General features: G+C 36.5%; 4 protein-coding genes and 1 non-coding gene across 6 annotated transcripts in view; 4 read left to right on the top strand and 1 right to left on the bottom strand.

Annotated features, from left to right (window-relative positions):
- Positions 1–12,184, top strand: part of LOC145783150 (sodium-coupled monocarboxylate transporter 2-like) — a 16,790-nt gene extending 4,606 nt beyond the window's left edge. The window contains exons 4-13 of the mRNA XM_082594942.1: positions 1,316–1,381; positions 1,732–1,851; positions 2,692–2,846; positions 3,498–3,629; positions 4,069–4,287; positions 4,638–4,750; positions 5,281–5,438; positions 6,371–6,585; positions 8,531–8,634; positions 9,527–12,184. Coding sequence (XP_082451068.1) covers positions 1,316–1,381; positions 1,732–1,851; positions 2,692–2,846; positions 3,498–3,629; positions 4,069–4,287; positions 4,638–4,750; positions 5,281–5,438; positions 6,371–6,585; positions 8,531–8,634; positions 9,527–9,657 — 1,413 coding nt within the window. The 3' untranslated portion in view covers positions 9,658–12,184. The remainder of the gene's footprint in view (positions 1–1,315; positions 1,382–1,731; positions 1,852–2,691; positions 2,847–3,497; positions 3,630–4,068; positions 4,288–4,637; positions 4,751–5,280; positions 5,439–6,370; positions 6,586–8,530; positions 8,635–9,526) is intronic.
- A 9,836-nt stretch (positions 12,185–22,020) lies between these two features.
- Positions 22,021–40,176, top strand: LOC145783490 (sodium-coupled monocarboxylate transporter 2-like). The gene is made up of 13 exons (XM_082595377.1): positions 22,021–22,084; positions 25,516–25,619; positions 25,932–26,120; positions 28,991–29,056; positions 29,435–29,554; positions 32,172–32,326; positions 33,059–33,190; positions 35,142–35,360; positions 35,714–35,826; positions 36,453–36,610; positions 37,279–37,493; positions 38,744–38,847; positions 39,689–40,176. Exons 1-13 carry the CDS (start codon positions 22,027–22,029, stop codon positions 39,817–39,819), a joined length of 1,764 nt encoding a protein of 587 aa, XP_082451503.1. The 5' UTR covers positions 22,021–22,026; the 3' UTR covers positions 39,820–40,176.
- Positions 27,863–27,969, top strand: LOC145783727 (U6 spliceosomal RNA). The gene has a single exon (XR_014290948.1). It is a non-coding gene; the product is annotated as a U6 spliceosomal RNA (small nuclear RNA).
- A 5,761-nt stretch (positions 40,177–45,937) lies between the features above and the next one.
- LOC145783317 (sodium-coupled monocarboxylate transporter 1-like) lies at positions 45,938–61,017 on the top strand. The gene is made up of 13 exons (XM_082595163.1): positions 45,938–46,078; positions 47,006–47,109; positions 47,713–47,901; positions 48,584–48,649; positions 52,007–52,126; positions 52,380–52,534; positions 52,836–52,976; positions 53,267–53,485; positions 53,741–53,853; positions 54,303–54,460; positions 54,723–55,021; positions 58,787–58,890; positions 60,793–61,017. Exons 1-13 carry the CDS (start codon positions 46,024–46,026, stop codon positions 60,990–60,992), a joined length of 1,923 nt encoding a protein of 640 aa, XP_082451289.1. The 5' UTR covers positions 45,938–46,023; the 3' UTR covers positions 60,993–61,017.
- A 3-nt stretch (positions 61,018–61,020) lies between these two features.
- LOC145783319 (uncharacterized) lies at positions 61,021–68,351 on the bottom strand. Of its 2 annotated transcripts, XM_082595165.1 has the most exons (7): positions 68,148–68,351; positions 65,956–66,163; positions 64,419–64,535; positions 64,161–64,313; positions 62,746–62,851; positions 62,321–62,608; positions 61,023–62,010 (listed from the first exon to the last, which is right to left on the bottom strand). In XM_082595165.1, the coding sequence occupies exons 1-7, from the start codon at positions 68,291–68,293 to the stop codon at positions 61,988–61,990; spliced, it is 1,041 nt and encodes a 346-aa protein (XP_082451291.1). In that variant the 5' UTR covers positions 68,294–68,351; the 3' UTR covers positions 61,023–61,987. The 2 variants fall into 2 exon arrangements, with proteins under 2 accessions (XP_082451290.1, XP_082451291.1); XM_082595164.1 differs by having other exon boundaries at positions 61,021–62,608.
- Positions 68,352–71,929: the final 3,578 nt, after the last annotated feature.

The raw sequence follows: 71,929 nt of genomic DNA, 5'->3' as shown, positions 1-71,929 counted from the left end.
AATACAAGCGACGATCAAAGCTTGTTGTACCAGTCGTCTGTGCAAATAGTTGTGGTTTGCTATGAATCTTATGATATCTCAATAGTTTGTAAAACCAAATGTTAAAGCACAATGAAAGCTTAATTACAGACCATGGCATTTAAATTTCGAGTTTTAACTATGAACAGTTTTTATAATAGCAAATTTGAACAAACAAAAAATTATTTACAAGCACCTCTGGCTGCAATAATTTGTATGAGAATGTTACTCAGTGACAACAGAACTCTCAAATTTTCTACTAGCAACCAGCAATGATTTTTATGAAAGTTATTATTGCCCATTTGCAATTTTCTTTGTAAATTTTTACATAAATTTTGCAAAATCTTGAACAAAGTGCCGAATAATCTATTAATTATTTGCACGATATATATTGGAAGAGCAAAATCATTGAAAATTCTCGGATTTTGTATTCGACTATTTCAAGTCGATTTACGAAAGAGTAGGTTAATTGAAATCTGGAAAACAGCTTAAGATGATTCAGGAAGCTATGACAAAAAACAATTTACTTGAAAAAACAATTAGCATAGCCTACGTTGGACCAGATTTTCAGCTGTGATGATTGTATCGACATAATATCATAAATGCACTTAAAAACTTGACCATTAAAAAGTTTAATTCCAAACACCATATTACAGATAAGTTTATTTTTTCATAAATAAATTCAATGTTTAAAATTCGATTTCAATCTGTTAAATAACCTTTCAGTTAAACTGGCGTTTATCAGTTAGTTAAGCATTCGACTTAGTACTCAAAGAAATACCAAAAATGTCGAGTAGTTCAGCTGTTCCTTCTGCCATTGACGTAACTAAAGGGGGGGCAGGAAGAGTAATTTCCTCCTGTAAAATTTCTTGGTCCTCCTCTTGCCCCCCTGTAAAAATTTGATGATCAATCAAATGAAAAATTCGCTATCATTGCAGTTTGTTTAATAGTAAGACGCTTTTTGCTAATACACCTTAATAACACCTTTCGCATAACCATTTGGAAGTTTGAAGAAATTCACCCACCCGATCTAAAGTTTTAGGCCCTTGTGTATCCCAGTATTTATATTCATGACAACAACAGTATAAAAAATGTAAACCTTTAGAATGACTGGAATAAACACTCTGTCTTCATATGACCTTGTAAGTAGATGGTGAATAAAATCACTTAAACGTTTTAACCTTGTAAAGAAGTAGGCTATCACTTTTTTTCTTTTGCAATGAAACGAAGTACGTGATTAATCAAAGTACAATAGGACATTTATTGACAATTCACTATTTGTTTTTTGCATTTTCAGTATCTTGAACTACGATTCCACCACAGCATCAGGAAGTTAGCCACAGTGATTGCCTGCGTTGAAATGGTAAGATAGGCTACACCATACACCATGGCATTTATAACAAATGTTCTTATGAGTTCGTTACTACTAGTAGTGGTTGTGCATCCAGCTTTGTTCTTGTATTAGTCACAGCTTGTCACATCACAATACGTTTTGTAGCCTAATTATTAGCCTACAATTCTAGGAAGGCAATATCATAATACGACAACAAATCAGTATTTTCATAAACTGTAGGCATACATTATAAGCTGCACATTCTCAGCAGTTACAATACTGTAACCACTAGCCGTTTTTAGTTTATCCAAAACAGACATTTCCTCATTTCAATTACCTTAGTCAAATAGAATATTGTCATTATTTGCTGTTTTGTGCAGATTTTCTATATGTCGTTGACGATTTATGTTCCTGGACTGGCTTTAAGTGCAGTGACGCCTTTTAGTTTGAAAACAACAGTTATAATGACGAGTGTAATTTGCACCTTTTACACTACTTTGGTAAGTATATCTAAGTGAATTCTTTTATCAAGAATCAAAATTTAAATATTTGCAACATTTTTTCTGCATCTCTAAGTAAAAAGTGAGTTAAAGTTCGTTACCTATTTAAATTTGTTGCGTGCCAGTAGTGACCCATCAAGCCTTACTCGAAAATAGGCTTTATCATAACTTAAGTTGAGATATATTACCAAGTTTTTTTGCAAGAATAAAAGCAAGCCGGATTAAGCAGTTTTTTTCCATTTTAAATCACGACCAACGTATTTTGTAGGCAATGATGCTGAGTTTGCATTCCAATACTACGGATCTTAAGCGATCGAATAAACGCAAAACCTGTGTGTTTACTGCAAATACACAACCGAAGTAATCTGCAGTTGAGAATAAGATCTCAATATTATGCAAAACAGCAACGCTTTTCTTGTCCACCTACTCAATCTGTTTCAGATCACCACAACACAATTTGTTCCCGTGTAGGCCAAAGTTTTAATTAAACAGCAACTTTGACTTTTTTCTAATAAGTAAGTGAGTTGCAACACTTACTTTGCCCTATTTTACCACACATCCGTTTACTAATCAGGTATCTAGCCACGGGGGCTTGGGGAAACAATCGTACCCCTCCCCAAATGTAGCTTACTTTGTCTTCTTCCCTCTATTAAATAGGTTCTTATAAATAGGTTATTAAAATCAACTCTTATTTTAAATGTTACTTTACTTTTGCCTTTTGCAACAATTACTTTTGCTCTTCTAAACTTTTCTTTCTAACTAGCCTACGTCACTGTCATTGATCTCAGGGTTGATTGCAATTTACGTGAGATCACGATTTATATGAATTTGCTGATGCAGGGTGGTATGAAGGCTGTGGTTTGGACGGACACCCTTCAATCTCTTGTGATGGTGGGCGGATTAGTTGCCGTGTTGATAAAAACTACTATATCGGTCGGTGGCTTTGGCAATGTATGGGACGCTTTGGAGAGAGGTGATAGAATAAATGTGATCAAGTAAGCTGATTTTATTATTAAAAAAAAACTCATAATTTATATAAAATAATTCTAGCTAAATATCTTTAGTTTGGAGTAAGTAAATTATCGCACACAAAAACAAAGAAAAAACTGCATAACTCTATTTCTCATGTTTAACGAAATCCTCTATTAAAGAGTGAATCAAAACATTTTACTTTTGACGGTAACAGTACTGTAACGTAGGCCTATGATAGTTGGTGATCAAATTTAAAAGTAGCCGTACTTGAAATAAGCTTACCCATGCAGCTTTATGGTAAAGCCTAAGCAGGTTAATTTATATTATTATTTTGGTGAAAATTACTTGTTATGACTTACAAGCCCACCCTGTGTTCTCGGCCATACAAAATTAAAAGGCATTATGACAAACTAGAAATGAAGAGAAACTGGAACATAAAAAGTGCCACCATTATTATTTTTGTCTGGTGCATCGTCGTTGTATCCGCTTGTCTCCAATAGTGTCTGGCTCAATGCTTTTCTTGTTTTTTTAATTAACCCAGCTGATTACTACTGTACAGTAAATGTCAGTAAAGTTATATGCAATTGGAATTTGATATTGAAGATGAAGAAAAAACAACAAGGAATAGGTGAAAGAACAACAAAACAACATTTAATTGTTTGTTTGTTCTTTAGTTTTAGTCCGGATCCAACAGTGAGAAATACATTTTGGACAATAATGGTTGGAAACGCAATAAACGGAATGTATCCCAGACAAGCAGTGATTCAAAGATATCAGAGTTGTGATTCTATCAGTCAAGCAAGAAAGTAAATATTTCTTTTCTAAACATTCACGGTTTATTAATGTACTTGGAGGCCTACTATAATATACAGCAGTCCACTACAATGGGTTTCAAAATGATTGTCAGATAATGCAATAGACCTACGGACACCTGTAACTCTATTGAGGGCTATACAAAACTTTCTAAATAAATAAAGTGTATTGAAATCCTCCTTTCGTGGTCAATAAAAATGTTTTTAAACTACAAAATCGAGTCTTATTTTGATAATTTTTGTTAAATGGAAAGTGTGCTTGTGGTGGCTAAAATATTAACTTGCTTTGCACGACAATATGAAAACTTCAGTCCTAGATTTAGCAAATGTGCAATTTTACAAACCATTGTAGATGTCGATCGATTGCGGTAAGCCTTGCCAATGAATTGAATACGTGCATATACGCTATCACTAAATTTATTTTTATTTGTAGAGCGGCGGTTGTGGCGTTGTTTCCTCAAATGCTATTTGTTGTGCTGGCTGTTTTAGGCGGGGCTGCTATGTATGCTTATTATGAAAACTGTGATCCTCTTTTGTCACATAAAATAGAGAAACCTGACCAAAGAATGCCTTATCTTGTAGTAGAAATTTTTCAAGATTTGCCTGGTCTAGCTGGACTATATGTGGCAGCCGCGTTTAGCGGTACACTCAGGTTAGTGCACATTATGGCAACGTTTATACAGCTACTCTTTTGCTTATTTAAAAGCAAAAACTTGTGAAGATCGCCCCTGTTTTTAGGTATGCATTGGTTTAGTTCCAGACCTAATCGTACCAAAAACACCATTAATTAGATCAACAACAATACTTTTTTGTGTGGTTTGAACTTCAAAAACTGAGTTAAGGTCATTTTGGGTTGCCGGCTCCGAACATGACCTCGGCTTTCTATCAAGTCACTTTTTTAACAAATGATAACAAAAAAATCTTAGTTTTGCTATTAGTTAGATAAAGTGCCGCAATACAGTCTATTTAGAAATTAGCATAATAATTTATGTTTATTTCCAGCACAGTATCATCTGGGATTAATTCATTAGCTGTGTTATTGATGGAAGATTTTATCATTCCCAAAAAGCCGAACGTAACTGAAACTGTAAAGATTGCTATCAGCAAAGGATTTGGTACGTTTCAAATATCAGTAGGTTTGATCAGTGGATAGCAAGCAAAAACGTTAATCGCTTATTGCTGATTAAACTATAATTTGACAATCATTTATTCCTTATCAGATATGTAATGTCGTCGATGGTTCTCAACAACATTCAACAAACGATTATTTTGACTATAGAAGCCTTACACCACGATAACTTGCACTTTACTACCGTACTGCAGAAGTGTATTGAATTCTGCAGTCTTTATTTGGTCATGACTGTTTTTAAAAAGACATCTTTGATATTACGAATTGTTTACTTCAGTTTACAACAAACATTTCTTTTTAAATTGGGACCGAAATCATCCGACTTGTGGATTCTTGTATTTGTGAACGTCATCCCTAACAATGAGGAATTGATATTTCTGATGTGATAATTAAGTTATAATTGATTGCTATGTGATCTACAAAATTATATCAAAAGTGAAAGTTTTGGTTGTTATTGGTCAACTCAGTTTTTATGTACAAAGTGTGTTTGTATGTTAATTTTTTATGTTACTACAGTGGTTTGTTTTGGCGCGATTGTGATGGGAATTGCTCTGGCTGTAGAGTACCTGGATGGCACAATCACCAGAATTGTATCAACATTTACTGGAGCATTAGGAGGTCCAATATTGGGGGTGTTTCTTTTAGGATTACTGTTTCCTTGGACAAGTACAAAAGTAAGGCAAAATAACTTAATTTAATCAAAAATCATCATTGCTTCCATTAAGCAATGTTCAGTTCAGTTCAGTTCATTTATTTGTCACAAACACAAACATGAAAAGAATACAAAGTATACAATAATAATCGGTTGTGTGTCATATGACGAGGAGACTGCGAAAAGACCAAACGGTCATCTAGTCAGCAGCCACCTCAAGCTTGGTGATGTAGGCCTAAATGGCATATATACAGTAAATACACAAACACACATACAAAAAAAGAAAAATCAAGCATTTGGTGATACAGATACACATGTTTTCATTATGCAAAAGTTATGCATTATGTTGCATGTTGCTATTTACCTACTGAGAGATAGGCTACATGAAATCCACATTCTCCTAGCGTCAGTTTGGACTGATAGTGAAAAAGGAAGAGTTCCAAGCATATTGATGCTGATAAGAGTTCAGTTTTTGGGCTAATTTGATAACAAAGAATTAAACTAATTACTTGACAACTTAAACCTGAAAACTGGATTCCAATTCAAATCAATATGCTTAGAATCCTTCTTTTTATGTGTCAGTTTAAACTGACGAAAGAGGATATGGGTTAAGCTGCAAATACAGGCTATTGCAAATGCAGGCTATACTATATCGTACATAATGACGTAAAATGTACGCAACAGCTCATCAAGGACTTTTTTATGAATTTATCTTTAAACACTTGGACCATGTTTTTCCTCGCTAGCTTGATAGGCCTGCGTCTAACATTATTAGCCATAATTTCTGCATCTTCATTCACCTGTATTGGATATTTTTTATTGTGTAGAAAGTCGCTAACTTTACACTCCTATTGCATTAACATATCAATTACAAACACGAGAAACACGATGCTTGAAATGACAAAAACTTTCAACACCTAAAACCAAGATAATTACCCTTTGATTAAATAATAGGGTGCTGTTGTCGGACAAGTAGTTGCCACTGCAATTTCACTCTGGATTGGGCTGTGTAGCTTTCTTTATGGAAAATCATCTGCAATTGCGAATCGAGCACTTCCACTATCAATTGATGAATGCCCTAATGCAATGACCTACAACACAACCCAGGCATTTATGACTACTGCGAGTGTTCAACCACCAACCTTTGCATCAACTGATACTTCTGAAAGGTATGACTGCTACTTAGCCTATACGACGCGTGTATAACTGTATATTTGCCAAGTCAGTACATTCAGCTATTCGTATGGTAGCCGGCTTGGTTGAATCAGAGGTGATCAAGTTCTAGTGTAGGTTTTATTTCAAGCTTGGAATTATGAAATACAAAAAACGAACCCGGTTCAAACATGAAGGTTTATTTCTAAAGCAAAATTGCAATGTAGAAAATAAACGAAATTGGTCAGTATTCATATAATTTTTCCTATTAACGATATTAATGTTGACTGAACTCGACGAGACAAGCAAAGAGGTCGGTCTCAAAATGAATTTGACTAAAACACAAGTTATGTTCAATCACCATGTCAAAGGAAACCAAAGCGTTACATTAGACGGAGCCAATTTCCAAAACGTAAACAAATACACATACCTTGGCCAAACAGTAACCACATCACCTGATAAAGAAGAAGAAATTAAAAGAAGAATTACACTTGGCTGGCAGGCATTTGGAAGAGCGAGCTCAATATTTAAAAGTAAGTTACCGATCTCAATGAAAAGAAAAGTATATAATCAATGCATTCTCCCAACAATGACATACGGAGCAGAAACATGGAACTTAACGAAAGCACTAACTTCAAACTACGCACTGCGCAAAGATCACATGAAAAAGTACTCTTAGGCATTACATGGAAAGACAAGAAATCAGCCAAATAGATACGACAACAAACACAAATCAAAGATATCATTCAAACAATAAAAATTTTAAAGTGGAATTGGGCAGGACATATCATGCGAACAACTGACAACAGATGGACAAGAAGAGTTATTGACTGGATACCGCTTGACAATAAACGCAAAAGAGGGAAACAGAAAACAAGATGGCGAGACGAACTCTACCAATTTGACAAACACTGGACACAAACGTGCAAAGACAAACAAAATTATAAAGATATGGGGAAGGCCTTCATCCTGCAGTGGAACAACAATGGCTGACAATGATGGTGAATGATAGGCTATAGGGGTTAGCAAACTACCACCGTTGTTTGAGCTTCTTTTATTTCAATATTGGCGAAATTTTCCTACTATAGGCTATGCTGTGAGGCTACTAAAGAGTTTCAATAACGAAAAGTATCGAGGAGTTACTGAGGAGTCTTATTACTGAAGAGTATCGAGAGGCCACTGAAGAGGCTCAAGACAAAGACAATCGAGAGGCTACAATTAGCTGGTATTTGGTATCGTCCAAGTAGCAAGGACGGTCTCATACTATTCACGAACGAAGAATGGTAACCCAATAAGCTAATGACATGGTTTCTCAGCACCCCACTGATCCACAGTTGCAAGAAGAGAAATATGCCACTCCCCATTGGTGCACAATCAGATCATGATAGCTTATAGAAGAAACTCGGCGCCCGTGCGTAAGAGGTTGAAACGCACCCAAACCGGCTTCAATAGGGTTAGAGCAATGTAATTCAACACTCCTACTGGTACACTATATAGGCCTAGCACAGCAGATCAACACAAAACCTTTGAATATAAGTGGATTCATCACCAATGCCCTCTGTCAATTTCAAGCCGAATCTTTTATTCCAGCAGGCTTCCAGCATTTCATCAAAGAGCGATTTAACATTTTATTACTGACTATAGTTGTTAATTGTTATTATTATTATGCGGTTTACGATTGCTAAATAAATTATGAATAACTATTGGGAAAAGTGCTTGTTGTGCACAGAAAAAGGAAATGAATTTATAGATTTGGATGTAAGCCTAACTTTATGGTGGGCTATTTGCAGAAGAATGCAAATTAACATCATTAATTAACTTACAACTTTTACAATCCGTATCAGTTTACAAAGTTCCATAAAAAAATATATCTTAATACAATTCAAACTAAGGTTATGCCCCTGACATATTCATTATTCAGCCTACTTCATTTATTTAAAGCTTAACAATCGTTGTCTGCAGCTATGGAATAGAATCGACTCTATATGCCATGTCGCATCTGTACTACACACCTCTCTCTATGTTAATAACAATGATTGTTGGTCTCCTTACTTCGTTCATTACGGGTGAGTCATTCATCTATGCCAATATATTTGTTGCACTGATCAGAACAGGTCATTTTTTGAAGTTGTTTTTAGGTATTTAAAAACTTGTTGAAAAATCAGTAAAGCTTAAATGTAAGACTACGAAAGATGAAACTTCATTCTCGTTCAACTGTTTCACTTTTTATTTTTTGCTGATTTGAATACGAGGTTTTTTATCTTTTTAACTGACAGTTGCAGAAACTCTTCAATCACAAAGTATGGCCTGAAATATGAAGGTTTTATTGGCAGTCGGCTGTGTGATATGGTTATCGTTATAAACTACCGAGGAGACCTTGAAAGTCGAAACAACTATCAGCTTCTTCTTCTTCTTCTTCTTCTTTTTCTTCTTTTTCCTCGTATGAACTTTCTTCGTCACTTCAGGAGCCGAGGGGCTTTGCCTTTTCCCACTCTTGGGCAATGGCAGCGACTCGGTCTAGATGTTTGGTCAGGTTTCGAGCAGCCATTGAATGAATTGTCGTCCAGTTCTCACAGACCACGTATACCACTTGGCGCATAGTACATGGCGCAGTTACAGATGGTGTGGTCTGCGGCTTGTTCCTCCTTGCCACACTCACAGATCGCGGATGGAGCCATCTCTTATTTGTGCATGTTGGAGCGGAATAGTCCTACGCCAGTACGCAGGAGGTTGAGCCGCATCCAGGCCTTCATTGGCAAATGCATTGCTGTTCTTCAAGTTGCATAAGTAACTAAATGCTAATTGCTAATATACATTTTGGGTAGAGAGGTACCTTTTTAACAGTAACAACAGACGTAAGACCTATGTCTGTAAATGCTAATATCACAACAAATCCTAGATTTGTTAATTCTACTGTAGCCGTGTTCATGTTAATTTTTTAAACATCGTCTTTTTCAGGTCCAAACAAGGCTGCAGATGCTGATCCGGCACTTTTTGTGCCAATGGTTTCTCACAAAATTTTTCCTGCCAAGGTTAGACATTTCTTTCGATTTGGTGTGCCTAAGTTCGTGCCAAAAAGCGAAGCCTGATCAAAAGAGGAAACTGCCACATCAGAAACTCCATATTATTGCCTGGGACATATAACTTGCGTTACAAAGTAGCTACCGTACCTTTATGATCGGATGACGCTGATGTTTCGTGTTGATGTTTCTTTAATTTTTGGCTATCTGCATTCATCAGTTCGTTTTAAAAAGTGCATTTATAGCTTTGTTGTAGTTTACATAGATGATGTCTTATACATTCTGTATAGTTGAACATAGAGTAAGCCTACATGCAAAACAGTTAGGCAATGTTTTTTTTGTATTGCTTTTTTTTGCTATTTTTCTTTTGCAGCAGATTGACGTGCAAAGCTTCCAATAATCCATTTTTATGCCAATAAAGTTTTAAATATGTTTCTCGGCAGTTGAGTGTAGCAAGAATTGACAGCGATAAACACGTGTTTTGCCCATGAGGCTGGACGACAATCTGCTGATTCAATCAACTGCTGATTCAATTGACTGATAAAAGCAGAGGTTGAAAATTGTGTGGCATGCATTAGTGGTGCGATACTGATGAGCCCAGCCTTATGGGCGAAACACGTGTCTATCGCTGTCAATTCTTGTTACACTCGAATGCCGAAAAACACATTATTTTTGGAAAAGTCTTGATGGCATGTGTGGAGTAGGGTGGATCGAAAAATCCAAAAATTTTATTTTTCTAAGCTAGTATGTCAAAAAGGTGCGAAATACCCATAATAACATACATGCAAATTTTTTTTGGGTTTTGACAATTTTTTGATCGCCCCCCGCAAGGTTTTATTTTCCTAATATCGGGTTGGAGAAAGTCTCCCACAAAATTGGTCAAAAGCATGAATACTGTGTGACTCACTTATGCGCTTTATGATGTCATAATAAGCGACTTGTGTTTAAACAGATAGGCTACAATTGACCGTTTTATCACCATTGCTAAAATACTTGGTTGGGTATCTCAACAATTAGCTGATGTAGCATTTGATTCTTCAAAAGAATTCTAGATATAAAAGAAGCTTTATAGTACAATTATTGGAATTTGCTTGCACTGCAGGTTCCACAAAGTTTAATAAAAGTTATATGCGCTTCTTACAGATTAAAAGGCAGTTCACTTAGACTAGTACAGGTAACCCTTCTGGGCGATGGCCTAGTTTTATTATTACTTGGTACTCCCTTCATCAATCTTCACCATTCAGCGTATCAGTTTGACTGCGCTGGTGAATGTAGCATTGATCTGGCGATGCGAAACCCAGGATACTTGAATCACGCAGACACTCACGATGGCTGACTACAGCTAATTAATAGAACCCTTAGATTATATGTCAGCAATAACAATCTGTATGAGAAACTGCAAGCATTGGTTACGTTCATTATTATCCGTGTTTATGCTCCAATGTGGTTCGCAATAAAATCACACTCATCTTGCAAAGATGGAGCTAGACACATTCACCAAATGATAACCACATAACGATATCTTAGTCAGAAGCACATAAAAATTATCGACCCAGTTATGCAGTGCACCGCAACTCATACTTTGCTCATCCGGAAAATATAATTTTGGCTATGATAACTTACTATCGACCACACATTCGAGAACTAGGCCTGCGTGGAGTGATGAAAGCTAGAGCTGCAAAACCCAGCGGAAGAATACAAAAATTTAAAGTTTTCTCAAAGCTTAATTTTGATGCAGTGAAATACTTCGAATTGATTAACTGGACAGATCTTCCTATCACGGAGCCTCCTGTAATTAAAACAATGACGGATGCTGAGCTCCTGCAATTCATCATGATAGATGTGACTCCCACTGTACTTTTTCCCGGATTTCCATGTCACACGCAGGCTGTTGAAAGGCTCGTGCAAGCTGGTTACCGATGCATCTAAAGCAGTTTGTGGACCGAAATATCGAGACGGCTTCATTCGTGCCCGAATTGCTTCTCGTCAGTTAATGCCAACATTTGAGTCTAAACGTGACTTTACTCACTTCAATTTGTAACTGTTTGGTTATATTGCTTGCAGTCTTTGTATGCATAAGCGCATAAATTAATAGGAAGTGACTTTGCCAATGGGCCACCTGTCAACCCAGTCATATAAAGTTTAAGCTTGTGAGTCTATACTCGGCCATCTGATGGTGATGGTTAATAGGCGTTTACCTGTTGGAACCGCGGGTGGTCCATCCGCCAAGTTACTTTAAAATTAATCTGCTGAAAGAGGGTGAAGTCAAAACTCTCAAGTACACACATTTTCATTGTATTTGGTGTTATATTAGAACCTTTTGCCATGTCTGCAAAGCGAGTTAAAATCGAGAAAAAAAATTGCCATGCAGTTCTTGTATGTATAAGTGCCTAAATTTGTATGTCGCGGGGGGAGATCAAAAACTTGTTCAAACCTCTTCAATTTTTTACAATGTGTTATGGTGATATATTGGCAACTTTTGCCATATCTAGCTAATTAAAATTGAGAAAAAATTTTTTTTTTGCCAGTTTTGATCCACCCTAGTGTGGAGGCTACACCGGTATGGTTAGCAAAACACATTGCTCGCTGTTCTATAGTGAGTAGTCAGGTAGTGCTGACCTCAGGAAGATTGTTCTTTCAACTTTTAAATATACATAATAAAAATATTCTTTACACGTTGTTCTTGTGTAAATAATCGAATTAAGTCAGAGTAGGCTATACCAAATTTTTAGAAACTTTTTAGCACAAACGTAAGAGGCGGCAATAATTCAGACACCAAAATCTGTCATTTTTACTTTGGATTAACGTCAACAGAATGATGTAAGACCTTAAATTACTGACGAAAACCAGAACCCTGAAATGAAAGAGTGTCAATTAAATTACTTCATAAATTACTGAACGGAAAGCTGTGCTTGAAAAAGGTTTGCTCAAGCGAAAACCCCTAGAGTTGAACTTGCACGGCTTGATTTTACTTTTTTTTCATTCACAAAGACAAGAACTTAATTAACTGAGCCATTGGGGCAAATAACCAAGTCAGATAGCTTTTAACCTTTTACACGAGTTGTAAAATAAAGATTTACCCAAGCGTCCATGCTGATAAAAGTTGTAGACTACAATGCAAGGGGCCTGATTCATTGAGAATATCATCTAAGCCAGCGGTTCTCAACCAGGGGTCATGGCTCACTCGTGGGCCATAGAAACATTTTGAGGTGGGCCATAGACTTATTTAAAAAATTGAGAGATTTATTGAAACATTTTATTTCATTTTTGATAGTATCGTTAATTTTACACTTGTGTGTTTGTTTTTTTACACTTGTGTGTTTGTTTAGTAACAATGAATGATGCTGCTGTTTTCAGCTACAAAGTGGCAATCATTATTCTTTTTATTGCAACGCAAAGTTTTACATCAACTCAGTTTTTACAACACTTTTTGGTGTAGTAAACTAGTTTGTGGTTACAATTAAGCCATCTTTAAAAGCGGTAACCTACTTGAACTTTTGCAGATTTTCTTTTTAGTACGTGCAGTACTTTATTTTGTGAATTATTTTGGAGAGGAATTGACAATACTTAACCCTTTGTCCTGTGGGGGAGGGGTCGGGTGGGACTTGGCTCTTTTCAAAGCAATATCACTAAAGAACTACGCAATTCACACCTTTGAAATTTTTTGACTTTTTCTAAAAATTATTCAAGTATTTATTCCGCTTTAAATGACATTGCTATGGTCTATAGTTTTAGAGATATGACATGATTTTCATAACATACTCGGATATTTTAGCCTGCTACTAGCTAGTCCTTTTGTTTTCAAATTATACGGATTAATAGGGTTACTGAGCGCCGTCGTGCGTGGAACTGCGACGCAGGTATCTCGTGAGTTGGCTTTGTTGTAAAGCATTCAACCGTACTGATTCCGCCTTTTGTTTGCAAACTCGAGTTTTGAGTTGCTTTGATTAATCTATTAATTACATCTGGGTTTCTTTGAAATTATATCAGAGAGTAAGTATACGATAAGCCATGCTGAAAAAGATGTAATTTTACATTGTTTTCTATGTCCAATACATTTTGTTTCTAACTTATAACAAGAAGCAGTGGGAAAATTCTTGACAAAACTCAGTCTATCTCATAAAACAAACAAATTGATGTGGGAAGTTTTTTGTTGATTTCTTGTTGGAAAGCAACAAGGAGTGAGTTCTTGACCCGCCAATAAACTTCTGAATGTACCAGTACACTTATATTTACATAAATATTTATGGATGTTGTTAAAATGTTTTTATAAAAACGAGAGATTGAAAGATACTGATACGAACTTGACATCGTCTGTCTAAACTGCTCTGCTTTTGTGGAAAAACACGCGCAGCTAAATTGTTGTGCTTTGACAAACATTGCACATACTGTATTGTCAGCAATGAATCTTTACCTAAATGGTAATTTTGCAGTTGCTTGAGAGATTACAAACTTATTTTTTCTCTACGAAGATTGAAAAGTTTTGATATATCTCAGCAGAAACATTATTAGGACCAACTCAATAATTTCAAACTTTGTTTTCAAATGTTTATCTTCAAAAGCTTATTTTCACAAAAGCTTACCTCAAAAAGGTGTAGGCATCTATCATTTTCTCAATAAATTTGGATGTTTATGTCATTTGGAGCAAAGTTGTTTGTTTGGTTAAAAGAATCTGAAATCAATGCCTCGTTTTTGTAAGGTATCGTAACGTAATTTATCAGTCAGCCGCTTTTGAGCCATTTTGTTTTCGAATACATTTCAGTGACAAAAGATTGGCTTTTGTAATAACGCCATCAACCATAAAGTTGCATTATTTGACTGCATTTCAAACGCTATATTATACTCAGCAATTTTTCTGAAAAATTGTTGCACAAAATACCTATCTGACAAAATAAGGCAAATATGTTGAATTGAATTATTTTTTATACGGATTGTTTTCCTTGTCTCCTAAAAGTAACTAAAAAAAAGGAAAAACGATTTTTATAAAACTCATAAAACTAATTAAGGAAAAACGATTTTTGTCGTTTGGCATAAAAATATGTATATTGAGGTTCACCTTGGTTTGCATGATGAAAAATTAAAATCATAACAAACAATTGCTCGAAGTGATTTTTACAGCTATTTGATCCTTCGCGATGATATCAAGTATAGTTTCTATTACATGAAACCTGTTCAAACTATCTTTTTTTAAAACTGTGGTTGATTCAAGAATATAATATTTAATTGTAAAGATAACTTCATTTTTTGTTTTTACTTCGACTTTTTCACAAGCAAGACTTTACACAAAACAACTTCAGTGTGAGCCTACCCAATAATGTCGATAAGTTATTTGCAACGTGAGTCGATTGACCATAGTAGCCTAAGTGGACTAGAAAGCTGTGGCCAAAACTTGATTACTTTTATCAAAATGTTTGCACATTGGGAACAGCAATCACTTTGTTTCAAATCAGCAAATCACTTTTTGTCATTGGTTCAACGTCTGAACTAATATACAACAAAATTGGTTTTCTGGGTCTTTGGTTCGGAAAAACATCATTATGATGTATTGTGACGTGGTCTATCAGCCAGCAGTATAGTTCATACGCCTTTTGTTTTTGGTTATGTATCAATTACAAAAGATGGCTTTTGCAGTAATGCCGTCAACTGCAAACTGCATCTAAAATGTTATTTCAAAATTTGAAGAGAAAAAAATCTTCTAATGCGTAAGAAATAGCTTGACACAAAATGCATGTCCAACAAATTAGAAAAACATGTAGAAAATCTTATCTTGCAAATCTAGTTGACAACATAAAAAAGCCATTTCAATCGTTTAGACACAAATGTGCATTTTCAAAATATCAAAAACTTTCAGTTTGGCCGAATAAAAAAGTCAAAATTTTAGTGATTTTTTTGTACGATAATAACAATCAACCTAAAAAAGATTTTTTTTTGCAAGATTTGATTTCTTGCTAAATAGTATAGCTTTGGTAGAGAGGTACTTTTTAAAAACCATAGACAGACAATCGATAACAACTTAATAACATTGAATTGCATAATTCAAAATTAATACAGAACTGAAACAGATACATAATTTCAAACGTTTTCGGCAAAAATTTCTGCCCTCTTCAGGGAAAATATCTTAATTCATCTAAACAAAACAAAATTATCCGTGAAATGTTAATAATAAATGACTGAAATTCAATAAAACTGCACTGACCTGCGTACAAGCAACAACTGACGAACAAACACAAAAGGTGGTAGCAATCTGTCATAATTATGCGAGAGTGTGGTCATGAGACAAAATAGTGAGCGGACAACATAACATAAAATAAACGTAAGCTAATACAAATTCAAAAAAAAAAAAGCTAAATGTATTCATTTTTCCTATCGCAAGGACTTTGAGTTTGTCACGCATAACGGGAGTTCCCTGTGGCAATGTACAAACGACCTTTTCTATAGCCTACCAATACGATTTGACTAAACGACTATTGTCACTTCATTTTATCAAAATTGTTTGCAAAATTATTTCATTCAAAGTGATCATTGTTGGTAAGTATGGAAACAGATTACTTTTGTAATGCATCGTGACGTAGTTTATCAGTCAGGAGTTCTAGACGCTTTTTGTTTTTGAAGTGCATGAAGGTCCAAGTTGGAACGATCTCCTATCGAAGCAAGTAGGTTAACTACTTTTGGATAGGTTGTGGTTCAAACACCATGTGACACCAATAGGCTACCTTACTTTTCTGTATCAACCGCTAGCTAGAAAGCAAATCAGATACTTTTTACATCGATTCAACGTCTCTAGACGTTGAAACAATGTTAAAAACAAATAAATAACTTCCTGGGATGTGCTGTAAACTACAAAGTGTTTCTTGATCATGTATAACCAAATTGGACAGTATGAGTGTGAAAAGAAAACTGAACTGAACACAATTGTTACAAATAAAATGTTTACTAAAGCTCATTGCTTGAGTTTGTTTTAATATCAAGTGATGGCAGTACGTTTGAAAATGTGTAAACTCTAACAATAACATATGGCTCAAAAATAACTTGAAACAGTTTTTTTGTGGTGATTTTGTCTCCTTCTCTGCAAATGTTGAGACAAAGTGAAAAATTTTTACAATGCCTCGGGCAAAACAAAAAGAAAGGCAAGTCAGACGCCAATTACGATTTCATTGAAGCGTGGACAACGTTCACGCGTAAGAGATTAAAATCGAACACAATGGAATCATCCCGTCACACTCAATTATAAGGTAATTAAGAAACGATTTCTCAAGTCAAATAAAAAAAAATATGACCAACCATCAAATTATTTGATTTTTCAAGTTGCGCTGTTGAACAAATTGCAAAAGATTTTCGATGCTATATTGTCAGATAAATTATCTGCATCATGTGAAAATTTGGTTGATCTGTCTTGCGTAGTTTCTGAGTTACACGAGCTCAAGGTGATAGTGTCGAACCGACCTCCCCGTCCGCAAGTCAACTGGCCAAAATACGTCACAGGAAATAGGGTTAAGGCTTTAAGTTGATGAATATTACATTCAGTATAGATTTACATCAATTTTTGATAACAGAGAAGAATAAGGACTATGTGTATTACATTATGAAGTTCCTAGTCATCATTCATTGAGGCCATCAAAACTGTAATTTCACCTGGAAAAAATTCATCTAAATTACAAGGATAAAGATGTGTGATAATGATAAAGACGAAAAGAAGATAGTGTGAAGCGTCAGTGCTTGGATTCAACAGGGATATTCCAACAACATTCCAACTTGAAGTGGAAGGTGATATGCGTTGTGCGCTATCTTCAATCCTTCCAATAATTGACATGTTGGCTAATAATGTTCAGGAGCAAGCATCTCACTACTGGTCGGTTGAATAAATAATCTGTTTTGAAATATGTTCTGCTGCTTTTTGTTTATAAACCTATTTTGTAGTTTTTACTTACATAAAAACTTAATGGGCCATAGAATTTTTATGCTGAGAAAAGTGGGCCACAAAAGAAAAAGGTTGAGAACCACTGTTCTAAGCAGAAGAATCATGATCTATATAGGCTATTAGTGATTCCCAACGTATGGGTCACTACCCAAAGTTGGGCTGCCTGATTATTTTTTTGGGTCGCTTAGTTTTCAGGCATATTGCATCTTGGGCGAAAAAACAACAATAAAAAAAATTTGAAACATGAAGAAATCGATCACAAAACTTGAAAATATAAACACAAGTCTTAAAGCGTTTCTTGTCGAGACATCGGAAAGCTTTGTAGCATGCTCGTTGTGCAAGAACTTTTAACAGTTTTTGTTTTTGTTTTTGTTATGATTATTACTATTCAATGACACAATGGAAAACTTAGGATGATTTCTTTACGGTGTATTCCATTCCTTAAGATAAATGTGCTGGCATTTGCACCGATGGTGTAGCAGCTTGTACTGGCATCAAGTCTGGTGTAGTAAAACGCATCAAAGACAAAGCCCCAAGTACTGTATGGATTGATTATTTTCTCCACAAAGAGGCCCTTGCTGCAAAAAAGCTGTCTCAAGAGCTGCACGAAATGTTGAATGATGTGGCAAAGTGTGTAAACTTCATCAAAAAAAGGCCACTAAATCGGTGTTTGCTTTCGTCTTGGCGCACTGACATGGATTCTGATTCAAGCATTGCTGCTGCACACGAAAGAGCAATGGTTGTCACAAGGTCGTGTCCTGAGGCGAGTTTGTGATTTACGAGAAGAGATTGTTATCTTCCTGAAGCAACAGAACTAATGTGAGATTACCCGACATGTTTTTGCAAGAAGATTTCAACGCAAAAGTTTCTTACCTTGCCGATATATTGGACTCGCTGAATTCTCTAAATTTATCTATGCAAGGCAATGGTTTTACGGTGATTGATCACGCCGCAAAAGTTTCTGTTTACCACATAAAACTCATACTCTGGAAAAGTTATGCCACCAGAGATGAGTACGATATGTTTCCTCAGCTAAGGCAATATATTTGTGGCAGGGAAGTTGATATTAAGCAAACCATAATTGGACACCTGGAACAACTTGCCAAAATGTCTGTGCACCACTATGGAAAATCCCTAACACCTAGTAGCCAAAATGATTGGATATTTGATCCATTTACTGAAAAAGATCTGCCTCAACTTCCCATCCATGTTGCAGAACAGTTTATGGACATAACGACAGAAGCAGCAAGTCGTATTTCTTTTGAGTTTTTCAAAGACAAATACTCCAAAGGTTCTGAAAACATCCACTTTTGGGCTTCCATGTACAAATTGTATCCCACAGTTTCAAAATTAGTGATTCAAAAACTGATTCCATTTGCTTTGTGAGACTGGATTTAACGCCATGTGTGCATTGAAAACTAAACAGTGAAATCGACTGGAAGTTGAGGCCAACAAGCAAGATAACGCCTCGATTTCAAAAACTCACTGACAGCAAGCTAGCACAGACTATCTCATTAGTGATTTGATAAACATATTATATTCGAAAAAAGTTACTGCTTTTGTAGTACTGTTTGTTTGCAACGCAATCCTGCATGGCTTATCAAATATTACGACAATTTGCTTGGGTCGCAAGATTTTACCGAACTGAATTTTTTTTTAAATGGATCGCCTTAAAAACGTGTTGGGAACCACCAAAGTGCAAAGTCCATCCCTCATTAAATTTTATAAAAGATTGTTGTGTGTTTCTTCTTGGTGCTCGTTTGAAAAAGAGCACCGGCTGGTGGAAAAAGGGCCACTGCAGTCTGGCATCTCATTTGGCGGAGATGCCAGAGAGGGACGACCAGAAGGAGGGTAGCTTTTGCTGAGCCCAGAGTCTTCTATAGATGGACCGTTCCAATCCTATCATCCCAGGGCAAGTGGAAAGAGAGAGGGGGATGATTAAAGATTCCCCAGTCTTCCGGCATCTGTCCGTTTCATATGAGTGAGAGGGACGAGCTAAATATGGGTCGTTACACTCTTGGCTGTCTAAACTTTTTCATAGGTGTCCTACGACAGTATTAAGCTAGTGGAAGATTCCCAAGATGGATTTCTCAGCGACGGAAAGTCGACCCTTGTATTCTATCAGAAACAACTTAGGTTTATGGTGCCGAAATAGAAAAAAATCCCGATAATGAACTTAGCTGTTTCCTGTCACGCAAAACAGAAACGTTCCACAGTGGGAGATTTAATATTTTTTTAAAGATTTTAAGGGACTATGTTAAATTGTAACCATGGTCAACTACTTTTATTTTACGACAGAAATGAATGTCAGCCTGTGGCATCTTATTGTAGCCTATGAAAAGTCACAATGTGAAAGCCTATAGTTGTACTGATCCTTATAAAACTAAGATTACTATACAAGTTTAACCGATGTTAATATTTAAGTCAAAAATTGAAACAAAAAAATTATCATCTAGTTGCGACAAAATAGGTTTTATTACAAATGTGTTTATTGGATAATGGGTAAATTTCGAATGTCATATAGGCATGGACCCAAAATTTCCAGAAGCTAAGCCGAACCTTCATGTCAAGTAAAATAATTGTGCTTCTGGAGTGCCCCCCCCCCCCCCAATCAAATGAGTCACGCTACGTTACTGATTAAACACGGTAGCATCTAAAACTCACCATTGTAAATATTGCAATCACCGAAGCGCATTTTCTCAGAAAACTGTGAAAGCGAAGCTCTGAAACACAACAATGAAAAATCCTGAATCATAGTTTTCTCATGGTTCCGACATGGAAGTCTGAAAATCTAATCAATCCACAAATTTATTGGCTTAACTAGCAAAATATTCCTTTGCACAATAATTCAATAAGACAGACGTTTGAATCAATGATAAAAGGATTGCTAGTGATTATTGGAAAAGAATAGAAAACAATCACAACATTGTGCAACTGTAAAGTTCCATCACACCCAAGCAAAGCAAACAATCGGACATGTACTGTTCTGAAGTTTTATCAGTAGTTCTAATTTGTATGTACATTTGATCCCAATACTTGTCAAGAAAATAGCAAAACAATTTTTCAACATTTTATTGTAAGAGCGAAAAAATCGTGTTGTTAATTATCTATTATTCAAAACAAAGAGTGCTAACATCTACTAACTTTAACTTCATTACCGAAGTAACATGTTTATAAACAGAATATTTTCGAAATCTGACTTAATTTCCAGATTAACTGCTCATGACAGATTACTCAATTTTACAACAACATTCATGTGAATTACTATGTCACTAAACAAACACAAACCAACCTCGTAAATTGAGGATACTTTTATTCGGTGGATTCATGGAATGTAATACAGGCCAGCAACCATGTTCGTTCGTTCGTATGTACTGTATGAAGCAGAAAGTTTGTGGTCAGCCAGATCGTCAAGTGTGCGGAGGCCTGTTATTCTATTGGGAGGGGAATAGATGGGACACCCAAACATGATGTGATTGGCTGTTTACTCCATCGCACTGCACTGACACGCAGCAGAGTCCCTTATGCCCCAGCGTGTCAAGCAAGCATTGAAGCGACCAACTCCCGTTTGGTTCAGCGTCACCCACTCCCGTCTCTGAAGCTCAGAACTAAGTGGGAGTGAGGAGGCAGGAGAGATATCAAATAGAACGAGGCGGGATTCTATTTTTGGTACAGTGCTCAATTCCTCGGACCAGGCGTCTGACGTGCTGAAATCAGCGACCATGTAAGGGACCACGATGAACCCGCCAAACCAAAACATGACCGTCCCGTAAAAATACGTCTCAGCGGGGAATCCTATGATGGTGATGGCTGATACAAACGTCACTGAGATAGAAAGACCAACGGGAAACTGGCAAAAGCAGGAAGATTATTATTAAAAGATAAAAAATTGTTGGTTGGAGGTCAGTTAAAATAAAAAATTGAATCAGTTTAATGAGATCATCGTGAAAACCTATTACATTCTATTGCTTACGAACTTGAATCTGGCACTGTTACAAAATTTGTTCATATATTACATTAGAAAAGACTAAAAAAGAAAAAGCTGACATTGACTATAGGAAGTTTTTGAAATGGACAGCAGTAAAAATTTTAAAACCAGTGTTTTAGATAATGTTGTTTTTCATACGATATGCACCACGCGCTGATATACGATATGCACCACACGAAATAATTTATAACAAAAATGAGGACATAATTATGTGTTTTCGCCGAAAATTCTTGAATTTCCTAAATTCTTGAATTTCTTTTGTTAATTTGCACAAGCTATCCAAGAATAATTTACGTAACCATGAAATGCTTAACACAGAAAGCAGAAACATCTAAATAAAGGAAGATTTTAATGATGCTTGCTTGTCATTTGTGTATTTTTGCATATTTATTCACAGCCTTTACAAAAACTGTTGAAACTCTCGCCTTAAGGCATTTTGCCTAACAACAATGTATTCACATTTTCTATATAAACTGTTTGTAAGGTGGACTACTGATTTCCTTTTAATGTGTTTGGGCGGATAAGAACAAAGATGGAAGAAGGACAAAACATTCAAAGTTTCGGAACTGTCGACTTTGTTGTATTTGGCGGTAAGACATTGTTGAACAGACTAAATTGTCGGCTTCTCTAAGTAGCCTACCTATAATAAATGCATGCATTAAATTCCTTTTGTAGACTACGTATTAAGATCTTTTTCTTTCATTTTGTACTTGATTCCAAGCATTGACTGCCTCTTGCATAAAAAGTTTCCAAGATTCTCGGTCTTTTGCTGTGTGTATTAAGTATATTATGTTGGTGTTTGTTGTGTCGATTTCTTGGTTTAAGCTGGTTTATCTTTGTCTGCGTTGGGCATGTTTCTCTTCAATTTTGCCTGTGAAAAAAAGATGTTTTAATTTTCCTTTTTGCAGCACATGTCCTAGAAATTGAAGTTGTTTTTGTATGATATTTATTCAGTAGATTGTTTGTTTGATTAACTTAATTTAAAACACTTTGGTAGGTTTTTCAAACCTGTTTGTTCTTTTTTGGGCGATCTTTCGTTGATTGTTCAGGTGTCTGAATTATAATTAAAAATTGAATAAATGTAATACTTTAACACTCTATATCTAGCTGAGAAAGATATGTACTCGTTGCATAATATTGATTTCATTTGCTGAAAAGCGGCTTTTGCTTGAGCAATACGTATGTTAAACTCCTTATCATCTTTTTTGTCTCAATTTATTGTTGTATTGTTGTCCCAAGATATCGAAAACTTTTTACTTGCTTTATAGTTATTCCATTCATTTTAATTTGACAAAATGGAACTTCACTTTTATTCTTTGTGATGACTATTGTTTCCGTTTTCTTTTCATTCATTTCCACTCCAAATTCTTTAGTTCTTGCATTTAATTTGTTTAACACATTTTGCAGTTTTCCTTGCGAATCAGCTATTAAGACAGTGTCACCAGCATAACTTAGGTTATTAAAGTTAATTCCCTCAACATTTTCGCCGGCTTCATTTTCAAGACATCGGAAGGGATCTAGGACAATTGCCCCCAGGACATCCTCAAAAGTCAAGTACATTGTGATTTTCATAGTCCTCTGCAATGATTGCAATGCGATCTGTTCGGGGGGCAATTGCCAGTGGTTCACTGAATTTGAAAGGTTTTCCAGTTTTGATCTGGATCATCATACAAATCAGATAAATACTCTTGCCACCTTTTTTGCATTTCATTTTTTTCCATTTGTATTTCACCTATTTTCACCACCAATATTATACAAAGATCCTGAATTTGACGCAAAATTGTGCTTTGCAGTTAACATGAGATTCTTTGTTGTGTTTCTCTTAGACTGAGATTATACAATTTTTTGATTAAGATACACTCGTCATTCAAGTATTGTCCACAAACTTTGCCACATTTGCTCAACTTTTGGTATTCACTTTTATTGTTTTCTTTTGTCGTCTTTCTCCCATCAACTTCAAGAATTCTTCTGTCATCCAGTTTTTATTTCTTTGGTATTTCATTTTAGGAGTTATTTTATAGGCTTTATTACTTGAATCTTTGATAAGGCTAAAGTGTTCTTTTGTAGTCGTTCCAGTCATGCGTTCCAGTCAAAGAAAGTGGTTCGTTTCTTTCTATTTTATTTTCGTAGTCTAAATCTGAACTTTTCACCAACAGGATTGTAATCACTACCGCAGTCTGCCGATGGGAATGCATGTACGTTTAAAATCGATGTTTTAAATTTCTGTAGTACGATTCAGGCCTGTTTTTGGAAGCAAGTGTTTGTTATGCATAGCTTATTTTTTTGGCACTATTCAAGTAAGGTTGTACCGCTCTCATTTTGTTGACCGAGTCCAAATTTTTCTATGCACTTTTGATCGATATCGATTTTGCTGACTTTCTCATTAAAGCCCCCTTAAATAATTATTTCCAACTCATTTTATTTAAATTCTTGCAAGACTCCATTAAGATCTTCGTAAAAACAAGTGATCTCCTCATCTGTAACATCTGAAATGCATCTGAAGCAATCCATCTGAAGCAATTTTTTCTTGACGCTTTCTACCTTCTAGCCTACGATTCTCATGGACTGGCATTTCATTTTTTTTCAGCGCATAATGAAATCAAATTGCTGAGATCTCGAAATCAAAGAAGATAAAAGAATTTTCTGTCAAAATGAAACAAAACATTCTTAATAACGTTTCAACATAACATTAAAGTTGCTCACGCAAGGATCTCGGAGATGTCCAATCAAACGCCGGAAAGTTTTGCCTACTAAACAATAGGCTAGCCATCAGGGAAAACAGACCGGTTATTCAAGCTGGTGGGGAACCTGGGTGCACAAAAACCTGTAAAAATCAAGTGAAATTTATTTTAAATTTATAACCTGTAAAAAACAATTGAAATTTATTTTTAAATTTATAACCTGTAAAAATCAAAAGGAATTCATTTTATTTTAAAGTATTTGAGTTTAAAATTGTTTCTATGACGACATTTACCTATCAGTTCCGAACGCTTGTTCAGAAAGTGGCCACTATCGGCCTTCAGAATGGCCAGCTTTTCAGCCAAACAGAAGCCACAATTATTACGACCACCTCCACTATAAGGTCAAGCACAGCTATGGATGGACCGTGTTATTTTAGGATCAACACCCCTGTCCTTAAGGTTTCAAACTGCCTTAGATAGTTCGGTGCTGTTTCGTTTAGACCTATCCATGAAGGAACAATTATGGTTGGAAAAACGTTTTTTAAAAGTAGTTTCACAACAACCAATGTAATTAAGAACCTTCGGGCCGTTATCAATGGTGGCTTTGTAAACAACAGCCTTCTGCAAGCATTGCCCATTCAAAGGACAATCTGGCTTCACTCTGCAATTGCAACCAGGCTGAGATGGTTCATAATCAGCCTGCAATATTGATTTATTGTGGGTGGATATGATGCTTACAACATTCGGAGTACAATTGTAGCTCAGCTTAATAGTATTGCGGTTGAATATTTTATGCAATCTATGATTGGGCGGAAAGTGGATGGAAATGAGTCTGAAATACTCCTTACCAATGTTGCTATCAACCTGCAAGCTGAAAGGAGGATTAAACAATAAAATTTTTCGACTCCTTTTCCTAGTAATAACTATATATTTGCTTTAATTCCCTCTGCTTTGCTTGTTGCTTGGCATTGAGCAGTTTTTGTAGTATTAATAGTTTTCATTGTTTTATGTATGTAATATGTATAATGAATCGAGCAATTGACAAGATTTTTGAAACGTTCATTGTCTCTGTTTCTAAAACATTTTTTGCATCCTTGATTTATGAGCCATCGGTAATGGGGTGACAGCTGATTTTGTGGTCCCGGTTTGTTGTTTTCCTTCTAAGCGCCAGCAGCATAGACTACTCACCATTTCATGAATATTATATTCATTATTATATTCAATAGACGTTTGTACTGAAAAAAAGTGAATAAATAGACAGCCATTAGAAAGCTTTTGATTTCAAACTGGTCTCATAAGCAGCAAGATGAAGATTTGAAACTTATTCATTTATTTTCTAGCCTCACTTCTGCTTGCGGTGTTGATTGGGGTCTATTATGCAATTAAAGATAGAAAGAAAAACACCACAGATGCATACTACTTTGGAGAAAGAAACATGTCGCCGGTACATTTTTGATTTGTTGCATTTTTGATTGTTTTCTATTCAAAGTTACAGCCACTATCAACCATCGTGTCAAGTAGCTTGTTGCAAAAGACTCCACAACAAATATAATCGTTTTGTTACAGACATCTAGATTTCAAAAGTAGATACGATGTTGCGCTGCCTTGGGCATTATGATGCCAAAAACTTTAAGCTACAAGATTTTTCTATTATTTTCCATTTTTAAATGTAGCTTTCTCGCAAGCCATAGCCTACTCCTATTGTATATTGATACCTGGAACTGGTTGAGGAAAACAACATTAAACTTATTTTCAGATTCCTCTCGGCCTTTCTATATCGGTGTCGTTCATATCAGCAATTCTGGTAATAGGATTTCCAACAGAAACTTACCTCTTTGGCTTGGTCTTTATATGGTATGCTGTGTCGAGTATTATACCATTGATTGTCGCATGCTGGCTGTATATTCCTTTGGTTCATCGCTTGAAGTTGACGACCATTAATCAGGTGAAGAAATTATTATGTGTAATCGCGTGACAAGCTACTGTATTTGAACATTACAGAAGGTATTAAAAATGAAAAATTATTTATAGGCCTGTTTTCTGTAAATATCCCTTTGCAAAACTCTTAAAAATTGAACAAACTGTAGGCCTATTAAGTTCTAGATACTATACGTGTTCAAATCCAATTAAGTTTTTTCGACTTGTGCATTTGAAGTTGATTAAGGCTGTTGTCGTTACGATAGCTTATATGTGTAAGCAATATAATATCATTTTAAATGAAAGCTGTATGTCTTTAGGCTGTAACAGGCTCATTTGAGGAAGGTTAATTTTATAGTTAAAATTGACAAGTTATCCTTTCATCTACAAATGAATGAGCGCTTGTTAGCAGTTTCAATTTGAAAATAGAGAATAGCAATTCGATTGTTTTCTGCATCATTTACCGAGGTGATTCGCTTACAATCAACCAATCAACGGCAGCAGTTGCGTTTAGTTGGCTAATCGCCAACCCTTCAATTTGCATGTGATGCCAAGTAACTTACATCTTGGGATAGGCTACCATCATTGATAATGAGACTGATGCTTTGCCTACTTGGCTGAATACTAAATTGCATTTTTTAGCAGTGTTTGTTTTTTGTTTTGTTTTTGCAGCAGTGTTGATCAAAATACAGAAGGGGTCAGGCAACAATAACTGTAGTTTACTTTTGAGATCGCAATAAATGTTGGGTGCCTGCTGCCAAACTATTTAACTTTAAAACATGGTCGTCTCAGATTAATGACGTTGTTGTTGTTGTTGTTGTTGTCCACATTGCATTATGATAAAACCAAGGATGCGGTGAAGAGTTCACTGTTTTCGTACTCCTCATCATTAGTTAACCACATCGCAGCAAAAATGGAGGTTTAAGGTTCTGTGAAAACACGTGGCCGTCTGATGCATAAACCAAAGTGGGTTTATTCTTCCGCCTTGTTGTAGAAAGGCAACCTGATAAACGTGATCGTGCAAGCATCGCATTCATCAGAACGCAAAATGATCTGGTAGCTTGTCACTGATTGTGTTTAGTTTACTTCAGGGGTCACCAACCTTTTTTGCATGCGGGTCACTTTGGCACTAAGGAGAGCTGTGGCGGGCCGCACTAATAAAATTGTAGGTAGGTTGACTCTTATGTTAGAAAATAACGCATTTCGTACCCAGTATCCAGCGTTACATGTTGTTCATATTTATGTTAGAATACCGTAGCAACAAAATTAATCGAACAACGCTACTACCAGGCCAAGCTCCTTTTACAACACTTTTGACTTTTTTAACAATGCCTAATAAACGAGGCCACTTGTTTTGCGCACTTATAGCGAGGCGAGTTGTTTCATCAGAATATTCATCGCCAAGCAAGAGTGGTGTTGTCACTTCGCTTCACAAATGATATCTTGCAATTAACAATTTCAGTAAACAAGGAAATGTTTGACACATCGCAATACAGGCAACAATAGTGACCTGCAAACATATCAGTGAAAAATAGGCTCCAATACCAGGGAAAAAGACACCAGGCACCATGAAGCAAACGCTTGTTGAAATCACCGAAAAATCGTAATTCTATCGTAATTCATGAACAGTCTTCCCTCTAAAAAAGCAATGAGTTGGTTTTTCATCCTTTTTGTGGGAGTCTATAAAACCGTCTTTCTTTTATTATAGACAACTGTCACTTGCGGTGCTTATCAGCGTGGCAAGAATTTGTTGATTAACAACATTTTGCAGTACTTGCTTCGGCAGTACATATACTAAAATTAGAACGATACAGAGAAGATTAGCATGGTCCCTGCGCAAGGATGACACGCAAAATCGTGAAGCGTTCCATATTTCTTTAAAAAAACATGTTGCAGTACTAAGCTAAATATTTTTATAATACAATCAGAAAAAGTCTTTAAATTTATATATAATATTTTGCCAATTTATTATAAATTGAGTTGGCACACCGAACTATTTTGCCGACAAAAACTTGCATAAAGAGAACACTGCTCGTGAAACACAATAACAGTGAAACGCACACTAGAGTTTACATGACATTTACAAACTTAAAATAAGCAACCCCATGCTCACAGACAATTTCGAAATTCGAAAACAGACATTTTAATCAACCACTGGGACAGTGTGGCTGGACATCGCATTGGAATAACTTTAAGCAACCACTACCTAGAACTATAATCTGATTGGTCGGTCGGTGGAATCGTGTGCAAAGCGAAAATATGCTTTCCGGAAAGTATTTTTTGCCTTCGTGCTCTCTCCTCAAGAAAAGTATTTTTAGTTATACTTGTACGCTGATACCTTTCGCGGGCCGCAGCGATACAGCGTGGCAGGCCGCCAGTTGGTGACCCATGGTTTACTTGATTGTGTTACGGCAAAGGTCTGATTGTCGGTAAATGAGAAGATAAAGTTCTTATTATGCTCGGCCTTTGGCACTGACAAGAGTGGGGTGGCCAGTTCCTTTCTTTCGCCCAACTTTCAGCAAATACACCGATCCAATTTATTGCTCTCTAGGTATTAAGTAACTATAGCCAAGACCGGATGTTAAACCAGGTGTGCATGATAAAAAAACAGACGCCTTCCGCTTTGCCATCTCACAGCCATTTCTAGCAGTAGTGTGATTTATTCTTCAACTTTTACAAGTTTTTATTGTCTTGATATTTATATCTGTGTTGCTTTCATCTTAACTGAAGCATGACTGAAGATGATCTTACCGACTGAAACACATTTTAGCTATGCAACACTGAACAGATTTGGCTGTAAATGTTTTTTGTTTTTTTTTGCGTTACCAAATATGTATTCATGTATCGGATCCGTTTATATTAAGAACTACCATGGGTTTGACACCTACTTGTTTTCAGTATCTTGAACTTCGATTCCACCACAGCATCAGAAAGTTAGCCACAGTCATTGCGTGCGTTGTAATGGTAAGATACATCATGGCATTTATAACACATGTGTTTGTGTACATGCACCATAGCCTTTATTAGACATGTTCTTACGTGTTCGCTACTAATGGTCGTGCATCTACCTTTGTTCTTGTATAAGTCACAGCTTGTCACATCACAATGCGTTTTGTAGCCTAATTATTAGCCTACAATTCTAGAAAGGCAATATCATAATACGACAACAAATCAGTATTTTTATAAACTGATGTAGCCTATGTAGCCTATATATTAAAAGCTGCAGCACTTTTAGACGTTGCAATAATCACAATGCGTTTTTAGTTTACCCAAAAGAGACATTTCTTTATTTCAACAACCTTGGTTTAATAAAATATTGTAATTATTTGCTGTTTTGTACAGGTTTTCTATATGTCGATGACGATTTATGTTCCTGGACTGGCTTTAAGTGCAGTGACGCCTTTTAGTTTGAAAACAACAGTTATTATGACGAGTGTCATTTGCACCTTTTACACTACTTTGGTAAGTAGCCTACCTTCGTGGATTTTTCTTTTTTAAAGTCTCAAAGCTTAAATATTTGCAACATTTTTTCTGTGCCTCCGAGTAAAAAATGAAATAAAGTTTTTTGTGTATATTAAGTGATGACTTGTTTTTGTAGTTAGCCATTAACCTGATGTGACCTATCAAGCTTTGTCTTAAAATAGGCTTCATTGTACCTACCTTAGGTTGAGATATATTAACTTTGCCAACTTTTGCCAAAATTTTCGAAAAAATTCTATATAAACGGATGATGAATTTTGTTGACAAATATAATATTTTAACCCCAGCTCAACATGGTTTTCGTGAAAATGATTCAACAAGCTTAGCATTGACAAAAATTTATGATGATTTACTTTCTAACTTGAATAATCATAAATACACATGCTCGGTTTTTGTTGATTTAAGTAAAGCTTTCGATACAGTTGATCATCTTCTTTTTCAACTACACTTTTTGCTGATGACTCAAACTTTCATATGTCAGATAAATGCCTGTCATCTCTCCAAAAAAATGTCAATAGAGTAATAGAAAAAATTGATGTGTGGATGAAATCCAATAAACTTTCATTAAATTATAGTAAAACTACTTATATGATCCTCTGCAACAAAAAAAGTGCAGCAGAAAATTTTAGTCTGTCCATCATTGGCCGATCCATCGAAAGGAAGAAATGTATAAACTATCTAGGTGTAACTTTGGATGAGCGATTGACATGGGATAGTCATATTATTAATCTTAGAAAGCAGCTTGCAAAGGTCTGCGACATAGCATTTAAGCTGAGATACATTGCCCCTTTAACAGTATTACGGGCTTTATATTATGCTTTGTTTCAATCCAAGATCCAATACTCGATTATAAATTGGGGAAGAGCAAACTCTACATTGCTTGCTCCACTACAAGTGTTACAAAACAAGTTCATTCGATCCTGCTTATTTTTGCCGAGGTCAACAAATACAACTGTTCTTTGTCGCCAATTTAATGTGCTCAGAATTGACGATATTATTAAATTAGAAACTGCAAAATTTATGTACAAATATGTGCACTAAATGCTGCCCCGGGCCTTTGCTGGCTGCTTTATTTTTGTAAATGAAATTCACCATCATAAAACCCGTCAGAACCAAAAAAATGATTTATATTTGCCTTCTACAACGTCAAACTCTAATAAGAAGATGCTATGTCTTAATGGAGTGAAACTATGGAATCAAGTACCAAAAGAAGTAAAAGAAAAGTCTTACAATGTTTTTAATTTTAAATATAAATGTTTATTAAAGAATTTGTACAATGATCACTCCTGAAACGTATCATCCGCTTATTTCTCTACACAATGTCTTTTTTATGTTGCCCTGTGTTATTCCATTGTTAATGTATTGTTAATTCCATTGTTAATTTTTACAAATTAAAGTGCTGGTATTGTGCTATATATCATATACCGTATGTGTTAATGTTCTTAATTTTGGGTCTTTTGTTTAAATGTTTGGGTGGCAGCTGACTTTGGTGACCTTTTGGTCTTTCGCTGCCATCCTTGTTGTGCAAATTATTTGTGCTTATTGTCTTTTTGCTTTTTGTGTCTTTCTTTTTTGCCAACAAAACAAAAAATAAACTGAACTGAACTATTACCAAGTTTTATTTGCAGAAATAACAGCAAGCCAGATCAAGTAGTTTTCTTCCCTTCTAAATCACGACCAACATATTTTGTAGGCTATTGCAAATGCTACGAAAGCTCAATACAAGCTATGGAACGGTAAGATCATGCGGTGTTGGTTCAACTCTCGAGGTGTACGCAGGAGCAGCGTGGGCTGCTTTAAGAGATGTTTAGCCATTCAGTGACACCTGAGAGGAGCGAATAATATACAGGCAACAATACTGAACTGTAACTTCATGTTGTTAATAACGCTTGCCGAGCCGCGTCAGAGGTTCAAATTCTTGACAAGTATTCGAAACCGCCAGGATTAAAATTTTGAAGAGGCGGTTCAATTCTGAGGATAAAGATTCTTGCAATCATCATAAGTCCATTCTAAAGGCGATTATGCTGAGTTTGTAATCCAATAGAGATCTTGAACTTTCGAATAAGCGCATATCTTGTACTTTACTGCAAATAAACAACCAAAATAATTTGTAGTTCAAAATAAGATCTCAATATTATGCAAAACAGCAACGCTTTTCTTCATCCACCCACTCAATCTGTTTTAAATTACCACCGCACAATCTGTTCTCTTGTAAGTTTCAATTAAACAGTAACTTTGGACAATTTTTTTCATAAATATGTGAGTTACAGCACTTGTTTTGCTCTATTTGTACTACACAATTGTTCATTAATTAGAAATGTAGCTACCGGGAGGAGCTTGGGAAAACAATCGCTCCCCCACCAAAAAATAGATTCTTAATGCGATAACAACGATTACGTGTTAAATGACATTTCATGAATGTATGGCTGCATTCAGTAGCTATGTTTTCAAACTGTTTATTTCAAATATTGAAATACTTGCCCTCCAACAGTTGCTAATGTCCCTATAAAATTTTAATTCTAGCTACATCACTATCGTTAATCGCACAGTTAATTACAGTTTACATGAGATCACGATTTATATGAATTTGATGATGCAGGGTGGTATGAAGGCTGTGGTTTGGACGGACACCCTTCAATCTCTTGTGATGGTGGGCGGATTAGTTGCCGTGTTGATAAAAACTACTATATCGGTCGGTGGCTTCGGTAATGTATGGGACGCTTTGGAGAGAAGTGGTAGAATAAATGTGGTCAAGTAAGCTGCTTTTAATATCGAAAAAAATCATAATTTATAAAAAAAAAATAACCCTATAGGCTAGTTAAATATCTTTAGTTTTGTGCAAGAAAATTACCGCACACAAAAAGCAAGAAAAAAAATCTTTATAAATCTATTTCTTATGCTTAATGAAATCCTATATTAAGTAGTGAATCAAAACATTTTACTTTTGATGGTAACAGTACTGTAACGTAGGCCTATGATAGTTGGTGATCAAATTTAAAAGTAGCCCTACTAGAAATAAGCCTACGCATGCAGCTCTATGATATAGCCTAAGTAGATTAATTGATATTATTTTGTTAAAAGGTAGTTATGCCTTATTACAAGCCCACCCTGTGCTTTCTTCTATATATAAAGTTAAAAGGCATTATGACAAACTAGAAATGGAGGGAGATATGGGGCCATGAGAAGTGACACCATTATTATTTTTCTCTGATGCTTCGTCGTTATGTCTAGGAACATTGAAAGGAGAGGTCCAGGAGGTACTTTTGAACCCGGAACCGAGATAGTTTTAGGGACCGGAATTTTCTCAAGAAGGACAAAAACAAAGAAAACATTGCATATTATTTGAAGTCCTGTTGTTTTTTTTAAAAGTGTCTTGTTTGAGGAGGGGGATTCACATTGGTACAGGGCCTGTTCTGTATGAATTCAAGAAAACGATAGAACGGCAATTGGTAAATGAAAACATCTGGTTTTACTCTTTTATTTTAGTTTTAGTCCGGATCCAACAGTGAGAAATACATTTTGGACAATCATGATTGGAAACGCGATAAGCGGAATATATCCCAGACAAGCAGTGATTCAAAGATATCAGAGTTGTGATTCTATCAGTCAAGCAAGAAAGTAGGCTAAATATTTCTTTTGCAAACCGTCAACGTTTATTTATGCTCTAATATACAGTAGCCTACTACAACGGATTTAAAAATAATCGACGAATTATGTAATAGACCTAAGGAGACATCTTAAACCAATGGTTTCCAACCTTTTTGTTACGTTCCTCCCTTTTCCCATTTTGGAACTATTCATTCCTCCCCATATTATTAAAAACAAAAAAGGGAGTCCTAAATTTTAGAAACCCTAGGATTTTAACTAAAATAGTCTCTACAATTCCCCCAGATTGTTATAGAAACCATTATGCTAGGGTTCTAAGACTCCTTCCTCATTCCGATTGGAAGTAAAAACGAGATCGGAGACTGCACAACCGGTGGTCTATAAAAGTTACCGCCTAAACCAGTTTTTGGTTTGGCTTTCAAAACAATCATTCGAGTCGAAGTCGCAATTGGCCAACTTAAAATTATACCAAATCACAAAATTAGTGAAATCGCCAATCGTGTCAATCATCCTCATTCTGCGCAAGCGGAGCCCAAGGTGTGTGGAGGTTTTTTTGTGGCCTGTAGGCAGCCCACACCACCCTCTTCAGTGAGTATCAGTCCTAATGATTTTTTCCTTTCACACGTAACATCACTAAAAAAACAAAAAGAATTATTTGACATATCAGTTTAGTTCATAGTACAACTCAATGTGAAATTTGCTCTTGTTTGTGCTCTGTAAGTACAGTAGTTGTATGCGCGGCACAAGTCGTGACAGTGCACAACACAGGTCATCCTCAACATTGATTTGGTTTCTTTGTTTGCTCTTATTCTGCAACAGAGCAGAAAATCCTGAATCACATAGGTAAGTCGACTCAAAAGAAATTAGAATACAAAAGTCTGTTTCTGTTGCTCTGAGAGAAGAATCTTTAGTAATAATCTGCACAAGACAATGATATGTAATTAAAATATTGAACAATACTATTATATGTTGCAGAAAATTGCAAGTGCCGATAGAAAACTTGCAGCCAAATAAAAAGTTAAGGTAGCCAAAAAGTCGCAGGTCGCTAACCCATATTTTTTGCAGCCTAGCCTTAAAAAAAGTAGTTCAATCAGGCAACACTGAATGCTCCGATGCTTTGACAAAGAAAAACTGTTGCGTCATCATAACAGCTGTGTTGTCCAACTAATTTTGTAGTAACAAAATAAGAAACCGTATTACATCGCAGTTACAACACTTCACGCTTATTCGATGCATGAGCTCGCTTGTCTTAATCTTTCCTCAATATTTTGCACTGACCTGAAGAAGATATTTAGTGCGGTAACATTTTCAATGTAAATTTATTTTAAAGTTTAATGAAATTCCTCCCTAGGGAGGAATTCCTCCCCGGTTGGGAACCACTGCCTTAAACAAATTTTCAAAAAAATTGACTGCTGCACTATCCAGGACTATCTAAAACTTTGTAAATAAATAAATTATATTGAAATCCTTCCGTGGTCGAGAAAAATATTTTTTTTAACTGAAGACGAATACTGTTACTTAAAACAAATAAATTATATTGAAATCCTTCCGTGGTCGAGAAAAATATTTTTTTTAACTGAAGATGAATACTGTTACTTGAAACAAATAAATTATATTGAAATCCTTCCGTGGTCGAGAAAAATATTTTTTTTAACTGAAGATGAATACTGTTACTTAAAACAAATAAATTATATTGAAATCCTTCCGTGATCGAGAAAAATATTTTTTTTAACTGAAGATGAATACTGTAACTTGTAACTCCAAGTTTTCCAAAATCCAGTCTTATTTATAAATAAGCTTATGCAACGAGCAACGCAAGGGCAAAAACCTTCAGTCCAGGTTCAGCAAACGTGTAATTTGACAAAGCATCTCATAGTAGCGCTTGCTCCATTGCGATGAGCCTTAAAAATGAATTGAATGCATAATACTGTAGTAAATATGTAACTTTTTATGTTTGTTGTAGGGCGGCTGCTGTGGCCTTGCTTCCTCAGATGCTGTTTGTTGTGCTGGCTGTTTTAAACGGGGCTGCTATGTATGCTTATTATGAAAACTGTGATCCACTCTTGTCTCATAAAATAGTGAAGCCTGACCAAAGAATGCCTTATCTTGTAGCAGAAATTTTTCAAGATTTGCCTGGTCTAGCTGGACTATATGTGGCAGCCGCGTTTAGCGGTACACTCAGGTTAGTACACATTATGGAAACGTTCATACAGCTACTGTTCTGCTTATCTATATGTAAATAGTTTAAATACCAAAAAAAGCTTGCTAATACCGCTCCTTTATATAGATAGCCTATGCATTGGTTTAGTTCCATGCCTGATCGTACCAAAAACACCAATAATTAGATCAACAATAACACTTCAAGAAGTGATTTAAGGTAATTTTGCATTGCCTTGTTCGGATATGAGCTCGACTTCTGTCACATCACTTTGTTGACAAATAATAACAAAAACTCATCATTTTGCTAATAGTTAGATAAAGTGCCGCAATAAGTTTTATTCAGAAATTAGTCAAATAATTTATGTTTATTTACAGCACGGTATCATCTGGGATGAATTCATTAGCTGTGTTACTGATGGAAGATTTTATTATTCCCAAAAAGCCGAACGTAACTGAAACTGTAAAGATTGCTATCAGCAAAGGAATTGGTACGTTTCAAATATCAGTAGGTTTGATCAGTGGATAGCAAGCAAAAACGTTAATCGCTTATTGCTGATTAAACTGTAGTTTGACAGTCATTTATTCCTTACCGGATATGTAACATCGTCGATGGTTCTCAACAACACTCAACAAAACGATTATTTTGACTATAAAAGCCTTACACTTACACCACGATATAACTTGCACTTTACTGCCGTAGGTTACTGCAGAAGTGTATTGAATTCTGCAGTCTTTCTTGGCCATGACTGTTTTTAAGTTCTTCGCAATGACATGAAAAAAAAAGACATCTTCCATGTAACAAATTGTTACTTCAGTTTATATTACAGACAAAAATAGACTAACAACAAACATCTTTTTAAAATTGGAACCAAAATCATCCGATTTGTGGATTTTTGTGTTTGTGAACGTCATTCCTAACAATGAGGAGTTGACAATTACGCTTGGAATTTAATCTGATAATTATAGTGGGTTCTTATATGGTTCATAAAATTATACTAAAAAGTAAAAGTCTTGGCTTTTAAATTGTAAGGTTTAAGCGCATATTAGGCTATTGGTCAACTCAGTTTGTATCTACAAAGTGTGTTTGTATGTGCATTTCTTTATGTTACTGCAGTGGTTTGTTTTGGCGCGATTGTGATGGGAATTGCTCTGGCTGTAGAGTACCTGAATAGCACAATCACCAGAATTGTGTCGACATTTAATGGAGCATTAGGAGGTCCAATATTGGGGCTGTTTCTTCTAGGATTACTGTTTCCTTGGACAAGTACAAAAGTAAGGCAAAATAACTTAATTTGACCAAAAAACATCACTGCTTCCAGTAAACAATATTGCTTTTAACTTGGTGAGAACTATTTAGCTGCTGAAAGATAGGCTAACTTAAATCCACATTCTCGTAGCGTCAGTTTTAATTGACAGCGAAAAAAGAAGACTTCTGAGCATACTGAAGCTGACAAGAGTTCAGTTTTTGGGTTAATCTGATTACAAAGAATTAAACTAATTATTTGATAACTGAAACCTGAAAACTGGATTCCAATTCAAATCAGTATGATTGGAATCATTCTTTTTATGCGTTAGTTTAAACTGACGAAGAAGGATATGGGTTAAGCTGCAAATCCAGGCTATACTGTATCGTATTTAATGCCGAAAAATCTACGCAGCAGCTCATTTTTGACTTTCTTTTGATGAATTTATCTTTAAACACTTGAACCATGTTTTTTCTCGCTAACATGATAGGCCGCCTCTAAAACTATAGCGATACTTTCCGCATCTTCATTCGCCTGTAACTTATTGGATATTTTTACGGCGTACAAAGTAGCCAACTTTACACTCCTATTGCATGTATCAACTACAAACACGAAAATCACGATATTTGAAATGACAAAATTTTCAACACCTAAATCCAAGGTAATTACTAATTACCCTCTTTTATTAAATAATAGGGTGCTCTTGTCGGACAAGTAGTTGCCACTGCAATTTCACTTTGGATTGGGCTGTGTAGCTTTTTTTATGGAAAATCATCTGCAATTGCAAATCGAGCACTTCCACTGTCAATTGATGAATGCCCTCATGCAATGACCTTTAACACAACCCAGGCGTTTATAACTACTGCGAGTGTTCAACCAACAACCTTTGCATCAACTGATACTTCTGAAAGGTATGACTGCTACTTTGCCTATAGGCTACGTGTACATTTGCCAAGTTAGTATAATCAGTTAATCGTATGGCGCCGGCTTGGTTGAATCAGAGGTGATCAAGTTTCAGTTTAGGCTAAATTTCAAGCTTCGATTTATGAAATACAAAAAAACAAACCCGGTTCAAACGTAAAGGTTTATTTCTAAAGCAAAATCGAAATCTAAAGAATAAGCGAAATCGGTCAGTAGTTTTGTAATTTTTTCCAATTAACGATAGGCTACAGGTGTTAGCAAACTACCACCGTCGTTTGAGCTTCTTTCACTTCAATATTGGCGATATTTCCCTAAATATATTGTGAAGTTACTAAAGAGTTTCATTACCGAAAAGTATCAAGGAGCTACTGAGGAGTCTCAATACTGAAGACTGAAGAGTATTAAGAGGTTACTGAAGAGTCTCAATGCTAAAGAGTATTGAGAGGCTACTGAAGAGCCTCAAGACAAAAGAGTATCGAGAGGCTACAATTAGCTGGTCTTTGGTATAATCCAAAAAGCGCAGACTGTCTCATACTTTTGGCAAACGAAGAATGGTAACCTTATAAGCAAATGATATGGTCTGCAATCTGCTTCTCAGCACTCCACTGATCCACACTTGCAAGAGAAATGTCACTTCCCAATTCCCATTGGTGTAGGCCTACAACCAGATCATGATAGCCTATAAAATAGAAGAAACTCGACGCCGGTGCGCAGGTGCACCTCAAACCGGCTTCAATAGAGCTAGAGCTATATAGCACCACACTCCTATACTGGTAGACTGTACGAGCCTAACACAGATCAACACAAAACCTTTGAATATAAGTGGGTTCATCACCAATGCCCTCTGTCAATTTCAAGCCGAATCTTATATTCCAGCAGGCTTCATTTCATGAAAGAGCGATTTAACATTTTATTGCTGGCTAGTTGCTATTTGTTATTATAAGGCCTATATGCGGTTTACGAATGCTAAATAAATTATTATGAATAACTATTTGGAAAAGTGCTGGTGGTGCACAGAGAAGGGAAATGAATTTATAGATATGGATGTAAGCCTAACTTTATGGTGGGCTTTGCAGAAGAATGCAAATTAACAGAATTAATTAATTACAACTTTTACAATCCGTATTAGTTCACAAAGTTCCATGAGAAAATATATTTTAATACAATTCAAAATAAGGTTATGTCCCTGACATATTTAGCCTACTTCATTTATTTAAAGATTAACAATCGTTGTTTGCAGCTATGGAATAGAATCGACTCTATATGCCATGTCGCATCTCTACTATACACCTCTCTCTATGTTAATAACAATGATTGTTGGTCTCCTTACTTCGTTCATTACGGGTGAGTGATTCATCTATGCCAATATATTTGTTGCACTTATCAGAACAAGCCATCTCTTGAAGTTGTTTTCTGGTATTCAAAAACTTGTTGAAAAAGTAGTAAAGCTTAAACGTAAGACTATGAACGATAAAACTTTATTCTCGTTCAACTGTTTTATTTTTCATGTTTTGCTGATTCGAATGCGAGGGTTTTTATCTTTTCAATTGACAGTTGCAGAAACACTTTAATCACAAAGTATGGCCTGAAATATGAAGGCTCATGAAAGCTTTGTCGGCAGTCGGCTGTGTGGTATAGCTATTGTCGTAAGCTACCAAGGAGGCCTTGAAGGACGAAACAACTGTCAGCTTCTTCTTTTTCTTCTTTTTCTTTTCTTCTTCTTGTTCTTCTTCTTCCTCTTCCTTGTGTGAACCTTCTTCGCCACTCCACGGGTCGAGAGGCTTTGCTTTTTACCACTCTTGGGCACTGGCAGCGACTCGGTTTAGATGTTTGGGCAGGTTTCGAGCAGCCATTGAATTGAATTGTCATCCAGTTCAGGCAGACCACGCACACCATTTGGCGCATGGTAGATGGCGCAGTTACAGATGGTGTGGTCTGCGGTTTGTTCCTCCTTGCCACACTCACAGATCGCGGATGGAGCCATCCTCCATTTGTGTATGTTTGAGCGAAATAGTCCGACGCCAGTACGCAGGCGGTTGAGCCGCACGCAGGCCTTCCTTGGCAAACGTATTCACGTTCTTCAAGCTGCATAAGTAACTAAATGCTAATATCACAACAAATCCTAGATTTGTTAATTCTACTGTAGCCGTGTTCACTTTATTTTCTTAAACATCGTCTTTTTTAGGTCCAAACAAGGCTGCAGATGCTGATCCGGCACTTTTTGTGCCAATGGTTTCTCACAAAATTTTTCCTACCAAGGTTAGACATTTCTTTCGATTTGGTGTGCCTAAGTTCGTGCCAAAAAGCGAAGCCTGATCAGAAGAGGAAACTGCCACATCAGAAACACTATAGCCTACTATTGCCTAGGACATATAACCTGAATTACAATGGAGCTACCGTACTATGATCGGATGACTCTGATGTTTCGTGTTTCTTTAATTTTTGGCCATCTGCATTCATCAGTTCATTTTAAAAAGTGCATTTATAACTTTGTTGTAGTTTACATAGATGATGTACATATAGTTGAATACAGAGTATGCCTACATATAAAATAGTTAGGCAATGTTCTTTTCGTAGTAACTTTTTTTCTTTTGCAGCAGATTGACGTGCAAAGCTTCCAATAATCGATTTTTATGCCACTAAAGTTTTAAATGCAAAATAAAAATATACTTTACACGTTGTTTTTGTGTTAATAATGGAATTAAGTCGGGGTATACCAAATTTTTGAGTAGCAAGATTCGCAGAAACTTTTTAGCACAAACGTAGAAGACGACAATAATCCAGACACTAAAATTTGTCATTTTTACTTTGATTTAGCGTCTAAAACCCGAGCCGTGAAATCGAAAGACTGTCAGTTAAATTACTTCATAAATTACTGAACGGAAAGCTGTACTGAAAAAAGGTTCGCTCAAGCGGAAACCCCGAGGGTTGAACTCGAGCGGCTTGATCATATTTTTTTTTCATTCACAAAGGCAAGAACAACTCAGCCATCCGGGCAAATAACCAAGTCGAACAACTTTTAACCTTTTACACGGGTTGTAAAACAAAGTTTAAACCAAGCATCCATGCTGATAAGAGTTGTAGGCTACTGCTGCAAGGTTACTAATTTATTGAGAATATCTTCTAAGCAGAGGAATCATGGTCTATTTAGGCTAGTTCACTGTCAAAGTGCAAAGTTCATCCCTCAATAAATTTTATATAAGATTGCTGTGTGTTTCTTCTTGCTGCTCGTTTGAAAACGAGCACCGGCTGGTGGAAAAAAGACCACTACAGTCTGACGTCTTATTTGGCAGAGAGGGACGACCAGAGGGAGCGTAGCTTTTCTGACCCCAGAATCTTCTATGGATTGACTGCTGCAATCCTATCATCCCAGGGCAAGTGGAACGAGGGAGAGGGACGATTAAAGATTTCCCTATTGCAATCACTCTTCCGGCATCTCGTCGTTTCAGATGAGTGAGAGTGACGAGTTAAAGATGGGCCGCTACACAATCATGATGAGATTGGGCAACAGCTTTTCGAAGCTTTCATCACTGAACGCCTAGTAAAAGGAAAATTTTCCGACAAAATAAGCAGGAAAAACCCGTTTACTTTCAAAATTTCCAATGCAATAGCAAAAATCAGCATGGGAGACAAGGCAATCAAACGTAAAGAAGACGGAGAATTGCTGCATCGATTCATTGTAATATGAAGAAGTCGACCGGAGCTAGACCTCAAGAAGTGCATCGGAACTTATGACATTAGTGTGGTGCTTCGAGCACTGTTTTCTTCAGATGGATCCCTCCTGCTAGCATATGATAAGACATCAATAGGCTATACTTGATCAGTTGAATACAGGTAGTAACAGACAACGGGAGAAAGTTGACAGGAATGAGGTAACTGTTAGTGAGCAGTCCGAAAACTATTCAGTCCAACTAAGCGTCCTTAAAATGACGCAAACACAGCAGTTGAACATAGTATTGTGGACTCAACAGATGAACTGATAACTTTAATGTTGAAGAATGTTGATGTAGACAGGCCAATGCGCTGAGTTCATCCTCTGGATTGCTGTTCATTTGTGACCGAAGATATGAAAACCTTCATTCAACTAAGTCACGCTGACTGGTAAAGAAGGTTACGCTGACATTGATACTTTTAGCAATAAGTAGCCTACTGTACGATTCTAATGTAATAATACAATGGACGAAAGAATGCCTAACCAAAAAACTACGCCTTAATTCGATTATGCAAATAGCCTACACAGTAACCAAAGTTACGTTTTTATGGTTCGGGACGGTAATCGCCCCTCTGGATCCACCACTGGTCTCACTAGGTCATTTTGGCCGATGCCCAAGAACCCTTGTGTCCAAGGACACCCAAGAAAAGATGGAACGAAGTAAAAAACAACAAACTCAAGTTGAAAAAGTTTTGAAGATTTGATACTTTTAAATATAAAAGCTAACCGATTTGTACAATGCAACACAGTAGGTCAACTGGCCTCACAGGTTGCATGGAACAAGGGTGCCAGGAAAACAGAATCAAAGGATGTGGAGAAAGGAACAGACAAAATTAGGCCACTGTAATTATGAACACATGATTATAACATACAGTCCGTCCAAATAGCTCAGTTGATTGGCGCGTGATTTCGTGAACGAAGAAGCTTCAAGATCAAGCGGAGCTGATTCGGCTCTCGGGGTGTGCGCTTGAGTAGCCAACACACGTTAAGGACTGCTCTCCATTCAGCGGCACCTACAGTAATGAAAGAAATAATTCCCTGGCAACAACACTTGAACAATTGGAAGGCTGCACTCTATCAATCTCTAAAACCGGGCCTGCGTCAGTGGTTCAAAGCCTCTACAAGTATACGAAACTGCCAGGATTAAGCTGTTAAAGAAGCTTTCCCAGTCCGAGGATAAAGATTCAATCGGCCCTGCATCAAGAGCCTCAACAAGTGTGCGAAACTACCAGGAATAACCAATCAAGGCTTTGTCAGTCCGAAGATAAAGATTCAAAGCCAACCAAAACCAACCAACCAACAATCAGTCAATCAATCATGTTAAGTAATAATATTGAACAAGGAAGCAAAGAGGAAGATCCTGCAAGGCTACTTTTAAGACGATTGCACAAGCGTAGTTGTGTAAAAACGTACAACCATCTTCTTACCTCATGATGTATTAAAGAATCTATATAAGTTAGAAGATTAGAAACATGAGATTTTATTGTCTTCATGAGTTAAATTCTGTTTAAGGTATAGAAATTATAATGAGGCATCATATTGGTAAGATATTTGTAAAAAAGGTAAGCAAAGATAATGCAATTAAATCACTTTGGTGTAACACTTGTTAACAGCATACAATAGGGGCCTAAATTACAAGAGTCTCCTACAAGTCAGCAGTTGTAAACTGAGCAAGTAACAATTGAGCTCACAACATTTCAGCATGTGGCTAAAGTTAGTAGGCCTAAATGTGATGAAACTGAGTAAGTAACAACTGAGCAAGCCATAACTTGGCATGTCACAAGTCCGCAAATTTAATTTGGCAAACAATGACCAAGCAAATCTGACGTGAGAACGTAAATCTCATTTGCTGACTTGACAGTAGCTGAAATGTACTTGCTGAGTTGATGCACTTGCTCAGTTGTTGCATGCTGAGTAGTCCGACGACCAGATTACAGCACTCTAGTGAATCAAATGACTTAGCCTAATTTGATGAATAATATAGTTTACTGCCCTGTAGTGGCAGTTTAAAAATAAATAATGCCCGAAAACATATCACACCATAAAAGGGAGCGATACCAACTTCTGTTTGAATCTGTTGAGTGATTGCTGAAATTACATTTTCACCACTACTGACAGTAAAGAGCTAACATCTTCAGACCCAACGATCTAATCCGAAAGCACTTTTTTCATTGTGCAGAAAATAAAGGGGAATGTTTTGAAGGTAAGTTTAATGATTTAAATTTAATACAGCGTCCTTTACGTAAAAAAACATTAAATTTGTCCCAAATAGGTCCCAAAACTTCCCTTGTGGGTGGAGTAAACATCGATAAATTTTTTTCAAACTTTGATTTTATGATCAGTATTCATTACACAGAAACAAAAAAGTGAAGTTGGTTTAAATTAAAATTTAAATATCATCAATATCTGCAACACCCTAGTCCCCATTTTGGACGCCTTCTTGGATTTCGTGTCCCAAAAATGTTCAGAAAAACTGCTACCCTAATTTTTGTTTAGCTCATCGTATGTTCTTTCAAAACCAAGTGAGTTTTTGCTTTTAACAAAAAAAAAGACGAAATCACAAACAGGCATACACTACAAGTCCATGTTAGATTTTCGTTCTTGTTTTGTGTACGGTATGCGGTTTCAACCCTGAAGATTTAGCTTGCATGACTGTTATATTTTTTATTACTTGGTTTACGTTTTGCATGCAATTCCTGTTGTTTTGTGCTCGAATAAAGTGTTATGTTTAATGTTTATGTTGAAAAAGGTTTTCAAACTCAATGGTTCATCTGAAAGGGATGATATACGTGCGTTTTTTCAAGGTGCCATCAGTCATCCAATGGTGTTTTGGTCACTGGTGGGTCTACTGCAGTGGTTCCCAACCTGGGGGTCGCGACCCCCAAGGGGGTCGCAGAGCATTTTATAGGGGGTCGCAAAGCTGTTGCTCATGCAACAACAAAAGTGAATGTAAGTAGGACGAGGTACCGGTCCGCTAGCCATTTTATTCGAATTGCTTGTAGCACAATATTATTGCATCAGTATGGTCGACTGTGATGTAATAAGCGTGACTATAAGTCCTACAGTCACGTTTATTACATCACAGTGGACGCATACTGTGTAGGACTATTCGCTGTAAAATGAAACTTTCTTAACGAAGTAGCCTTGTATATTAGACATTATATTAGCACGACTATACTAGCACGTAACCTCGAATTTCACGGTTAGCTGCAGACCTACAAGGTCAACCATCGCATAGATTTGTCAATAAATGCAAGAAAAACATTTTTAGTGCTGCCTTTAGTTGTATTGTTTGTTAATAGTATACTTGCATTTAGGAAAGAATTTAAGTGGGGATCGCGGTATCTACAAAAATTTTTAAAGGGGGTCACCAAGACAAAAAGGTTGGGAACCACTGGTCTACTGTTTTCCACTTTAAGAATGTTTTTGCTCAAATTGCGTGAAGTCCATTTTAAAGTTCCTTTCTCCTGTTTTATACCAAGATCTGTTCTAAACATTTGCAGTTAGAACTTGTTGCAAAAACGTTAGCTTGCATTGCCATCGGAAAATGAAGAAAATGATTGCAACTATCTTGTTGCTAAGTTTTTTTGCAGCCAATACTAAACTGGAAAAATTTTATAAATAAATTAAATGTACAAAATTGCTATTTTATAGTTCACGGACAGCAACAGTTTGTCGTTCCCATAGTCCAACTTTTAATTTTCTTTGGTAAGCTGTTTGAACATGATTAGTTGCTTCGAAATGAGCATTGTTATGTAAAGTAAATAACAATGTTTGTCGGGAAGCCAGATTTCGTTAACCAAACGAAGGCTGCTACTTCATTGAATACGAGCAACTTTTGAAATACATGAGAACTAAATTAAGATAGGCTATAGTTGCTTAATAAATACATGCCGATTGAAATAATTTGCCAGACTTAATAAAGGTCTCATTATGACGGCGCCAGAAAATTGGAATTTATAAATGTGTGCTCAAGTCTAGCTGGAGCAAACTTTGTCAAACGGTTTTTACGTTTCATCAAACCTGGGGCAAAATATGTTTCTTCAGATTTTGCAAAATTCTTGTTTGTTTAGTTTTTTCTTCTTACTTTTATCAGCCCGTTGGTCTAGTTTAACTTTTGCTTAGTTGACACAATAAGAAAGAAAGTCAGCTCTGCTGAAATATTCAGTTTATCGCTAAAAGTTTCAGAAACGTATAAAAATCAAATAATTAGGTAGGTTTTATTCACCAGACTTATTAAACAAGCCTTTTAATTGGTTCGACTGCACTTTTTGCGATTGGCATTTAAACAAAGGCACATTAGAGTTGATTAAAAATTGGATACTCTTCTCATTTAACGCTTCTGGTATTGTAGAAAGTTTGTCTTTTTACAGAGTGACTCAACCCGTTTGCGTTACTTTTCTTGGACCTGACTCTTTTTAAGAGTAGAAAACCAGTTTTAGGCTTACTCTTCAAAATCTAGTGAAGAAGGGAGAAAAAAAAGTTCCTAATTTAATATTACATATTACTTTTGTAAAAAAAAAAACATGAAATATGAGCGCCAACTACAATATATTATTGTTTACAATAACGCAGTAAACTAAAGTATAGAATAACAAAAGAGTTATTACGATAAAATAAAATAAAAAATTAAGAAAACTTTACGAATTAAACGTGGTTTGATAAAGCAGTAGCTTGTGAGATTAAGTTTAAATCAGACTTTACCTTTTTTATGAAAGGGAAGCCGCCTTGTACATAAAAGAATAACCAATAATATATAGCCAAACTGTTTTTGCCATAGCTTGTGCTGTAGTAGCAAATCAACAAAAATGGTCCAAGAACATGTTGACAACTTTGGAGCTGCTGATTTGGTTGTATTTATAGGTAAGGTTGACATACAATGTTGCTAACTTAATTAGTGGCCTCCTTAAGCACTTTTTGTATGTTATCGTAATTATTCTGTCACCACAATGAACGAGACCTTACAAGTTCAGTTCACTTGTTTTTATTTGTGGCCAAGGATCTTAGCTCGGATGTTGCATCAAATATCATATGAATTTGTTTATGATTTGTTTGAATTGAATTGTTTATGAATATGGTAATGTTCGATGCTTTTATAACTATTGGATACAATAAAAACATCGATCTACAATAATTAAGCTTACTTTAAACAATGAGGATATCCTGTAAGGTGATTTTAAAAAAAAAAATTTATGAAGCCAAATAAAACGAAGCATTGCCTCATAGGTGTAAATGGCGTTTAGTCGAAAACAAAAACGAATGTATTCACTAAAATCGAATTGCAATTTTTGGAAACCAAATTCAAAGAATTTTGTATTGAAATACTTTTTTATTTTCAAATATTTTATTACCTACCTAAATCTTAACAATTAGTGTAGTCTCAAAGAACATTACGCTGGACAACTTTTATACAGCGACTTTCCGTTTAGCGATAAATAATTAATGAGTAGAACAACTTACGCACACCGACATTTTTGATGCAAGCAGAAACTTTACATTGTTAGTTTCAGTAAATGAGTCAGTATCAGTGGCTCAACGCCTTGAATTACTGTGCAGAAGTTTAAAAGTTGTCAGAATTAACGTCCATAAAGGTGTTTCTTTCAATCCGTCGATGATTTACTCCGCATTTAAATAACATACTGTAATTAATATTGCGATGAGGGCTCATTGCTCATTGATAACAATGGAATAGGTAGGCTACAATAGCGCATAAACTACTGTACAACATGAAAAAATAATTTTAATATCAATTGTAGCTTACAAAATTAAAAATCTAAATCTTTCACTTAGGTGTTCTTGGAATCTCGGTCGGGGTCGGAATCTATTATGCTATCACTGACAGAAAAGCAAAGGACGTGGACAACTATTATTTTGGCGATAGAAATATGTCACCGGTAAAAAATTTCAATTTGTCTGGTCTGTGAGCTTCATCAGTAAAAAAGTCAAATTGATTGAAAAAAATATTTTAAACTTGTATATGAAAATGTTGTTCACTAAAACCTACAAGTTGCAACAATATTTTCTTTTGAATGCAGTATTACTTTCTTGACTTGAGCACTGAATGTGTTAGCTACATGTAGGCCAACTTTGTCCATGCAAGTGGTTAAAACTTTCTTCAAGTTCTGGTTAAAGCTATGACACTTTGTCTTTGTAATCATCTCACACTTTAAGCCAACAATCAATACAATGAACACACACAGCTTAATAAAGCACAACATTATCTAAAACACTGGTTTTAAAATTTTTATAGCTGTCCATTTCAAAAACTTTCCATAGTCAATGTCAGCTTTTACTATTTTAGTCCTTTCTAACCGTTTAAATATCAAGACAATCTAATATATGAACAAATTCTGTAACAGCGACAAATTCAAGTTCGTAAGCAATAGAAAGTAATAGGTTTTCACGGTGTCTCATTAAACTGATTCATTTTTTTATTTTAACTGACCTCCAACTAACAATTTTTTATCTTTTAATAATAATCTTCCTGCTTTTGCCAGTTTCCCGTTGGTCTTTCCATCTCAGTGACGTTTGTATCAGCCATCACCATCATCGGATTCCCCGCTGAGACGTATTTTTATGGGACGGTCATGTTTTGGTTTGGCGGGTTCATCGTGGTCCCTTACATGGTCGCTGGCTTGTATTACATTCCATTAATCCACCGAATAAAAGTATCCTCAATTTACGAGGTTGGTTTGTGTTTGTTTACTAACACAGTAATTCACATGAAAGTTGTTGCGAATATGAGTAGTCTGTCATAAGCAATTAATCTGGAAATTAAGTCAGGTTTCGTGAATATTCTGTTTATAAACATGTTGTTTACTAACACAGTAATTCACATGAAAGTTGTTGCGAATATGAGTAATCTGTCATAAGCAATTAATCTGGAAATTAAGTCAGGTTTCGTGAATATTCTGTTTATAAACATGTTACTTCGGTAAGTAAATTAAAGTTAGCAGGTGTTAGAACAGAACTCTTTGTTTTAAATATAGATATTTAACAACACGATTTTTTTCGTTCTTACATTAAAATATTAAAGAAAATGCTTCGCCATTGTGTCGACAAGTAGGGATCAAATTTATGTACAAACTATAGAACTACTGATAAAATTTCGAAACAGCGCATGTTCCATCGTTTGCTTTGTTGTGGTGTGATGGGACTTTGCAATCGCACAACGTTGTGATTGTTTTCTATTCTTTTCCAACAAACACTCCTTTTTACATTAATTCAACGTCTGCATTCGTTGAATCAACGTGCGATGGAATATTTTGCTATCAGAATCAATAAATTTGTGGATTGAGTAGATTTTCAAACTTCCATGTTGAAACCATGAAAGAAAGATGATCCATGATTTTTCATTGTGTGTTTCAGTTCTTAGAGCTTCGCTTTCACAGTCATCTGAGAAAATGTGCTTCGATTATTGCAATATTCACGATGGTGAGTTTTAAATGCTGTCGTGTTCAACTACTGTACTGTAGAAGTCACCACAGTTTTAACCTGTCCACTTTATCAGCTTTTGATATTACAATAACGGTAATTAGTAATAGGATATTACGCTATGCTTAGGCTTAAATCATAATTGTATTCTTCAAACACCACATATCATCACAGCCATCGATATAGAAAAAAAAGTAAGTACGGCGGTAAAGGTAAAGGTAGTCCCATGCTTGATTCAAGTGTCGGGTATGAGAAGATAAGGTTCTCATTGTACTAAGCCTTCGGCACTAAGAGAGTAGGGTGGCGAGTTCCTTTCTCTCGGCCGCCTTTCCTGCAGAAATTATGCCCACCCAATTTATTACACCTTAAGTAGAGGTGAGCTTAACTAGAGGTGAGGTGAGCTTGCTGAGGGGTCGATAGAACACAGAGAAGACCTGTACTTCTGCTTTATGGACTACAGCAAAGCTTTCGACCGCGTTAGACATGAGCCACTCATGGAGATGCTTGACAGCTTAGACACAGATGGTAAAGACCTTCGACTTCTCAGAAATCTCTACTGGGATCAATCAGCAGCAGTCCGGATAGATGGCGAGCTGAGCAAGTGGACACAAATTCGGAGAGGTGTTAGACAGGGGTGCGTAGTTTCACCTGATCTTTTCTCACTCTACGGCGAAATGATCTTACGACATCTAGATGACGAAGAAGGCGTCTCTGTAGGCGGACAACACTTCAACAACATAAGATACTCAGACGACACAGTACTAATCGCCACATCAAACTCCAGTTTACAAAATTTACTCAACATAGTCATTAAGCAAAGTGAGAACCTTGGCCTTAATTTGAATGCAACAAAAACCTTCTGCATGACCATCTCATCAAAAGAAATAACTCCAGTATGCACTATCAAAATACAAAATACAACAGTCTCACAAGTAAATAGTTTCAACTATCTGGGTTCTATGGTCACTTCGAATGGTCGATGCTGGAGCGACGTAAAATCAAGAATTGCACAATCCAAACAAGCTTTCATCAAAATGGACAAAATACTGAAATCTAATTCAATCTCTCTAAACACTAGAATAAGAATTTTACATGTGTACATTTGGTCAGTTCTGCTATATGGCTGTGAATCCTGGACTGTATGCCCGAAGATAGAGAAGAAGATCAACAGTGCTGAAATTTGGTTCATTCGTAGAATGATGGGAATTAACTGGATGGATAAAATCACTAACGAAGAAGTGTGGAGACGCTCTGGGTGCACCCCTGGCGTCCTCATCACAACTATCAAAAAAAGGCAAATGACATTTATCGGGCATGTCTACCGCAAACGCGAAATTGAACACTCGGTAATGATGGGGCGATTTCCTGGTCAGAGGCACCGGGGACGTCCACGTTTGGAAATGTTCAAAAATCTTTCAACATGGACAAACCAAAATTTTGAAAACCTAATTAGAAGTATGGACAATCGATCGTTGTGGAGACTCACGGTAGCCGACGCCTTATTCAGGCATGGCCGATGATGATGATGAAGTAGAGGTGAGCGGTGTTTTCAACAACCATCTGAAGCCGGAAAGCGAACCTTCTCCGTTACGCTATCCCACCGCCTAGTACATGGGTAATCATTTGCTCTTCCCAAATTTTGTGCGGGGTACCCTGCACATGACCAGTAAACGAAAGCCTTCTAATGGCAAGAAAGTTAATCTTTCATCTTCTATTAAAGTTTAACGTCAACTTCAGTTTTAAAGCAATTTGTATCGCCTTTTGTGTACGACGTGACTGAAAATGCTGCTCCTTCTGGAAAAAGCCTTGCCCTCCTTATAAAATTAATTTAGTTACGCTACTGCCTGTGCTATGTCTTTAGTCTATTTAGTTCAGAGGTGACGAACCTGCGGCCCGCGGGCCGCATGTGGCCCGTCAAAGAATTTTGTGCGGCCCGCAAAACAATTTGACAATCGCTCATGCATTAAAGACAAAAGACATCTCAAAGCTGTCAGATGTCACTAAGTATTTAAACGACTTAAATGGACAACTTCAAGGGCCAGATCAACTGTTGCACTCGATATTTTCCAAGATCACATCTTTCATGTCAATGCTAAGCCTTTGGGGAATCAGTTGAAAGATAACAGTTGCACGCATTTTCCAACATTGAAAAAACACAATCCAACTTCATGTACTCTATACGCTTTGGAATGTTCAAGTCTTTTGGAAAGTTTTAATGTTAGATTTCAGGATATCAAAAGCAAAGAACTGGAGCTTGATGTCTTTTTTACTCCCTTCGATGTTACACCTGCTTCTGCACCCTATGAGCTCCAACTTGAACTCATAAAACTACAGAGTGATGACACGCTAAAAGCGATGTATGTGAACAAGCCGTTGCTTGAATTTTATCGTGTATGTTTATCAAAGGAAAAGTTTCCGAACGTGGGAGCTCACGCTCTCAAATGGTCATCTGTTTTCGGCAGCACATGCGAACAGTTCTTTTTTAAAATGCACTTTACAAAAAGTCGTTGCAGGTCGACGCTGACAGATGAAAATCTTAGTAGGCTATGCAGTTGAGAGTTGCCACATCGTCTGTTCGACGTAATATTGAACGCTTAGTCAAGCGAAAAACTTTCCAAAAATCCCACTAAGCAAAAAAAAATTCAATGCTTCAATATTATTTTTTAATATTTTATGCTTCAATGCTGCATTAGATAGCTTCAGCTGTATGATTCGTATGGGCTTTTGTTTGTTGTTTGAAAAAGAAATTTCATTAACTGATTTGTTGTTTCGGAGCATAGGCTAATGGTCGAAACTTTTAGTCAACTCGAGCAAAAAGGATAGAGCCAAAAAAAAAGAAATCATACTCATGTGAAAGCAAACTCTGCATAAATTAAACTGTCTTCATTATCAGTGCAAGTACTTTTGCTCTATTCTTTTTGCTCAAGTTGATTTAATTGATTTGTTTTTATTTTTTTACTGTTGTATGTTTCGATTCTGCGTAAGATAATTTCAACCGTGTGGGTTTCAATTACTTTCATCTGCCGTTTGTTACTTTTCATGAATAACATCTTGAGTCGCTTCTAAAAGATTTCATAGTAGGTTACGATTAAAAAAATGTGTGGCCCGATAACTCATGTGTAATTGACAAAGTAGCCCGCTACCGCAAAAAGGTTCGTCACCCCTGATTTAGTTGTTTAAGTTAGGCTACTCTGCGGACAAAGCGCAGTTGAGTGTAATTCAGCACAGTCTTTGTACGAGTTGTTTGCTATTTAATTATGCTTGACACTGTTGAATAAACAACACAAGGGGATTCATTCTGGAAAACATTTACCGGGGTAGCTTATTCACGTTAAAAGCGCATGTATGTATTTTCAGGTTGTTTATATGGGCATGACTATCTACATACCTGGTTTGGCCCTCAATGCAGTGACACCACTAAGCTTAGGCTGGACAATTGTACTTACAAGTGCGATTTGTACTTTCTACACAACTCTGGTGAGGTTACGCCATTATTCTATGCTTATAGCCTTTGAGCTGTCCTACGTGGCTCTAAATAGCCAAACTCTTATTTTTAGGCTTAGACTACTGTAAATCGTGTAGCCTATAACAAACCAGGCAAGTGTTGCTTCTAAAAGTCATTAAAGCTTTTTTGCTTTGTTATTTCTTTCAACATACGAATACTTGCGCTTTATACAGCAATCAAAGCTTAAAAATGGGATATTTTTATTCAATTATTTGATTTTTGTAGGGAGGTATGAAAGCTGTGATTTGGACCGATGTTCTACAGACGGTTACTATGGCAGCAGGTGCCTTTGCTGGTTTGATAAAAGTTGTCTTGATGGTCGGTGGGTTTTCGGTGGTTTGGCCAGCAGCAGAACGAGGAGGGAGAGTAAATACCTGGAAGTGAGAAAAATTTATCCTTTGATGCATATGGAGTAGGCTACACGAGGTTTAATGGCGGTCGAAATTCAATTTCATATTACTTAATAGCCTACCAAAATTTTGTTAACCGCCACATTTATCATGTTTTGTTACTAAATCACTTTGACATAATGAAATCATTCTTATAGATTAACTAGCCTAAATATCCGTTCGATTTGTGCTGTCACTTTTTAAAATCATGTTTGCCAATGGGTTTAGTAAACATTTTTTAATTGCACCTTTGACGTTGAATAAAAAAGTCTTATTTTTTCTATGAATGCAGCTTTAACCCAGACCCTACCATTCGCTATACAGTATGGACATTTTTAATTGGACAATCACTTGGGAATTGCAGACTGACTTGTATAAACCAATCCATTTGCCAAAGATACCTTACCTGTGGGAGCATTAAATCAGCAAGAAAGTATTAAACTTGTTCAAACAGCTATATTGGTTAATAATTAAACTATTTTTAACATTATCTAGATGTCAAAAAACAATAGTTCATACGACTACAAAAGATGTAGAGTTTAGACTTCCGCTTATTTCAACAAAACTACTGCTTATAATTTTTTTGTAACCTCACATGATCGTTTCCGATAGGTGAAGCTACTAATAAACAACGAACTGTTAGTAAAAAAACAATTTTTTGATATAGTTTATGATTTAACTTTGCGTGACATAGAACAATGTAGCCTATATATATTTTTACAGAGCTGCTTTCATATCCATATTTCCAACTATCATTTTGTCCTCTGTTGCGGTTTTAACTGGAGCAGCTATGTACACCTACTATGAAGGTTGCGATCCTCTTAGTTCCGGAAAAATTCAAAAGCCAGATCAAATGATGCCATATCTCGTGTTGGAAATTTTTCAAGACACTCCTGGCATGGCTGGACTTTTTGTTGCCGCTGGTTTTAGTGGAACTTTAAGGTGAATGATTTAAAAAAATTGCGAATAGTTGGTGTGAAAAGTCGTTAGAGTTAAAAGGACTGGTGGGGCTTTATTTCTTCTTCCTTTGTTTTCTCCAGGTTTTTAGTTTTTTTTAAATCTGTTTTCTGGTGTTAGAGTCTTGTTATTAGGCCTAAAACTGATATGTTTAATCCAAACGTGTTGCGTATTATCTTGCCCACCTTTCCACGTTCTATTCACTGTAGGCTACTGTACTTCATCTATTATTGTTTACAGCACAGTATCTTCTGGAATAAATGCGTTGGCTGCTATCACACTGGAGGACTTCATACTTGTGATGAAACCAAAATTAAGTCAAACGACAAGAGTTACAATTAGCAAAGGAATGGGTAAGTACAACGATTCTTTATATAAATAAAGTTATTTTGTGAAGTGAAATAACGTTTCCAGTACGTTTGTACCAAAATCGCAATCCTTGTTTGTATCAATTAAGAGTTCTATCATTCTATCGCAAGCTCATGAAATTCCCTGCATTGATGAGAAACTTAATTTAAAAAAAGAGGGTCCTTCTCTTGTATCGTTACTCAAGCCAACAAACGTTTGAAAACGAACGCTCCCTTTTTCTAACAAATTTTTGACTTATCTTGAGATTGTTTGCTGTCTAGTTGCTTTTTAGATAATTCAAACTTCCTATCAAACCGTATTCTCTATTGTTAGATTTATAGGCCTGTAGCTATCATAGGCCTGCAGTAATGAAAAGGGAAAATTGCGTATAAAAATGAAAGCTGTATTCAAATATTATTGTAGGCTTATTGTCAATCTATCATACATTTGTCAGTGTTTGGATTGGGTGCATTGGTGATGTGCGTCGCGTTCATCGTCTCAACCCTGGACGCAACAGTCATGAGAGTTGTTTTCACACTTGGTGGCGCTCTTGAGGGACCTTTGCTTGGAGTCTTTACTCTTGGGATTTTGTTTCCGTGGTGTACAAGCCTGGTAAGCTTACTGCAGCCGATATTCTAGACTTGGCCTACTACAGCGGACAGAGTATAACAGTCTTACTATACTGCAGAAGACAGATTTACAACCTTATTACACTACAGTTGACAGAAAACTACCAACAAGACTAATGTTATATTACAGAGTTCAACATCCCGTATCACATGGACGCGTAATATGTGTGCATATCTGAAGCAAATAAATAAATAAAAACAAGCTTTGATTTTATTAACTTCATCATGATTTAATTGCATCACAGGGAGCGGGTATCGGGCAAATTATTGGCTCCATATTTTCGTGCTGGTTGGCCGTTGGAAGCCTGCTGTACGGACAAGCAGCAAACACCAGGCTGCCTGTATCTGTTGAGGGGTGCCCTGTTGCCACAACGACTGTATTTCTGGATAACGGAACACTTATTTCCCCCACTCACGATTATTACTTACCAGCTAGCAATGCTACCATAGCTTCCAGCGCGTCTGATTGGTTCACTACGCCTTTGCAAAACTTTGTCGGTTCCATGCAGGCAACAACTGAAGCTCCAAGCGAAACTTCCTCCGGGTATGCAAATTCTTCATTGTTTAAGCTTATTTTGTTTGTCAGTCCAAGGGTACAGTGGTGTAGACAGGGGGTACGGGGGGTACTTTTGCATCTGGGCCTTTCCAAGTGACCCGAAAACTTAAAAAGCTACAGCGTATTCTTTGGATAGGCTATAGTGCACTTTTCTTAAAGTATCTTGATTTGGGGCAAGAAGATTTTATTGGCATCCGGGTTAAATGGTAGGCTAAACACTAGAATATAACCATCGAATCGACAAAGAAGAAAGTAAAGCATGAACCGTAAGAAATAAAAGAATAGGTTTCGAAAACAGAAAATTATTTTTTTCCTTGTTGATTTTATGATTATGTTCTAGACCAGGGGTCACCAACCTTTTTTTTGCATGCGCATGCAACTCTTATGCTAGAAAAGAACGCATTTCGTACCCAGTATCCAGCGTTAGATGTTGTTACTATTTATCTTAGAATACCGCAGCAACAAAATTAGTCGAACAACGCTACTGCCAGGCCAAGTTCCTTTAACAACACTTTTGACTTCTTTAACAATGCCTAATAAACGAGGCCACTTGTTTTGCGCACTTGTAGCGAGGCGAGCGGTTTCATCAGAATATTCATCGTCAAGCAAGAGTGGTGTTGTCACTTCGTTTTACAAATGATATCTTGCAATTAACAGTTTCAGCAAAAAAGGAAATGTTTGACACATCGCAATACAGGCACCAATAGTGACCTGCAAACATATTAGTGAAAAATAGGCTCCAATAACAGGGAGAAAGAAACCAGTAAAACAAACGCTTGTGGAAATCACCGAAAAAACGTTTCTATCGTAACATTCGTAACTCATGAACAGTGTTCCCTCTAAAGTCTAAAAAAGCAATGAGTTGGTTTTTCATCCTTTTTTTGAGAGTCTCTAAAACCGTCTTTCTTTGATTATTAGACAACTGTCAGTCTGTCACTTGCGGTGCTTATCAGCATGGCAAGAATTGGTGATTAACAACATTTTGCAGTACTACTAAGCTAAATATTTTCGTATTACAATCAGAAAAAGCCTTTAAATTTATATATAATATTTTGCCAATTTTTTTTAAATTGAGTTGGCACACCGACCTATTTTTCAAACAAAAACTTGCATAAAGGAACACTGCTCATGAAACACAATAGCGGTGAAACGCACACTAACTTAGTGTTTACATGACATTTACAAACTTAAAATAAGCAACTCTATGCTCACAGACAATTTCGAAATTGGAAAACAGATGTTTAAATCAACCACTGGGACAGTGTGGCTGGACATCGCATTGGAATAACTTTAAGCGACCCCCACCTAGAACTACAATCTGATTGGTCGGTCGGTGGAATCGTATGCAAAGCGAAAATATGCTTCCCGGAAAGTTTTTTTTGCCTTCATGCTCTTTAACTCCTCAAGAAAAGTATTTTTGTTTATACTTGTACGCTGATACCTTTCGCGGGCCGCACATAACAGCGTGGCGGGCCGCGTTCTAGACTATAGAGTTTACCGGCTCAAACTATCTTCTCAACGGCCCTGCTTATACCACTAATTATTTAAATTCATGTAATAAGTTGAAGTTCGTCATTAATAGCATGATCATAACTTTGTGGACCTGTGGACCAGCAGCATTAATGTTAAAAAAATCATTTTATCTGCACTTGTGTAACATCTCAATCCAATTCAGGAAAGTAGCCAACTAAGTTTATTCATCAAATATCGATATGGTATGACAGGCATAGCCTTCTGTAATTTAGTTAGTTGAATGAGTAGAGCACTGACTGCTCTTTGGTGTAGTGTTGGCAACATTGCCAACTTGGGAATTTAAAAGATAAAAGGACCTTCTGCCAAAGAAGCCGAAACTAAGGTGTCGCCTAATTTAAATTTTAGTATTCGAAATCCACTCAGCTTCCATGTTTAACAGAAAAACCTTCACGTAAAATTGAAATTTTGCCGAAGTTTTGCCGAATGGACATTTTGCCGAAACTCATTTTGCCGAAAGGACTAAATACCGAATGGACAAATTGCCGAAATTATACAAATGCATTATAGGCTATGTATTACCATAACCTAATAACACATAGCCTAAATGTCATTCACAAACAGATTTCACTCACAAATTATGTGCGACAGCGCGTAAGTAGGCCTATCCGACAGAAGTGTTATATGTATAAGCAAACATCTAATACTGATCTCCAAAACCTGTGGAGAGTGGAGACTGCATATATACTTATAGATGAGACTTGGTGTCACTTCAAACTGATTTCCAAAAACTGTGGAGACTGTATATAAAGCAATTTTTAGGCAAACAACAGTAGCAAAGTAATTACTACTTCAAAGCCACTGCTTGCATGGTAACGAGACTTGGTGTCACTTCAAAATAATTACCAGTTCAAAAGGCACTGCTTGCATAGTAACGATACTTGGTGTTGCTTCAAAGTAATTTTTAGGCAAACAACAGTAGCAAAGTAATTCTATTTCAAAGGCACTGCTTGCATAGTAACGTGACTTTGTGTCACTTCAAAGTAGTTTTTTTCCAAATTGTTTCGGCAATTTGTCCATTAGGCAAAATGTCCTTCGGCAAAATGTCTTTCGGCAAAATGTCCGCGCACGGTCTACTTCAGAGGTGGGCAAACTACGGCTCGCGGGCCGCATGCGGCCCGTAACAATTTTCTGTGCGGCCCGCGAAAGCCTGAAGCAAATATACAACGAAATAATCGTAAAATTGCTTGAAAATTTTAATTACTACAATGACTTAATTAAACTTTTTTTTTTATATATTTCATCTTGATAAAGATAAATTATAGTCTTTTGTCGCATTGTAGTAGTTTGTTTCCCCAGCCACATTGCGATCTTGCATGAATGAATGGCTAATATTAGTGTCAAAGCAGCCATTGCTAAACAGCCGATTGCGTCACAATCGAAATTTCTGACTTCGGTCTGCCGCATCATGAGACTTTCTTTTTCGTTTTAGTCTTGGATCAAGGCCAAGACTCTTGGTGTTGGTAGAGTGAAAATCGACGATTGCGACTGTTTTTTTGATTATGTAAATTCTCTCACAGATGTATTCTGTTTAATTCGCTCAAAGTGCGTCTGGCAAAGTGTTATCTTGATTGCATTCAAATAAATAATTGAAACAAACATTTTTTATATCTTTTATGTAATACATGTAGGCTACTGTATATAAAATCTCCGTTTCTTTCGTCACTTTAAAAATAAATAAAAGCTTGTGTTTTGACTATTTTAGATTTGATGTTTTGGCTTATAATCTTAATTATAGCCTACTATACTGCGGCCCTCGAACAAATATTTTGCTAACAAAAACTTGCATAAAGAGAACACCGCTCGTGAAACACAATAACAGTGAAAAGCACACTAGTGTTTACATGACATTTACAAACTTAAAATAAGCAACCCTATGCTCACAGACAATTTCGAAATTCGAAAACAGACGTTTTAATCAACCACTGGGACAGTGTGGCTGGACATCGCATTGGAATGACTTTAAGCAACCCCCACCTAGAACTATAATCTGATTGGTCGGTCGGTGGAATCGTATGCAATGCGAAAATATGCTTCCCGGAAAGTATTTTTTGCCTTCGTGCTCTTTAACTCCTCAAGAAAAGTATTTTTGTTATACTTGTACGCTGATGCCTTCCGCGGGCCGCAGCGATACAGCGTGGTGGGCCGCCAGTTGGTGACCCCTGGCCTACTGTATAAGCCATTTATTGCTTTATTTTTAAACCAAAAACTTTTAATTTATAGTTCAAGTCTTGCAACAACATTCTATGCCATCTCCTTCCTTTATTTCGTGATTTTGTCGACTATCGTCACTGTTGTCTCTGGACTTTTGGCATCATTTATAACAGGTAGGCGTTCGAACTTAATAGCCTTTACTTCATAAATATCAATCTCGCCTGCAAAAGTTTCAAATTGGTAGGCAAAGTCGTATAGTTGTGATTGGGCCAGCACATTCAATAGATTGTAAATGGGAATTTCGATTTCGTATTGCTGCTGCAAAATAATGTCAATTCTACGTCATGCGTCTGGCGTTCGTTTTGACAGAAACATATTGTTTGAAAAAAATGATTGAGTTGCATGCATTCTCTACAGCAGGGGTCCGCAAATACTTTTTGGTGCGACCCAAAAAGCAATCGTTCAAAATCTTCGCGACCCAAACGTTTCGGAATGCGCAAAACACTTTGCAAATTAATATCAATTCCAATACGGTCGTCCCCGCTTATTAAGGCTACATCGGGACCGGACGATTTTGGCTTATTAAGCGGGGGACAATTTTCTACCACTCCTATACCTTCAGTAATTCCGAAATGGACCAAATTGGGCTTAATAAGCGGGTGGACCTATTAACCGTGTGCTTCGTCGTCGTCGTGTGTGCCTCTTGGGCCGAGGGTCTACTCTATCCTTTTACCGCCCGATTCAAGATGTTCCCGGACTACACTGGAAGGCTACTAGAGAGCAGCCAGTCTTTAGTTTCATCATCCATGACACGCAGACCTTCCACTCCGTTAGGTGGTTTGAAGATGGTACAATCATTGATGATGTGGTCTGCGGTCTGTTCCTCGGCACCACAATCACAGGAGGAAGAAGAGGCCGATTCCTCATTGGTGCATATGGTTGAGCGGAAAAGCCCGACGCCCGTACGGAGACGGTTGAGGCGCACTCATGCTTGTCTTTGTAGTGTCAGGCCGATTGGGCATGTGTCGGCGTCGGGGATAAACGAATGGAGTCTGGTGGTACTTGACTTCCATTCAGAATTCCATTTATAGTCAGCCCAAGTAGCCGCAGAGATGAAGTTCATCTGCTTCGTTGATCAGAAGTTGAGCGACTGGCACGATTGGATGTCTTGATTTCAGTCGACGGGGGTGCTGGTTTGAGGTAGCAGAGATCTTGTGGCTAAGAGGATGGTTAGGCTCTAGTGCCCGTCGGCCAAGAAACAGAGTGGCTTCTTCGCGACGAAGCTCCGCAGGTTGGATGCCAGCGAGAATAGCAAAATTGTCCAACGGTGTGGGACGCAGTCACCCGGTAACTGTGCGCAGGGCGCTGTTTATGGCAGTGAGCACTGCGGCACCAAACATATGCACAGTACTCTGCTGAAGAGTAGACAAGGGCTAAGGCTGCTATACGCAAAGTGTCAGCACTGGCCCCCCAGCTGGAGCCTGCCAGGCACTTGAGTAGTGCAGCGCGAGATGTTATTTTCTTGCGCAGTGACACGAAATGGTGGCGGTATGTGAGCGATCTGTCTAGTATCACCCCAAGATATTTTGGTTCGGGGCAGAAGGACAGAAGTTTTCCATTGTAGCTCACGATCAGCTTCCGATTGTGTAGGTGGAAAGCTGCCGCCAATGTTTTGGTTTCGCTGAGTTTCAGTCGCCAGTTCTGGAGATAAGCTGAGAGAGTTTTCATGCCCTGCCTCAAGGTGTCTTCCAGGCTATAACCGTGGGTTAACTACTGTACTGCAATCGAAAGTATAAATTTTCTTGTAGCCTACCAACTTGTACGAAACTCAGGACATCAAAGACTATATGATTGTATTTATTTTTGCCATACAAGTTATATTTATGGTAAGTTTAAGCCGTTTTGCGACCCACTGCGGATGGTCTCGCGACCCAAATTTGGGTCGCGACCCACTATTTGCGGACCCCTGCTCTACAGAATGCAAGTGACAGCGACCAAGCATACCTAGCCTACCCAATGTCATACTCTAAGCATGCATTAACGTTATGTAACTAATATATCGTTGGTTATTGCAGGAGCAAATAAGCCATGCGAAACAGATCCATTGCTTTTCGTTCCGTTTATTGACAACAAGATCTTTCCTGAAAAAGTGAGAAACTTCTTCCGTTTTGGTGTTCCTCCGCTCATCACCGAAGCAGAAAACAACAATGGCTTCGAAAGCTCGGAGGAATACAAACTCATGTTGACTATCGATGGAAAAGAAAGCGTTTTGTAATTTCTATGCCTATGACCAAATACAGTACAACTGAACTTTCCAGCCAAAATTTCAATCTGTTAATTTTTCATTATTGTTGAAAAACTGCAATTGAACATGCACTATAGCTACTTTCGCATGTAGGCTGGTCAAATATCATATGGCGCCGAAAGGGTGGCTCAAAATTGTATAGATTACGTCATGTCAAAAAAATGGGAAGCAAATGACGTCACGATATCTGAGCAGTCCTATGAGATTTACAACGTCACCAAAGGTGAGATTAATACAATGAGCTTATTGGCTGTTAGCCACTGTAGCCTCTAAAATGGTTACTTCAAATGCCAATATAGCAAAAACGTAACACCATAATATGTTGAATGTTGATGGTATGTAACTTCATTGTAATACAACTGGTCCTGTTCGCCATGCTTTTTGGGGTCTGCTACTATTTGGTGAGTCCGATTCGGTGAGTCTGATTCGGTGAGTTCCTAACCTCTAACCCCTAATCCTAAAACGGCAATGATAATTAGGCTACGGTACCCGATAATTTAAAAAAAAAAAGTTGAAAAAATCCCCCGTTAAGGGATCGGACTCACCGAATCGGACTCACCGAAACGGGCCATTCCGTGCTTTTTGATCACCAAAAGTAAAAGTAGTAACCGAAACTCTATAAAGAGGCGAATTACTGGTTTGAAGCAATATAGATGTTCTTGTTTAAAACGTGTCAATAAATATGCAAGAAGGAGTTTTGTTCGGTTTTATAATTGCATGGACGTACACTAATAGACAGTTCAAAAGCTAGACAATAAGAATAGATTAATAGACGAAACCCAGGGATTTCATGACATGCAATGTTGACGGGTGAAGCAAGGTCTCATACGTTTTTCTGCTGCTAATTAACTCAAATGCTTATTTGAACTCCATCCAAGTTGACAGTGAAAACAGGTGAAGCATATTGTGCATACTGGTTGTTTTGATTACACAAAGCTCAGTGACTGGAAGAAATTAGGTTTGTTCTAGACAGGATAGCCAGAGCCATCTGCAGAAAATAAACTGTATCATGATAACGTATTGAAGAAAAAAGAATTGTAGGATTTTACAATTAAAATCTCGCACTATTTGTGATGGATGACAACAACAAAATAAAAAATATTTTGATAAAAGTGAATAATAAAAATAATGATCACAATAGGTTTGTTAATGATAAAGTGTTTGTGATAATCGACATTTTTATTACTTCATACCATTAAGGGGTTGTGGGACACCAACACGACTTTTCCTCGGTTTATTTTGACTGCAATTTATCACTGATCGCTTCTGGGAATGTGACTGCACTTTAGGACGAATACCTGCAAATCTCAAAGGCGTGGTGGTTCGAATGAAGCCGACAGGTGTGTGGTTGCGCGTGCTTCCAGTTCTCATTGGTGTGTGTGTTCCAATACCACGAGCTTGTCTTTGCGGTGTAGAACATCGTCTCGCTGGGAAGCTCTTCGTGCGAAATCTCCTGGGTTGTTTTTCCGCAGATCGATCAGGACGAGGAGACGAAGGTCTTCTTCTTGTTGCATCCTGATTGGGGCCAACCCAAGGATTGGGATTCACAAACGTTGGAGAAGGTGTCGATATGGTTTTTTTCAAAGCTAAACAAGCAGAGATATCATGGAAAACGTAATGCAAACAACTCGATAAAAATAAACTATATTTCTGCTTAATGCAAAAAAGTTATTAACAAAATGAGCAAAGAGGAATTTTGAATATTACACGGTTAATTAATTACCTGCAAATCGGTGCCTGTTATCTTTAAGCCATTCCTGATATTTCAGTTCGGCTGCCTCTTTTCTTTCTCTTTTCATTTTCTCTTCTCTTTCTTTGTTTTCTTTTTCCTTTGAGTAAAAACCAAGGGAAGTCAGAGTAAGCTAAACGGACGGAAATTCACATAAAGCCCATAATAGAAAGTGTTGGATAAGTGAAAACATGTTTTTTTCTGCCATAGTTCGCTTAGAAACAAATACTACTATTTTTGTTGTAACTGTTTTGCAGCAATTTACAGTTTAAGATAAGGATGGAGTAGAAATTGCCAATTTTATGTTCTAAAATCTAAACTTTCATTCCTCTTTATTTAACAAAAAATAATTTAGCAACATTTTTTTCAGAAGTTAAATAAAGATGAGATACATCCTATAGCCTACTGCAGAACGTTTTGAATTTAGCAGGGAGACGCTCGAGAAAACCAGCTAGAAACATTTCCAGCTCGTTAATTTTTCGCGCACTGGCAAGCGGGTGAGAAAGCCAACCTTCATTTGTTCTGAGTGCATGCCAAAGTTGACACCTCTACCATATGAGTATGACTTATGTAGGTAGGTCGAAACCAGGTCCAAGATTGTGTAACAAAGAACATAAAATTATAGTATTGGTTGTCGTCATGCCACACATTCCACTTATGCTTCGTTCATTTACTGCGCTACCATCAAGGCCTTTGATTAAGTTTAGCCAATAAAGCACAACTTGAATAAAGAGCTAGATTTAGATAGAGCAAAGATTTCCTGCAGATAGTACCGGTAAGGAGTCAAGGGTCGACACCTGCAGTGAGCAAAAGTCCGCAACCATTGAGAGTGGAAGTCAGAAGAGTCACAGGTTATAAACGATGTTATAACGTTGCACGATGTATCACTATCAGACTGCAATTGCACCGTTGAGTTAAAGGACTTCTCAAACTTTTTATCCGCGGAACACCAAGTCTTATGATTTAAGTTCTCGGAACATTTAGTCACAAAAATTTCTGAACATAGGTCAAGAACATAAATGACCTTCAACTTTACAGGTTATAATCAAAGGACTGAAATTAAGCTCAAAACAGAACACAGCAAATGAAATAAGGAATTAAAATTCTCGATTAATATGATGTATTCATAATGCGCATTGTATCTATAAAAACTTTGAGGAAACGCGCCGAACAGTGGTGTTCCGCACAACACAGCTTGAGAAACACTGAGGGAGGGAAACGGTCTATGCCATCTTTAGTCAAACACAATCAGATGAACGAAAAGAGTAAGATCAGCCCTAAATTTAAAAAAAATCATTTCTTGAGATCGGGTTTGTAAAGATCTAATAGTCTCTGTTTTTCTAGAAACTCTTATCAAACCTTGGAACGCATTGTTCAATGGAAGAAACAAAAATGACTTAAACACTTACTTCAAGCCGTTTCTGGTGTTCAGCTGTTTTATGTTTTTCTTTCCATTGATTGATCTTTATTTCAGAATCCGTTTTTAATTTTTCTTTTTCCTCTGCTTCAAGTTCCATTTTGATTTTCTTCTCTCGTTTTTCTGCAGCGTTCCGTAGCTTCATCTGACAGGGAATTCAAATAATTCAGACATATTTCACAACAAGAGTTGAACACACAAACATCTCAAAGTACAACATTGTTTGCAGGTGCATTAGTGACAATACAACCTTTAATAACTTTTCTTCCATCCATTTTTGATTTTGCTCCTGCGCTAGTTTCATTTTTTCTTTCTTTTCCTGTTGCTTTTTCATTTCTTCGTCTTTCTTTCTTTTTTCGTCAATTTTCTAGAAAAAAATACATTCTGCATCATCAATAGGCTATACTTTGTCGTATTCAGGCTTTATGACCGGTAGCTGAAAATTGAAACAAGAGGACAGAAAGGCAAGAAAGCCAATTCTTCATGTCGACCTTCAGGATTCAGGCATGCCATTAAGTTTATTGCCAAGATACAACTGTATGTTCTTGAGTGGTGTCTAACCGGTTTCCTTTTGAGTGTTGCAGTCTACTAGAGCTCTATGCAATGCAGTGGACAAGCTGCACTACGACACGATAACAGCAGGTAGATGCTTATTGCACCACAATTTGTGCTACGGCTAATGCAAATACTGCATAAAATTGGAAAAGTTCTGCAATGCATGAGACTGACGACAATGACGTTGTTAACTAGACAAAGACATTACCATTAAAGATTAAACAAGACAACTATGTACAGTACCGTATATAAAAGTAATATGGCTTGACTGCTAATTAACATTACACAGTAAGACTTCCCCTTCACAGCTAAAAAACCATTGCCTCTTTGGACAAACAACCAGTTATTCAAAAAATTGCAGTTTTTTTTGTTTTTTATAATTTTAATCACAACTTTAAGCATTACCGTACCATAATGCTTTTTAACAGTTATCTCCAAACATATTATACTGTAGGTGGACTCAGATAGCTTTATAAAAATGCCAATTTTTCTCTACCATATGTACACTGATCATCAACAATAAATCTGAAATCAAGCTGAGGAACATCATTTAAATTGTGCAAAACCAAAATACAAAATAAAACTAAACATTTTCGTTGTAGCACCGTGTAAAAAATAACCAAAACATTTGAAGAAAAAAATCAATGTCAGTAAATACTTACAGATTTGAAACCATAACTCAATGTGCACAGCACTATATTATATATGTATAGTATATATATACTGTTTGACATCAATAAATTTTATCATAAAATTTATAAAGTGTATGTCATAGGCTATTACTTACACTCCTATCTAGAATTTAGAAAACATTAGAGCACAAAAAATATAACTTATTAACTTGTCGTGAAGTTGAAAAGAAATTTCAACAATTTTTATAACTGAATGGATTTATAATGTTTTGTTAAAAAAAAGAAAACCTTGGCAAACTAAAAACATAAGAAATCAGTGTACTAGTTAAACTTAATAACATCAGCATATACAAATTAATTTGTTTTCTTGAGATTGTTCGATTTTATTTAGCTTGGCATCAATTTGAACCTATATAATCCATCTTTAGTTAAGTTAAGAGCAAATTCTTTTGAATTTGACGTAGTTCAGAAGATAATTCTACCACTTTTTTTTAATTTAATACACTTAAAAATCAAGAGTTTAATACAAAACATATATACATACAATCATGGCACATACACACTTCACAAAATATCTGTGGATTTGAAGATCACTTCTACCTTTTGTTTGGATTTTTCCTTCTCCACTTGCAACTTTGTCATTAACCATTCTTCCCATACACTCAAATTTGCTGATGGATCTCCATCGTTGCAAAATGTAGAATTATCTTCAAATTCCTCATGTTGTTGAAACATTCCAATACCATCACTACGTTTATTTATCTGTCTTCTATGGTTGCAAGTTGAAGTCAGTTGAGGTGGAAGTTTTCTATTAATTACATGAGATAGTAAAACTGGGATTTTGACACAAAGCTTTGAACTTCAGTAAGTAATCTATAATAAAGACTTTAATTCGGCTGGAATTGCTGATAATATTACCATATTTTTCTATCGCATCTATTCAAAATACTTGTTGTTGGCTATGACTATCTGAATATAATGCTACTGTACTGTATTTACAATTCATTCAAATTATGTAAAAAATGTATTGTCCACTTATATGCACTATCAACTACAACTAAAAGCTGTTAAACTCATCAACATAAATTCTAAACTAGTTAGGTCAATGTCTTGCAATTAGCCTATACTGGTTTTTTTTTTCGGTCATTTATCGGTCATTGACCGATTTTTTATCAAAATGTCCGAAAAAAATATAGTCAATTCGGTCAAAATGTCCGAAAAATATATAGTCAATTCGGGTGTTGCAAGGTTGAGTTTCGCTGATGAACGTTGAAGAAAGTTTTCTCAGATAAAACACGACAACGTTTCTCAGCGAAACTTAATGTTGTAGCTCATAGGCGCCTAACTATTTTTTTAGCCGTGGGGGCGAAAGCGTGTTTCATCAGCAGCAACGTAAATTCAGCAAAATGTCACGCAGATGGATGACATAATTATGTCGTCACACTAGGATTGCTTTTATTGCCACACTCGGAGTTATCGCTACGTTCGACCTACTGGTACCGTTAATTATTATAAACAAAACTCGACCACTTCGGTTAAGCAAACACATGCCATGCGTCTGCGTAAACTAGTGGTTGATGGACTGCGACTCTTCAAGCTAAGCACAACATAAAATTTAGCAACGAATTAGATTTATTACCATAATATAAGAGACGAAAAGGTTTACTAAAAAGTAAAAGGTATACTGTAAATGGAATGACAATGTCTTGAAAATGGAATGCAAGTACTAACTTGATTATACGCTTGAAAATGTACCTGTTGAAGGTAAAATCATTCACGTTTACATCAATTCAACAGCACAGCACCTTGAATAAATTTAGAAGTTGCTGACATTCGTAAACAGCTCTTGAAAAATAGTTACGGAGAGACGTTTGATTATAGCTCCCTTTTCACTACAATATCGCAACTTATGACTGACCTGCTTTCAACTTTATGGTTGACCTGTTTTCGTGTTGCAAATGAAACAAAAGATGCGCATATTCCCGCCTTTGATCAGGTTTCTATGGCAACGGTCGTGTGTGCGCCATGCAGTTTGCGCGAGTCCGTTGTTACGTTGATTATTCCGCATATGCGCAATGCGGTTTGTATCAGCCCTTGTTGCGTTGGTTGATGTTTACGTCGTGCTGAGAGTTCAAGTTTATTTTCATAGCGAGCGGTTCACTGCCGCGACAATTCACTGCAGCGGTTTCGACTTTCGAAAGCAACATTGAGTCTGTTTGCAAGCGCGTAAAGCTAAACGCACGCTCCGTCTACGTAGCAAATTATGTTGATTTTGGGTGCATTCAACATCTGATGACATTGAATCGACACAAAATGGTAGATTTTTGCTATGTCGCAGGCAGCAAAATCAGTCATTTTTACATTGATTCAACGTCTGCAGACGTTAAATCAATGTAAAAATGACAGATTTTGTCTGGTGTGGAATTGTAGCATCCTACTCGTTCTAGTGATTATTTATCGCGAAGCTGTTGCGGTTTGCATTCAAAAATGTTGTCCTGCTGCCGATTGCCAGTTCATCTATTGTTTTATGTATCAATACAGCATAAAAAGTTGGCGCCTATGTTGTAGCTAGTCCGGAAGTGCAAATTTTGGTTTGTATCTGCTACTTGAAAGGAAATATTTTCCTCAGAAAAAATGACCGAAATAAATAAAAAATGACCGAATTTTTTCAAGTCATTTCGGACAAATGACCGAAAAGTGTCAGCGAAAAAAAAAACCCAGCCCCTATATATAATCAAATATAGCTTCTCACTAAAAGTAATCAAAACAGAAAAGCAGTTGCAAATATTTACATCTTGTGACCATTATGTCCAGGTAAGCCAACAAAGCTATCTGAGTAAGAAGTAAAACTTTCAACATCAGAACTGCAGCTTTCAAATGTATTTGACTTGTATTGTTCAACTGGAGATGGAAAACTTTGCAAATATGATTCACACATAATCTTACACTCATCAACCTACACAATATGTTTAAAAATTCTAAATAAAACATTTATCATCACCTTTCAAAGTACAAAGTTAAGTACCAGTTACAATAGTCTGTAAAGTACCTCATCAATTACATTTTGGTTTTTATGACTCACATAATATTAATACTACAAAAAGTGCTCAAAAGCAAGCAAAAAGCCAAGCAGAGCAAATTACATCAAATATAGTTACTACTTTCTAAAACTTCTACAGCCTGTTTCCCCCTTTTGGGGGATCATCATAATTCAGAAGGTCCTTATTCAAAAAGATATTTGGTATATTTTTGTTTTTATATATTCTTGCTGTTATTTATTTTCATGATTACTCAATGTTATTATGTGATAAAGTAGATTAATGTAAAATAGCTGCTAAAAATTATTGACGGTTCAGTATAAAATTACTAAAAACATAAAAGTGGTTGATCCACTTATCACAAACAAGTGAATTACAAGCATGTTTAGGTTACACTTATTGAAATGCATCCCCTTTCAGAGTATGGGCTTGAGCATTAATGAGCAATGTATTTTAAGGACTGCTCTCCACTCAGCAACACCTAATAAATGAAATTACTCATAAACAACAACGCTTCAACAAGCAAAGTCTCACTCCGTGATCTTGATGTGATTCTTATTATCTGTGCAGTTTAAACGTAGGTTTGCCAATGCTCGGCATTTGTTACATTAAGGATAAGGGAAGCAGCTTGCTTGACGACTGATATAGGCTTTTGCTGCTTCCTATCTGTTGCGGAATTTGGATTCCATGGTGCTTGTTTTTTTCTCGCATTGATTATTCTTTTACCGTAACATTTTTATAACAGATGAAATAAAAGTTCTCTATCTCTTTCTCAGTCTGAGGATAAAAATTGCAACCAACAGCAGTTGTTTCATAAGTCAGTGGCTAAACTTTTTTATTCATTAAAGTAGTGTGCTTGCTTTTGCATGCCTGTGTGTATGATTGTGAAGTTAGATTTATGGCAGTGGCTATATTTCCTGCAATAGTGTTGCCAGATAAGGAATGCTGTTTTAATTTAATAAAAGTTTGAAGTCGTTGAAAACAAAAACTTGTAATTTGGAAAATTTTGAAGTCCTGGGCTGAAAACAAAACCCTAACCTTAACTCTAATGTTTAGTACGTTCCATTTTTGTTTTATATACGTTTCTTATCCAAACAAAAATAAATGACCATCCATCCATCTAACCCATACCTTAACTCTCTCTAACTTTAATCCTAACTCTGGCAACATCTGTCAAGAAACAACGCTTTTTAATTGCAACCATGGCAATAAGTGGGTAAAAATAGCCACTTCATAGATTTAGTATGGGGTGGTGGCTGACTAGATAGCCACTTATGGTCTTTAGCTACCATCCTGATTGCACCATAATCTAACCAACAGCTGCAACTTACAATCAGTGGTGCTAAAGTAGGGGGGGATGGGGGGATATATCCCCCCCCCAATAATTTATAAAAAATTATTTGCTATAAAGTTGTACTTCGATTTAGTTGTTTGCAAGCATCTCGAATTGCTGTTGTTTCTCTTTTATTGATGTTTGATCACAGTTCTAAATTGTCTTGGATTTGACGCTAGACAATGAAGGACCTTCATTGAAGGTATTAAGGACGAGTTGGACCAGGCCACTGGCCTCGGCACTGCAGTACAGGAATGAAGAAACTGCAAAAACATATTTGGGACTTGTGCCGATTTTGAAGCCTTTGGCACTTATGGAGCAATTTAGTATGACGTTGCAAGAAGGAAAGCTTGACATTGACTTTTGTGAAGAGCTGTTTCAGACCCTGAAAATCACTCATTGAGAAATATTGTGATTTGGAGTTTGAGAACAATTACAAAAATGCAGTTTCACTTCCGGAAAAATTTGATGCTAATTTTATCACGCCTTTGCAAGCACCACGGCAAAGAAGAGTCTCTGAAAGATTGTGTGGAGGCTCGATGGCAGCTACTGCAGATACTTAACTGCATTATAAAATACTTTACTATCAGTTATGAACAGAGTCTCTGAACTGACCAAACGGTTTGAAAGTAGCCTGAATTCCGATTCGGCAAAGTATAAAAAACTTGCACGAATTTTCAAAACCGGCTTAGTCCCTGAAATGGTCAAAAATTATCCAGAGCTGAATACACAATCGATGAGATCAAATTGATTCATTCAGAAAGGCAACAGGAGCAAAATCTCTGTACGATGCTAAAAGAGCTTACCAGGCATTGTCCGAGTTGGAAAAACTTCTTTATTCTCAAATACTTCAGCTGATTATATCCTCTTAGTTTGCTCGGTAAGCTCTGCTGCTTGTGAGAGGTCCTTTTCCAATCGTCGTAGATTGAAAACCTGGCTGAGAAATACTTTGGGACAGGGAAGGTTGAATGCTAGAATTGTTTGCAACATTCACCAAAATATTCTTACTGACATCAGCATAAGTGACATTGCTAATGAGTTTTCAATGCGCACTAGGCTACCATAAGACGCAATATGTTCGATTGTAAAAAGTTCTTGTGATATGTTTGAAAAGTTATTATTTTTGTCATAAATTTGCAAATGTTCTTCTGTAGCTTCGATTGTTTTCAGTTTCCTGACTAGTGACTTTGTCCTATAGTGCACTCAGTGTAGTGATTCTAGTGAAAGAGAGGACAAGAAGAAAAGTATAACTTCTATTTTTTATTTTTTAAACTAAGTAGGCTATTCATTGGAAGGTCATAGGTTCGAATCCCGCTGGAGGTAGGCTACCAATTTTTCTTTGCCTGTTTATTAATCTTGCAGCAGTCATTCACAAGAGCACTGGTAGCACTTTTATCTCCATGATTTCTTATCTGTATATTATGCTGTTAGCAGCTAGTTTACCAAGGTCCGGTGATTGTTTAATAAACTTAATACCGGTACCACTAAAATTATGTATAAAAATATGCATCCCCCCAATGTTCAAAATCGTCTAAAATTTGATAAAATGTTGATTTACCCCCCCCCCCCCCCCAATCCTCAACTAACTTCGGCACCACTGCTTACAATGCATTGTTTATACTTTTTATTTATTCTGCTTGCTTGTTTATATGTGGCGCTACTGTATTGAAACAAAAGTACTGTAAATTGACTTGATGTATCATAGGAAATAAATTTTGTTTGCTTTAAAATCTAAGACGTGTAAACCTTATGTAGCTTGACTTTGATTAATATCATCTTAAATTAGAAAAGGGGGCACAAAGTTTTACAAGTGACATCAAGAGGGGTTGCAGCCAAAAAAGTTTAAGAACCTCTGTGTTAAATGCTTTGTCAGTCGAAAGATAAAGATTTAAAACCAACCAGTCCTTACTAGTGTTGGGCGATATTGAAAAAAACAAAACGATACGATATTTGGAAAAATACTCGATATTTCGATACTTTTCGATATTTTTGTACTAATTAAGAAAAACGTTTCTCAGTCTTCGAAATTAGTGTCGGCAATTGCCGACGCAGATACATGAATGGCGCATTAGCGTAGGCAATAAAAATGCCGAGGCCACAAGAGCGCTTGTAAGGTTAGGGTTAGTCATTCCTCCTAGTCGTTATGCCACAGCCATAGATTTGCTCCTTAGTCAACATCCTGATGGAGCTCTGCGAAAGAGGC

The sequence above is a fragment of the Aplidium turbinatum genome, chromosome 14, assembly GCF_918807975.1.
Source record: "Aplidium turbinatum chromosome 14, kaAplTurb1.1, whole genome shotgun sequence".
Taxonomy (NCBI): Eukaryota; Metazoa; Chordata; class Ascidiacea; order Aplousobranchia; family Polyclinidae; genus Aplidium; species Aplidium turbinatum.
This window is presented reverse-complemented; position numbering and strand designations above follow the sequence as displayed.

Coding starts and splice junctions, on each gene's coding strand:
- LOC145783490 (XM_082595377.1), top strand. CDS start 22,027: ATGGAAGAAGGACAAAACATTCAAAGTTTCGGAACTGTCGACTTTGTT. Junction 26,121..28,990: donor AGTTGACGACCATTAATCAG/GTGAAGAAATTA, acceptor ACTTGTTTTCAG/TATCTTGAACTTCGATTCCA. Junction 32,327..33,058: donor GGTAGAATAAATGTGGTCAA/GTAAGCTGCTTT, acceptor CTTTTATTTTAG/TTTTAGTCCGGATCCAACAG.
- LOC145783319 (XM_082595164.1), bottom strand. CDS start 68,293: ATGTGTGAATCATATTTGCAAAGTTTTCCATCTCCAGTTGAACAATAC. Junction 66,164..68,147: donor GGACATAATGGTCACAAGAT/GTAAATATTTGC, acceptor TGTAATTAATAG/AAAACTTCCACCTCAACTGA. Junction 64,314..64,418: donor TGGAAGAAAAGTTATTAAAG/GTTGTATTGTCA, acceptor ATTCCCTGTCAG/ATGAAGCTACGGAACGCTGC.
- LOC145783317 (XM_082595163.1), top strand. CDS start 46,024: ATGGTCCAAGAACATGTTGACAACTTTGGAGCTGCTGATTTGGTTGTA. Junction 47,110..47,712: donor GCGATAGAAATATGTCACCG/GTAAAAAATTTC, acceptor TGCTTTTGCCAG/TTTCCCGTTGGTCTTTCCAT. Junction 48,650..52,006: donor TTATTGCAATATTCACGATG/GTGAGTTTTAAA, acceptor ATGTATTTTCAG/GTTGTTTATATGGGCATGAC.